Consider the following 66,069-nt stretch of genomic DNA (forward strand, 5'->3'; position numbering starts at 1 on the left):
AGGGCCAGGAGGTGGTGGGTGTAGTCTGATTGAATGGAAATTGTTTAGTTATTTTATTCATTGGCAGTGCAGGGGAAGTCAAACTCAGGGCCTTGCACATACTAGGTAAATTCTCTACCTGAGCTACATCTCGGCCTGAGAAGATTATTTATAAAAAGGGTGAAAAATCCCAAGTAATAGCTACAGTGCAGAACAGAAGGTATCATGAACAGAAGAGGGAGTGGAGGGGAGAAAAAATATAGTGCTAAGAGGGTAGATGCCCATTTCTCAAAATCAGAGAAGTCTCCTTTTGTCAAAGATCACTCAGCAGTCAGCAGCTGGAGATAATCGGATAGCTCAGGGAGAGAAATCAGGGAGGCTTTTGATGGAATTGCAAAGCTGTTATGGGCATAGGAAAGAGCCCTGTATCCGCTACTGGGATTGAAGTCAGAACCCCAAGAGGGCAAGATGCAAGTGCAAGAAGTTCTGAAATAGGACCAAGGTTCAGTCCTCAAAGAAGCTGTCTTTCTAATTCAAGCCTTTACCCACCAAGGTTGTCTGTTCTTTAGGTTTTATTTTGCTTTATTTTGATTTTTTTTTCCCCAAAGAGGGATTCTGGACCATGAAACTTTGCTCATGGGGAGGCTTCAATCTCTCATGTTGCCGACCATACTGGCCCAAAGTTTGCACGCATGAGCCTTCTTTCAATATTTTCTATCACAGCTGAGATAAGAGGCGAACATGAAACACTTCAGTAAATATTTAGGAGGAAAATAGTCTAGGAGAGGAGAATATAGTGCCTAACACCCAGCCTGATAACCTGCTACCTAAGTACTGCTTATTCTAAACAGCTTCCAAGTCCACAAAATATCTACTATTACCCAGGAAACCCAGTGTACACACACACACACACACACACACACACACACACACACACACACACACAAAGCTGAGAGTCTGGGAACAGGCTATGCCTCTATTACCACCTGAACTCATGGACCCAGAGGCCCAGAGGGTCCTATTTGCCATTTCCTTTCCTGATTCAGAACCTTAGCCTGCGTTCTCAGTCTTTCCCTTTATCAACAATTTGTATAAGGCCCTAAAGGCTAACAGTTTGGGGGTGTTCGTGGAAGCCCCCTCTGGATGACCTTCCTTTCATCTCGTTTTTGGTGAGGGGTAATGCTGGAGTTGAGCACAGGCCTTGTTCTGGCTAGGTAAGCCCCCTGCCACTTGAACTATGCCTTCAGACCTTTGCAGCATTAGTCATTTTTCTTTTTCTTCTTTTTTTTTTTTTTTGCCAGTCCTGGGCTTGAGCTCAGGGCCTGAGCACTGTCCTTGGACTTTCTCAAGGCTAGAGCTCTACCACTTGAGCCTCAGCACCACTTCCGGCTTTTTTTTCTATATGTGGTACCAAGGAATCGAACCCGGGTCTTCATGCATGCTAGGCAAGCACTTTAACCACTAGGCCAAACTCCCGGTCAGCATTAGTCATTTTTCAAAAAAGATCTCATGCTTTTGTTCAGGGCTGGCTTCAGATGGTGATCTTCACATTTACAACCTCCTGTGGACCCAGATGACAGATCTACACCACAATACCCAACTGGCCTTGAACCACAATCCTCTCAATCTCTGTCTCCTTAGTAGCTACTGTTGCTGGCATGCGCCACTGTGCCCAGTCTCCTTTGGCTCTTTTAGCCCGCTAGCCAAGCCCTGACTTGGCAGGCCTCAGACCCCTCCTAGCTTACCTGTGAAAACCCACAACTGAAATCAAGTCTAATCGCCCAGCTAATCCCTGGGTATGGGCCTCTGCTCTCCTTTCACAGAAGCCCCTGCTTTCTTTCCTCTGCTCAGTATCCCTGCCTGCTCCAGCCTACCTGTCTTCTCAGCCTGTTCCTTCTTTGTCTCATTATCCCAAGAGCAGCTCCTCCTGTGTGGGCAGACACTGTGTAGGCAGGAGTTCAGCACAGAAGCATATGTGCACAACACAGAAATGCAAGGAAGACCCTGAGAGCTGTGGAGGGAGGGTGACCTCATCAGAAGCAAAGGGAGATTCTGGAAGCAAGGACACCCCAAGGACTGAGCTGAAGCCCATTTCTCTCCTATGGTGGATCCCAGCTCTACTTGGGGGTGAAAATAGAAAGTAAGTTCTATCTGTGAGGAATGCTCCTAAGTGCTCCCAGCCAGTCAACCGTGCTGACCTCCCCAGAGCCAGCTTAGGCTCTCACTCTGCACAGCCTCCTCATTCATGTCTCAGCATCATCACGGATAGATTTCAGTCCTTGCAAATGAGTGCAAACAAGAAGTGTTCAGATCACCATTTCCCGGTAGTATTCTGTCTTCAAACCTTTTCATTAGCATATATTTGTTGTACAGGGGAGGGCTCATTCCATACATGCAGCAAAAATACCATAATCAAACTCACCCCCTCTATCACTCTCCCTCATTCCATCTTTCCGGTTCCTTCAAACAACTTCAACAGGTTTTACTGTTCTGTTGTTATACATGCAGATAAAAGGCTTAAGCCTTATTCTCTCATTTATTCTCCTACCTTGACTCTGTTGGTTCCCAGCCTCCATTAGATATGATATACTTTCCCGTCATTCATTTCCTTGATGTCTATTAATTGTACAAAGGAGTTACACTATGATATTCTATACCTCTATATACTGTAATTTGATCAGCTTAATCTTCTCTATTGTTTTCTTTCCTTGTCTTGCTCTAGGATTCAATAGTTTCCAGTGACTTTATTTATGCCATCCTCACACACAGATGCACTGTATTTTGATATCATTTGCCCTGTCTTACTATCTCCCTCTCCCCTTCATCTTCCCAAACAGTTCCATAATTATGGAATTCTCTTTTTTTCTGTCTGTCTGTCTGTCATTCTGTCTGTATCCACATTTTCTAAAGTCCAGATTTTGCAGATAAGAAAAAACAGGGAATATTTGAACATTGGAACCTAACTTGCTTTCTTGAATATAATTCCATCTATTTTCCTTCAAATTACATAATTATATTCTTCTTTATGACTGATTAATACTCCATTGGGTATTTGTACCACATTTTCTTGATCCCTGCTTCAGTGTGGGGGGATCTGGGCTGTTTTGGAGAGTTCTGTAAGGAACAGGGTTGTGCCAGTGTCTCATTTGTTTCCTGATTTACATTCCTTCAGATATATGGGCAAGGTAGTATTGCTGAGTCATATGTATTTTTTCAAGGAACTTTCATTCAGATTTCCACAGTAATTGTACTAGTTTACATTCCTACCAACAGTTTCTGAGTGTCTTCTACCCCATGTCTTTTCCAGCATTTGTTTTGGTGGTCTTGATGATGTCCATTTTGAGAGTGAGAGGAAATCTGGATGTTGTTTTGGTTTGCATTTCTTTTGTAACTAGGGATGATAAATATTTTTGTTTTTTGCCAATCCTGGGCCTTGAACTTAGGGCCTGAGCACTGCCCTTGGGCTTTCTCAAGGCTAGAGCTCTACACTTGAGCCTCCGTACCATTTCTGGCTTTTTCTATGTATATGTGGTACTGAGGAATCGAACCTGGGTCTTCGTGCATGCTAGGCAAGCACTCTACCACTAGGCAAAACTCCCCGCCAAGAATTTACTTTTTTTGCCTTTGTAAAGAATTCCATCCGGATTTTGATGGAGCATTGCACTGAACATGTAGATTACTTTTGTATTATAGCCATTTTCATAATACTGTTTCGGCTGATCCCGGAGCTGTTTTAATACCTTCTCATGCCTCCTTTGATTTCTTCCTTCAGTGATTTATCATTCTTTGTGCCTAAAGTTCTATTTCTCTTTGGGTGATTCACCAGCTCTTCAAAGCAAAGAAATCCTAAGGACAAGCAGGAAGTAGGCAGAGGAGGGAAAGATTGCCTTGCACCCTCTGCTGGCCAAACTTGACATGACTTCTACAGCCCAGAGGGCAGCAGATGCCTGGGGCTGAGTTGCTAAAGAACCTATGTCCAGGAGCTCTCAATGGTAAACTGCAGCTAGAAGGATATGAGTAATAGTCATACTCATAGATGCCACCATGATTAAGTAGTCAATGTCTCTAGACATCAGCAGGCATTCCTTTACTCATTTATATCCAATTTTCCAGCATTTGCTGACTCTCAGTACCACTGTTAAGATTTTGCAGCACAGACTGATAAGTGATAGTTTCAGAATGAAAACCCAACTCTGACTGGTTTCAATTGCATGCTTTCCCGCCCCATCTCTTCAACTTTAAAACCAGGTGAACACTTTCTGTGATTTGGGCCATGTCTCAGATGCCTTTTTTTGACAGGCCATCTTTGACTTGACCATCAGGTCAAGTGCTGGCTCAGTTCCAAACCAACCAGGATCCACCCACCTTGCCTCCTATTCCTGGTGTGCCTTGGCTCTCTCCCTAGGTTGAACTGTCCCTCTTCCTGTGATTCTGATTTTATCCCAAGATTGATACATTACTTCCATCTGTCTTCCAGAATTAGCATCCAAACACGAAGAAAGAAAAGGGTGGAGTGAGTCCAAGAAGTTTCTCTAGGGGAATAGCTAACTGGAAATATCCAGGAGTGTAAGTCCCAAATCCCAGCCAGGCCAAAATATCCTGTAATCCTAACCCAGGAAAGGAGTGGATGGGGCCCTAGCTCCTGCAGGACCTAGGAAAAGAATTAAGCCTAGAGCTGCTGTGCTTTCAGCAGGAGGGCCTTTGAGTGGCCTGGATCTATTCCAAGAGTCATTCTCACAGCTGTATGCATGCAGATGCCCCCACCCTCAGCTGGAATTGGCAGCTCTTCCCCAGAGCAGCAGGTGGTCTCTTGTCTCTGGCCTGCAGCCTGAAGAGCACACTCCATCACGCTGGGCAACCTTGACAGTGACTCACAAACTTTACCTTGCACCACTAGTTCCATCTCCACCGGTTGCCATAGTTACTGCTCACAACTGTCAACGCAGCAGAGGAAGAAGCTTGCCTAGCTCTGGTTTCAAGCTGAGACAATCCTTTTCCTTATCTTGTGCCAAGAAAAATTATGACAGATCTGAGTTTCGCTGCATTTAACTGGGGAGCTCGGTAATATTGAGCAAGTAATAGAATCTCAGAGCCTCACACTCTCCTCATTTCAATATAGGGCAAATGATGACATCTTTTTCACACGGTTATAAGAATGGAGACAGCACACTGGGTTTAGGACCTGGCACACTTAACGTTACTTTTCAACAAATCAAATTTATTTGATTTTTTTTTCTCTATGGGCTTCACTTGTTTGATTTGGAAAAATGAGCATTATAATAATAGAAAACTTTCTAACATTGTCATGAGAACCAAATGATATTATATATGTATAAGAGTCATGAATGCTTTTTGTAATCATTGTAAAAAAAAAAAACTTGGACATTTCTTGATTTTTGCTATTTTTATCTAGGCTTCTTTTTTTTTTTTTAAATGTGCCCAGTAGAGGGCTTGAACTTATGGCATGAGTACTGTCCCTGAGTTTTTTTTGTTATTGTTGATCTTTTGCATTTTGCTCAAGGCTAGTGTTCTACCACTTGAGTCACAGGTCTACTCCCAGCTTTTTTTTTTTAAGGTTTTATTAACATTGATTTTTATATCATATTTCAAATATCATGTTTAACAACCAAGTATTCAAGAAAGGACATTCTATATGCAATCACTGGCACATAAATTTCAGAAAAAATTAAGCTGGGAGTTTGTATGTCATAGATGCATATTGACCTATATTATATAACATTATTATGTCTATAGAGTATCTATCCCATCATAGATTTTTACACTTCCAACTTTTTGGTAGGTAATTGGAGATAGAGGTTTCACAGACTTTCCTGCCTGGGCTGGCTTTGAACCACAATCCTCAGATCTCAGCCTCCTGAGTAGCTAGGATTACAGGCACAAGCTTCCAGCGCCTGGTAAGCTTTTGGGAATGTTTAATCTCCATTGTGTTTTGTGGCACTTCTGTTCTCTGTATTTATCTATGCATTTCTGCATATCTGGGATAAGGCCCCTGGCCTTTGGTTCTTGGTGGTTATTATGGTATGTGCCTTGTTCAAGGCAGTTTTTGTTGAGACCCTATGGTCGGCTCTGGCATAGTGATCATTCTCCAGATTCCAAAGACTCAACTCACAGAGCTCTCTATCTTGAACTCACTATGAATTGGGATCCAGCCTTTCTTCCCTAGAGACTGTGACGGGCAGAATTTTGACTCCTATTACCTTTGTCTTTAGATGTGATTCTCATCAACACGGCAATTGAAATTGAGGTTAACAGTTAGCTGACCTTTAAAATAGAAAAATCATTATGGAGTATTCAAATGAACCTAATTGAGTTAGATGAGCCCTAAAAAGGAAGAGGTCTCTCTGTAGCAGTGGGACACTTGTACAGTAAGAAAGAATTAATGTGTCTGAATTGGTTTGAAGATGAAGAAGCCATGTATCAAAGAAATAGAAAGCTAATCTCTTTACTTAAAAGAGATGAAATTTTGGCAATGGCCTGAATAATGTGGCGAACATTTTTTTTTTTTGCTATTTCTAGAGCTTGAACTCTGGGCCTGTGTATTGTCCCAGTGCCAGAAATGGTGCCTTCTTCTGTGTAGGTGGTACTGAGGAATGGAGCCCAGGGCCTCAAGCATGCTAGGCAAGCACTCTACCACTAAGTCACATTCCCAGCCCAAGGGAGCAGATTCTTCTTCAGAGGTTCCAGTTAGCAGTCCAACTTGCCTAACACCTTGGTTACTGCCTCACACAGCTGGGAGATAATCAATGAGTGCAGTTTACATTAGGGGGACTACAACCTTCAAGAATAATATTCATTTTCCCAGTGTTGGAATTCTGTCTTCTTAGGTCCATAGCTTGGTTCTTCCATTCTAAGCCTTTGCAGATAGATACAATTTATCTCTAAATTAGTTGTTGATGGAAAACCTCAGCTCTCTGGGCTTCACAAACAATATCTAAGGCAGAGACTATTTGACAATTTCTTTTGTTTTCCCTCCCTTCTTTCCTCCTTCCCTCTCTCCTCTCTCTCTCTCTTTCTTTCTTTCTTTCTTTCTTTTCTTTCTTTCTTTTCTTTTCTTTCTTTCCTGGTCCTGGGGCTTGAACTCAGGGCCTGGGTAGTGTCTCTGAGCTTTTTCACTGAAGACTAGTGCTCTAACACTTAATCCACAGCTCTACTTATGTTTTTTTGTTGGTTAATTGGAGATAAGAGTCTCGCTAATTTTCCTGCACAAGCTGGCTTAGAACTGAGATCCTTAAATTTCAGCTTCCTGAGTAACTAGGATGACAAACATGAACCACTAGAGTCCAGCTTCTATTTTTTTTTATTTTTTGGCCAGTCTTGGGGCTTGAATTCAGGGCCTGGGCACTGTCCTTGGACACTTTTTACTCAAGGCTATCACTCTACCATTTGAGCTACCACTCTACTATTGGCTTTCTGTGTATGCAGTACTGAGGAATCGAACCTGAGGTTTTAGGCATGCTGGGCAAGCACTCTACCACTAGGCTACACTCCTGGCCCTCCAGCTGCTGCTGCTGCTGCTTCTTCCTCTTCTTCCTCTTCTCCTTCTTCTCCTTCTCCTCCTCCTCCTCCTCCTCCTCCTTCTCCTCCTTCTCCTCCTCCTGCTCCTCATTCTCATTCGTATTCTTTGCCAGCCTGGGGCTTGAATTCAGGGCCTGAGCACTGTCCTTGGGCTTTTCTCAAGGCTAGGGTTCTACCATATGAGCCACAGCACCACTTCCAGCTTTTTCTATATATGTGGTACCGAGGAATCGAACCCAGGTCTTCGTGCATGCTAGGCAAGCACTCTACCACTAGGTAGGCCCCTCCAACTTCTATTTTTAACCCTACAATTCAAAAGAGTTTTTGTTTAAGGGCTGTAACTTCTTAAGGTAAGGGGAGGGTTAAAATGTTTAAATGACTATTTAATCAAATTTCTTGCCATGTATCTAAGTGCTTATATACACATTAGTGTTTGATACATATTAATGAATGTGTTTTAGACTAATATATTCATACTTAGTTTTTCATTTATTCCAGGATGTTAAATTGTGTTCATTTTGCCCATCCTGGCCTAACATTACCCCCTGGTGTAGCATTTTCTGGCAGAGAAAAATGAATATTTGGCCTGGAAGAATGTTTTTCTGTGTTTAGAATATGCCAAGCAACCAGCTGTCACTTAGTTTGTGCCATAATCCAGGGTTCTATGGGGGTGGTAGGAGGCACTTCTTCTAAAACAGCCTTCACTTGAGACGGATATGCACAGTGTCATGTGTCAATAAAAATCTTATTCTCAGTTCCATAAATCCTTTAGGTACCATCAAAATGGCCTTCATAGAACACCCTTCTAGTCTATTTAGTTCAACAGGATTTTAAGATGGAGAGAGTAGGAAAAATTTTCTTAGACATGCACCAACATTTTCCAATTTGAGGCATATTTGGTTTGACATTCCTCACTTTGGTTAACACTTCGTATTTGTGGTATTTGTGCACCTGCTATGTACCAGGCAGTTTTGGACCTAACAAGACATACCTAATGTCAGCCTTCTGAATCTTACACCTTGTGAGGAAGAAATCACAAAAGAGCTGCACATTTTTAAAAATAATTTGAGAGAAAAGCTCTCCTGTGACTTATCAGTCACCTAGTTATACATAGAAAAGTTAACAATAAGTTTAACAGCCTTGGGTTCTTTTTAAAATACTACCTAGTTGGAAATGAAAATGTGGTTCAAGTGTTAGAGCATCAGCTTTCAGTGAAAATGCTAAGGGAAAGTACTCTGGCATTGAGTTCAAGCCCAGTACCTGTAAAATTAATAACAATAACAAATAATCTAAAAGAAAATACCATCTAGCACAACTCCGACCTGAAGACTTGGAAATGATGTCAGATTCCTTTAACATCTTCCCTGCTCCAAATCTACCAAAGCAACTCCAAGAGTCCCAACATGTTCATCTTTGACCCTTGATCATGTACTCTCTATTCTCCACCCTCTATAGAATATAGGAAGATATTGTTCCCTTGGAAACGATACTGAAAGCAGGAAAACTTTGACTTCAGGATCCAAGGTGGGGCCAGAAGAAAAAGGAAGAGCTATCTTACTTTGACCCATAAGTGATATCAAATCCCCACTAAGCTGAAAACCCATGGTGTAGTATGTAATTTGATGGCCATCACATGCATGTGACTACATCTATGCAAGCCCGTGCACATCTATAGCTGTGGCATGAATAAACTTTCTTCACTTTTCTCAGTACGGATTCTCTAGGCTCTAAGTACTCAGCTTTGGGGACTCTCCCCCGTCAGCTACTACTCAGCTTGTGGCCCTCAACCCCTTTCATCTTGACCCACTGCTGGCTTTGCCTTTTCTTTGCAGTCCCACAGGTGCTTTGTAAAGAGGCAAATACTTTATTGAAGTGCATCTTGAAGGGTACACTCACAAACCACCCACATAGTGGATATTCAATGGACATCTTGGACAGGAAAAGCTCTGGATGTGCTTTTGTGCCTTTAGAAGTGTATGAACACCTGTGGGGGGGCCTGAGTGTCTATTGCTATGTGAGTGTCAGCAAATGTGTGCTTAGGAGATGCATGATGGAATGTGCATATATTCTAGGCTCTGTGGGTGTTAGGACATGGAGAAACATGTGTGCTCTGTGAGTAGGAACTAACACTTGGTGTGGAATGTACTGTCTCATGCCAGCATGTATATGTGCATCTCTGTCTGTCTGTCTGGTGTGTGCGTGTGTGTTTGTGCGTGTGTGTGTGTGTGTGTGTATGTGTGTGTATAAATGTGTGCTATATTCTCACAGCTCTAGCTGGCCATCTATGGACCAATTCATTCAAGTTTCCATGACCTAGAGAAAAGGATGGTAGAATTTCTGTAGGGAAGCTTTCTTACAACTCTGGATTCACTTGGAGGTGAGAGATCTGGGGCTAAGGATGAATTCATTGCGGGCCTGGGGATTTCTCTCCATCCTTGGACGTTCCCTCCCCGGGCTCGCCTTCATCATCGGCCTCTACCACATACTCAGGCATTGGCCACTCTCGAGTCTGCCACTCAAGCCTTTCGATGCGGTAAGCAATCTTGAGTGCGCTGGATTCCAGCTCAGCCAGGAGGCGAGCAAACTTGGTCTGTAGATCATCAAGCTGCTGGTCGAGACCTTTCAGCCGGGACTCAGTGGCTTCCTGTAAGGCAATCTCAGCCGCTTCAGCATTCACATCCAATTTGTTCATTTTGAGCAGGATTTCACGGCCCTTTTCCTCCATGACCGTCTGGGCTTGTGGATACTCACTCAGCACCTCCCGCAGGTCCTCCTTGCTCAGGCAGAACAGGTCTGAATAACCCAGGCTCTTGATGTTGGCTGTACGGCGGTTCCCAGACATGTTCCCTGTGATCCGTGGACAGAAAGGTGGGGGGATAGTTAGCAGGGTGCAGGGAGGTGGCATTTCACTCTACAACCAAGAACCCACTTTCCAACTGATGCTCTGAGCCTCTTTTCTGCCTCATTGATTCTTTCATTTAGTTGGCATACTGGCAGCCAGTGCCATGTCCTATGTAGGTATTAGTAACCAGCCTTGAAGAATTCACAATCCAGAGGAGATGGGTATTTAATGGGAGAGTGACAGAATAGTATGGCAGTGCATTGGGCACTATAGAAAGAAGCCCTGTTAAACTGCAAGCAGGCTGAGAATTTAGGGAAGCCTGGGGGAAGTGATGTCTGAATTAATTAGGGGAAGTGGGTAGAAGGATGACAATTGCACCAGAGGAGCAAAGGGATAAAGATATTAGCTGGGTGCTGGTGGCTCATGCCTGTAATCCTTGCTACTCGGGAGATTTAGATCTAGGCTGGTTTGAAGCCTCATGCCTGTAATCCTACTTACTCAGGAGATTTAGATCTTGGGCTGGTATGAAGCCAGCCCAAGCTGGAAAGTCTGTGAGACTCTTATCTCCAATTAACCGCAGGAAAACTGGAAATAGAGCTGTGGCTCAAAGTGGTAGAATGCTAGCCTTAAGCAGAAAAGCTCAGAAACAGTGTCCAAGCCCTGAGTTCAAGCCCCACGAATGACCAAAAAAGAAAAGGTGGATAGTTGGATGCAGAAGACATATGTAGTTCAGAGAGACTTAAGTGCAGGGTGTAGGGAGAATGGAAACATAGAATTGAATTTAGATCTTCTGTGGAGGACGGTGGAAAATTACTGCCATATTTTAAACAGGAGAGCTGTATGGGATCATTTGCATTTCAGAAAGATGCTGGTGAGAATATAAGTTAGGCTAAATGCCACAAAGTCTTAGAGCTAGAAGGATCTGCTAACATTGACTATGTGCCAGGAACTGTGCTGGGTGGTTCTCCAATATAATGCATCGAGCCTCACGCTAACTCTGGTTTTTCACATCACCCCCATTGGATAGATGAGGAAATTGAGGCCTACAAAGGGAAATGACTTGTCAGACAGGCACAGAGCACATGCAAGGTGTGGAAACCGAAGGGGTCCTTGGGAGAACAGATGTAAGGCCTTCAGAACTGCTAGAGGGTAGGCCCTTTGGGCTGGGAAAGCCAGGCTAGAGCATGACTTGTGGCCAGTGTCATTCCCTAGGATGAGATATAACAAATCCTACTATACAAGGCTGAGGAGAGGGAAAAAATGAACTACTGCATAGCTGATGATCAATAAACGTGAAATGATGCACGTGAAATACTCAGAACAGGGTGAGTACTAAGCACGTGATCAATGCCAGTTATTATAATTACTGTTTCTTTTATTGGTCTGGGTCTTCTTCCACTGCTTTGTTGGTGCCTCAGCTGTTACCAACAGAACATGTGTACTTCATTCTCCAAGGACTTGCCCTGCTCACTGACTGTCCTTGGTTCGGGAAGCAGACCTCTCCCCCCTTTCTCTGTCCCTCTCTGTGTCTCTGTGTGTCTCTCTCTGTATCTTTCTCTGTCTACTCTGTCTCTGTCTCTGTCTCTGTCTCTCTCTGGCTCTGTCTCTCTCTGTCTCTCTCTCTCTCTCTTGCTGGCTCACTCTCGCTCTGTAACGACTCAGGTAAGAAGCAGGTCTTCTTAATTTATATACCCTTGAACTACCATCTTGTCCTAGCATTGGGTTCTGTTATCCCCATTCACTTCCCCAGTGCTCTCTCCAAGATAGAGGCTCAGGACCTCACCTTTGATGTTGATGATGCTGATCTCCCCAAAGTAGAGCCCTGCACCCAGTACAGCATACTGTGTGACACCGTCATCTGCCACCACAGCCAGCTGGCCCTCACGGATGATATACATCTCTCGTCCAATGTCCCCCTTGCGGCATACGTATTCGCCTGGTGAATAGGTCTGGGGCTGCAGTTTCAGAACTAGCTCCTCGAGCAGGCTGGCTTCGCAGTTCTGGAAGATCTGGACCCGGCTCAGAGTAGACAGGTGTACAGACACAGCCACTTCTGCTCTGAGGCGCTCAGGCAAGTGTTGTAAGATGGCAACTTCATTGGTCATCTTCTTGTTGATCTGAAGGTGCTGGTACCTGGAAGAAAGGCAGTACCATTTCCTGACTAGCATCCCCATGCCTGCTCCACACTTTCCCCTGGATTCAGCTCAGCCAAGGGCCTCACAGGGGCCATGGGAGCTTGCAACAGCTACCTGATCCTTCTTAGTCACAGACATGTTTTGACTTCTGCTTCACTTTAAGGCATGGAAAACCTCTGTCACTGGTAAAGAGTAATATCACCATTACTTTCTATCAGGCTCCATTATTTCACAATTAATGTCTTAGACCATTCCTACAGATTGCTGCTTCTGTCTCCAAGCTCCCATCCTCTCAGAAATCTATTGTTCCGGCTCCCCAATTGTATGACACTTTTTAACATTCAGAACATGGTAGGTCTTATCATCAAAGAGTCAGCCATCTATTGGCCCATCTGAGAGAGCAGGGTACAGGGTGGGGAAGGTGAGGAGTAGGCAAGGTAGTAGTATGAGGAGTGAGGGGGTGGGGAGTGAAAAGTGGGCATAGCAGGGTTGAGGAGTGAGGGGTGGAGGTAGTAGTGAGGATGTGGAATGCCGAAGAATGAGGAAGGAAGGGTGAGAATTGAGGAGATGGTAGATAATGCCCCTTTCCCTCATTCCAGGGCCTTCTGAGCCCTTGTCTCTATGTTGCCTTTTCTCTCACATGAAATCCTCTCCGTATTAGCATCTCACCAACCCCCCTATCCCACTCCACAACCCAGATTCCCTCAGTGGGGGACACCCCTTTCCAAGACAGGTCCAGTAGATCAACCACTGAATATCAGGGTTTTTGTTTGTTTGTTTGTTTGTTTGCTTCCCCAATCTAGGGCTTGAACTCAGGGCCTAGGTGTTGTCTCTTAGCTCAAGGCTGGTGCTCTACCGCTTGAACCACACACCTTCACTTGCAGATTTCTGGATGATCCATTGGAAGGAAGAGTCTCTCAGGATTTATCTCTCTATGATTCTCAGATCTAAGCCCCCTGAATAGCTAAAATTATAGGTGTGAGCATTATCGAGACTTCCTTGGAGGAGAGGCAGTATGCTCTGACACACGCCTCCCGGCCTGGTCTGAACACCTGTGGACTGGCCTGGCTCTGGTTGGGGCACAGGCCTCCGGGCCTGGTCTGGACGCCCGCGCCCTGGCTGTGGTTGGGGCACAGGCCTCCGGGCCTGGTCTGGACGCCCGCGCCCTGGCTCTGGTTGGGGCACAGGCCTCCGGGCCTGGTCTGGACGCCCGCGCCCTGGCTGTGGTTGGGGCACAGGCCTCCGGGCCTGGTCTGGACGCCCGCGCCCTGGCTGTGGTTGGGGCACAGGCCTCCGGGCCTGGTCTGGACGCCCGCGCCCTGGCTGTGGTTGGGGCACAGGCCTCCGGGCCTGGTCTGGACGCCTGCGCCCTGGCTCTGGTTCCCCAGACTCCAGACCCCAGCGCGCTCACCAGTCAATCACGCGCCTCTCCAGCCTGCGGTTGACGTGCTGCAGCTTCATGTACTTCTTCACCAGCGCGTGGTCGGGGTAGAAAGCGGCGTCCGCAGTGTTCATGTTGTAGATGACGGAACTCATGCTACCCATGATGGTGGCGAAGCCCATGACGGCCAGCAGGAAGTCGCCCACCATGAAGAGGTACTCCTCCTCGCGGGCAGGCAGCGGCGTGTCGCCCACGGTGGTGAGGATCAAGGTGGAGAAGTAAAAGCTGTAGAGGTACTGGCGGCGCAGACGCTCGAAGCCAGGTTGCGCGGGGTCGGGGTACACCCACGCGTCGCGCCCGAAGCCCAGGTACCGCGACAGGGCAAAGTACAGGCAGCTGTTCCAGTGGATGACGACGAAAATGTAAAGCATCAGCTTGGCGATGCGGAAGGCGTTGGGGTAAGCGGTGCGGGTCTCGGTGCGGTCGAAGGCCTCGAAGAGGCGGGGCACACGAAGAAAGCGGTTCAGTCTCAGCGTGGGCATGTGCGGGCCCAGCCTGACATAGGCCGCATCGGTGGGGGCCAGGGAAGCCAGGTCCAGCAGGAAGCTCCAGGTGCGCACATAGCGAACGGCGATCCTGCTTTTGTCCACCACCAAGATGCCCTGGTCTAAGAAGCCTAGGGGGAGACAGAAAGGAGGGGGCGGGTCAGGGCCAGGGTGGGGGAGCCAGGAGAGGGTGGGCTGAACGCTTTCCAGGGCTTGGGAAACATGTGGATGGCAAGCACAGAAGAGGCCTAATCAAATGCTCCCACAGAGGGGGGTCTCTCTCTTTGTCTCTGTCTCTCTGTGCCTCTCCCTGTCCCTGTCTGTCTCTCTCTTTCATTATTGAGAGACATTTGTAGGAAGGGAGTATGGATCAGGCCCAGGGGCTACTCACCCGTGTGGAAGCGCACCAAGATATCTAGTAGGTACAGCAGGTCGCTGGTGTAGTCCAGCACAAACCACACGACAAGATAACCATGCTGTAAGTCAGGGAAGCAGGCTCTGCGGGGCAGGAACAGAAGGGATTGGATTAAAGGGGGGCCTCTGGAAAGGTGTGAAAGGTGGCCTAGGCCAGGTTCCCCAGAACTCTGCCTTGGGCCTTTCCTGGGCTTCAGCCAACTCCTCATGCTCTCCCCCCTCCCCTCCCCTGACTCCCAACCTCACTGTAGCCTCATCCCCACTTAGGGTCCCTCCTCTAATGTTCCACCCAACCCCCCTTCCCACTCCATTCTCCCCCACTCCAGACCTCTCACTTTTAGCCCTCACCCCCCCACCCTCCTTTAAGGCTCCTTCTGCAGTGCTCCTCCAAACCTGCACACTACGATGATGAGGTTATACATTACTGGAAAGACCATTGTATTCAGCCACCAGTAGTAGTAATCCCCAGAAGGGTCCAGGACAGGCAGCGTTTTCCTGGGAGTGAAAAGGTGGGAATTGCTTCATGTGCTCACCAGACATTCTATACCATGGCTGTGACTGGAGGCACCAAGAGGAATGAAGGAGTGAAGCAGAGCGCACACAGAGGACAGGATGAGGACTCCTCACCTGGTTTTTGATGGGGCGGAGGGGCTAGATTCCGTTGTCTTCACTTTGCTGTCTTGGCTCATGATTGGTCCTGGTATGCACAATACCTACCCTTCTATCTGTAGGGGGCTGGTGGAGGGGGGAGCTGGTGTGAACAGCCTGTGCTGGGGCTCCCGCTCTGACTCCTCTCTGTCTTAGAAGCTCTTAGCAACACAAGCAAGGCTAGCAGATACTGAAAGGGAGGAGGCACTGTAGCATTAGTGCCTCCTCACCCTTGTCCCTGTCTCCCAGGACTTCGGCTTACACCTGCTCAGCTAAACACCTTTAATGAGGTCCCTGGAGAAGTTGTGTGCATGCGAGCAGGTGTGTGTGTGTGTGTGTGTGTGGTGTGGCAGGGGTGTGCATGCTTCAGGAGGAAACACAGTCCTTGTTTCTTCTGTATTTGTTCTCCTCATCCTTAACTGCGGGATGAGCTTACATGGGGGCCTTCTATGGGAGGAGAAATGAGTTTTAATGTAGGTTCAAACGCTTTGTTTTACCTTGTACAAGTTTCCTGCTTAGGCTTATTTCTTTAACAATGATTGGCTACATTGGGTCAATCCTCTGTGCCAGCTGCTAAACTAGTCTCCAGGGTCAAAGAGATGCCTCTCGTGTCAGACATGAGCTCTCTGTTTTCATTACCTACTTCCATGTCCACCTAACCTTATTCCTGCAGGATGAGGTGATGTAGACCATCGAATGACGCTTTTGCCATCATTCTGTTCCTGGCACCTCTGGTATCTGATCCCACTAACTATTCCATATGATTTCCGGATCTTCCACTACTTTCATTTTTGTGTTTCCTGTGAACATCGTGTTCACGCCTAGACAAAATTCCTATACTTTCATCCTCAAGTTGGTATCATTCCTGTAGGTGCTGGTCATTACTGAGCTATCCCCTCCAGACGTTTACAGTGCAATACAGGAAGACTGGTAATTGCATATGAGATGATTACACAGGGGCAGTTATTGTAAATACTGGCGAATACTGTTTTGGTAAATGTACAGCTGGCTTTGTATTATGGTAACAGGAAGGTTCCCAACTGAACTTGACTCTGTAGGATGAACAGGTATTAGGCATAGAGACAGGAGAGTGAAGAACATTAGGGGCAGAAGGTATAAAGTTTTTAAAGGCATAGACAAAAATTATGGTGACTTTTTTTTTGCCAGTCCTAGGGCTTGAACTCAGGGCCTGGGCACTGTCCTTGGGCTTTCTATAGGCTAGCACACTACCACTTCTGGCTTTTTCTGTGTACGTGGTACCAAGGAATCGAATCCAAGGGCTTCGTACACACTAAGCCACACTTCTGGCCCATATTTTTTTTTTTTTAAGAGGACAAGGCAAGGAAGAATAGTGGTCAGAAGATGAGGTTGAATGATGGGCAGAGGCAGTTTAGGGTGGGTGCTCTCAGTCACATAATAAAGCTCAGATTTTACACAATGGGGAAACTGAAGCATTTTGTACAAAAGATGATGTTAGATTGTTTCTGGAGAGTTTCTTAGAAGAAACACCTGTACTTCTCCATTTTCCCCCTCTTTTCTCCATAGCTCTATCATCATTTTTTCCCCTCTGTTTATTTGTTCTTAAATTCTTTTATAGGCTCCGTTACTCAATCTAAGTTGGTGTCTTTTAAAAACACTCTGTTGTGCCCCCCCTTTTTTTTCTGTTCTCTTGACTTCTGAATGGTCTTGCTTACCTGCAGGATATCCTTTGTCATCCAGAGGCTCCTGAGAAGTTTCCCTGAGCTGTGGTATCCACGTGGCTAACTGCACACTCTTTGTCACTATTGGGATATCTCAGAGTCCTCTCAATGCACAGGATCTTCCTTTCTCCTATTCTTCATCCTGTGATCTCTGTCACTGTCCTTTCAATCCCAGATGTAAAACTAGTATTTATTATCATTGTATGACATTGTGGAAATTAAGAAATTCTCTGATGTACATCCCTTGTGACTGGTTTGGCAATAGGATAGAGTAAGTGTGACTTCTGCACTTACATCATGAAAGTCCATTCTGCTTACTTCTGGTACTCTTCAAATGCTTGTTTTCTGGTAGCTCTCTCTCAGGGGGTTCGCCCTGGAAACTTCATCACCACAATGTGGGCTCTGTTTGATAGCATTTTGGTCTTTGAGTTGCCCCATGGGGCCCAGACATTACACATGCAGTTCCATATGATTTTAGTCTCTGGTCTCAAACCATCCACAGACATTTAAGTTTCCTAAAGGAGGCTCCAGAAATCATGAATGAAAGACAAACTATTCCTATCCTATCTTACTGGAATTCTAAAATATGATAGATTGAAAAATAACTGCTAACTCCTTTGTACAACTACTATGATAAACACTTACAAATAAAAAAGAAAAATGAAATAGCAATTGCTTTATGACACTAAGTTGATATGGTTTGTTACACAGAATATGGTTAGGATCTTAAAGGTCCCTCTCAAAGGTTGTGTGTTGAAGGCCTGGTAGACACCTGATGGTGGTTTTTAGGAAGTGGTAGACTCTTTACAAGATGGAGCCTAGTAGAAAGACATTAGGTTTTTAGGGCATGTCCTTGAAGAGAAAGCATTAAGACTGTGGCTCTTCCATTCTTACTCTCTGCTTCCTGAAGTAAACATTATTCCCTGCCATGATAGTCTGCCTCACAACAGGCCCAAAGACATTGAGGCCAAGTGGCTATGGACTGAAACCTGTGAAATTCTGAGCCAAAAGAACCTTTTTATTCTTTTTGTTTCTCTCAAGTGTTTTGCCATAGCCATGGAATGCTAACATACCCAGCATGGTACCTACAACCCAATAAACATTGAAATGTAAGCATTTCCTAAGTAGGTAGCTTGGTAAGTTTTGACATTGAACATGCCCGATTAACTAGCCCTCTCATTGAGAGATAGAACATTACCAGTCTCAGGAGTTATACTCTTCCCCCTTTTAGTGAATGTTTTCCCCAAGGTTAAGTACTACCCTGACTTGTAATAATAAGGTTCAATTTTGCCTGTTTTTGAAGTTATATAAGCTACCTGTGTTTAATACTTCTTTCCACACATTTTTTGCCCAGAATCCTGCTAATGTCTGTATATCTACTTCTTTACATTCTTATCATCCTACTTTAGGCCTCTTGAATGACCTTCAACAATGATCCCTACCTAGCAATCTGACCATGTATAAAATTCTTTAAATCCCTTGCTCCAAGGATCAAATGTAAACCCCTGCCATGGCCTACAAAACTCTCTAGTACCTGACATCTGTTACTGTTTACAACTTCATTTGGCCTTTCCTCTGTATATTTCTTAGCTCTGTGCTCCCTTTACCTGCTGTCTGTACTGTCTTGCCTTTATATATATTAATCATTTGGGCTGCAACTTAACTATTTTTTCTTTTAAAATGCTTTTTATTTTGACCTCATTTTAGACTTAAGGAAAAGTTGCAAAAATAATACGTTTACCTATATTCTCCTAATGCCATCATCTTGTATAACTATAAAGCAAAAATACAAACCAGACAACTACAGACTTTATCTGAAATTTCTATTTCTCGAGTTTATGTCAGCATCTGATTTAGATCAGACAGCATCTCCTGACAGTCTTCCCTAAGCACAGTGACCGACCCTTCCCTTCATCCCCTAGGCACACAAATCATCCTAACTGCTGATCTAGTGATTTAGCTTCTTCTACTATAGATTTTACTACACTGTGCTGCAATTGTGTGTGTCTGGTTAAAAGTCTAAGGCCCTGTAGGCAAAGGCCAGTTCTAATTGATCTGGAGTTTAGACTTGTCATACAGGCATTTCATCCTTGACTAAAACAGTACCCAAGATATACAGAGCTGTTGGAGGAGTCAGGGACATTACCAGGGTTCTGAGGTAGAACAGAAGCTGTGCACGCAGGTAGTGCAAATGAACTGATGCCCTTGCGGTCCGCTTTTCTACAAGCCCTGCCCACCTGCTGACTCCGCCCAACGACCTACCCTTTAAGGATAGCCATGCCCACTGCCGTCCATTCCTCCGCCCTGCACCGCCCCTTTTCCTCCCGACCCCATCCTTCTTCTAAGCCCCACCCTTCTGGTCTTTCCTTGCCTCGGGAAGTCTCCGCCCTCTGCCCTCTGGTTCGACCTTTCCTGGCCAGGCTCCGCCCCAGTTCCGCGGGCCTCCTCCTTCCTAGAGGTCTGCTCCTATGACACTTCGGAGTCCTCCCTATGGGCGGGGCCTCCAGCGCGAAGGGGCGGGGCCTCGCATGAGGGGGCGGGGAGAAGGAGGGGAGGCGGTGTTTCTTCCTTGGAATGCCGTCGGCGACCCCGCCCCAGCGCTCCGCCGTTGCTAGGTAACAAGCGTCGACGCTCGGGCTGTTGGCCCGGTTCAGCCAATGAACAGGCACGCCATTGCCCAGCCGTGCGTCGCTGGGCGGTTGCGTGTGGTGCGCGGGGGCGCGGGCTGCGTGTGGCGCGGGGCGGGGCGCGGCTGGTGCGCCTGAGGAGCGATGGCGGCGGCCTGAACTCACCTAGCAGCGCCGGGACGACAGGCCTTGGTCAGGGTCGGCGTTCTGGGTGTGAACGGTATGCGTGGGCCCCAGGGCCCGGAGAGACGTTTCAGGGCTTGAGGGGCTGGGGAGCGATGGCGCCAAGATTTGGTAACTACTGGGTGTGAGGACGCGGGGTGCAGGGTTGGCAGGTGGTGAGGGTCCGTGAGTGTCTACGGTAGGGCGCAGGCTGAGAGCCCAGGGGTGAATGGACGAGTCGGAGACGCCGAGGAGCCAAGTTGGAGGAAACTCGTGTGCACGCTTTCCGTAGGGACCGGGGCTGTGGAGGGCAAGGGTGAGGGACAGTCCCGGGACAGGAGATAGGGGGTGAGGCCTATGCGGGGGGGGGGGGCTGGAAGGGCAAAAGGGGGAGCCTGTGGAGGGTGGAGGCGAATAGATGAAGGGAGTTGAAGGCAGAACCGGGGGGCGGGGATGGGGGATGGGGGAGACGAAGATCTGGGGCTGGTTTGGGGGCTTCCTTGGGTGGACTGCCTCGTCCATGGAAAGCAATAGTGTTAGACCAAGGAGGACAGTCTGGGTGCAGTGTTGTGCACTTGGCTCCCCTGCTCTCATGGATCCTTATATGGTTTTTGGGGGGTGGGCTGAGGTGGATTGGTGGGGAGAAGAAAGCATCATGAGCAATAGTAACTACGATAATGAAAGGCATTTTTGAGACTCAGTCATAAGCAGAGTGATCACTGGAACCTTAGACCCTCAAGTTCTTCCTTTTGACTGGGCTCTCATGTAGACGTGGGTCTCATAAAGTTTTTCCTTTTTTTTTTTTGGTTATGACTGTCTGTGTCTTTTTTCTTCACCTGCTTCGGGATACTTTATTCTACTGTGGCTCTTGTAGTTGTGATGTGTATTGGGCTTTCAAGTGCTAATTCCACTTCGATGGAAGTTTTGTGATTTGTCATATACAGCACTATATGTTTGGGCTTCCAAACAAGATGGCCTATTACTCTTTTCTTCTGAAAGTAAATTTATTTATAATAAACCGTTCCTATTTGAAGTGTACGTTTGATGAGTTTTGACACATGTACACACATGTCATATTGTGTACATATATATGTACATATTTGTGAACCATTTCAGCTTACAAGGCATTTTTTACCACTTCCAAAAGTTTTTGTCTTTTCCTTGCAATTCATCTCATCTACTATACCCTATAATTGAGTTCACTTTGTTAATATTTTACAAGTCCCTTCCTCTACAACCTACACACACATGTTGTAAATTCGGGAAGGTTAGGTTGTAACTCAGTGGATAATGGTCACTTTCACACCAGTAAATTTTCCTTTCTACTGACAGCCTGCCATGAAGTTGAGGCATCTTGACTCTCTCTCCCATCCTAGGAAGAGTTAGGCCTTTTCTACACAGATCATTTTCTGCTTCTGTCTTCATTCTGTTCCAGAGTCTCAGCCAGGTAACTATTCAGAGGGAACAGTTCTGTCCTATGGTAGATTTTCATTGCTGCTGTAGATAAGCCAGACAGATCTTTGTACTGGTAGAATCCTTGGCAGCCTGAACTCTTGGCATCAGAACTCTGTAGGACCCATGTGTATAATGCAGGGCTTAGAAGTGGTTTCTAAGCACTGAGCCAAGGACCAGGTTATGATAGTTTTCATTCATACAAGGTAAGAAGCAGAGCAATAAAGACAGCATAATGAATTTTTTAAATAATAATTTTATACTGAAATTATCTTTCCTGTTTTGTTTGTGTGTGTGACAGTACTGTTTCACTAATGAACTAATAGTGACAATAGATGTTAAGTTTTTAAAAAATAGTCTTTTTTTGGGACTGGGAGCATGGCCTAGTGGTAGTGTGCTTGCCTAGCATGCACAAAGTCCTGGGTTTGATTCCCCGGAACTACATACTCGAAAAAACTTGAAGTAGCACTGTGGCTGAAGTGACAGAGTGCTAGCCTTGAGCAAAAAGTGTCCAAGGACAGTGCCCAGGCCCTGAGTTCAAACCCCAGGACTGGCAAAAACAAAAAAATAGTCTTTTTTGCCGATGCAGTGGCTCACGCCTGTGATCCTGGCTACTCAGGAGGCTGAGATCTGAGGATTGCTGTTCAAAGCCAGCAGGGGTACTAAAGTCCATCAGACTCTTATCTTCAGTTAACCATCAGAACACTGAATGTGGCTCAGTGGCTCAAGGGGTAGGGTGGTAGCCTTGAACTGAAGAGCTCAGGGACAAAGCCCAGGCCCAGAGTTCAAGTCCTACGACTGACAAAAAAAAATAATCTTTTTTACTGAAACAAAAATGAACAACCGTATTTTCCTGAAATGTTAGAGTGATGGCAGTGTGATTGCTTTACATGGAAAAAGCTTGCATTTCTGCCATAATTGTGTATAAGTTCTGAAATCTGTATAACACTCATATTTTATAGTAATCATTTGCTTTGTAATCATAATTTCAAGCAATCTGAAATTTGGCTGGATTTTCATTGATACATTTTGAAGTAAGCAGAGGAAAGAATTCTTATTTTATTGATTAGTAATCATATTAAGAAGTCAGAGGTATTATAGGGATAGAGTAGCAAACTGAACTCATGTAATTTGCTTTTGTTATATTATCAGTGGTTTGTGGGTAGAAGATATGTAAGGAAAGGAGCAAAGGCTTATGATGTATACTATGTAATTGTTCTGTAAATTAAAGAAACTATAAGGGCATCATAGGGATGGAGTTATGTTTTGAGTATAATGAAATGGTAACAGGTATATACATAGTAACACATCATGCTTGTGATAGGATGTTAAGTCACATGTTAGAGCTCTAGAAACCATCCATATTCTTGGCTGGGATGTTAAGTCACATGTTAGAGCTCTAGAAACCATCCATATTCTTGGCTGTCCAGGAGAAGGAACTGGATTTGATAAGCTTAATTGTTTTCATACCAAATTAATTGAAACAATGGTACATTAATTAAAATGGATTTTGACTTGTGGCTTATAGCTTAGTTATAGGTTTGAGAGAATGAAATGAAGATGAAGATGTAGAGATAGGAACATGTTTAAGGTGCTGTGTGTAACCCTTCTATCTGCTGTGATAGGCACTCTGGTAAGTGTTAGAATGCATTTATTCATGTATCCATTTAGCAAATATTTCTTGCTCATAGAGTCTGTCTTTGTGATACATTTTATAGAACAACCAGATAAATAAGGAAAGGGCCTATGAAAGCTCAGAGAGTTCTCAGTCTAGTTGGGAGAGATGGATATGTGAAAAGATAGTTAAAATTTAGAGGGAGACACTGTGAAGTACTTACATAATGAGGCTATTACATCTCTGTGTCCAGTTTTAGTTTCTCTTAATGTTCTAGAAACACATACAGTAATCCATACATCTCCACAGGTATCTCAAAATTAGCATGTCTAAACCATGTGCATTGTTTTTGTTCAGAAATCTTGCTTTTGTTCTCTTGTGCCCTGTCTCAGTTCAGGCAAGGACTTCAGTGGCATTCTCCTCTCTCATTTCTCTTTATCTCTATTTCTACTTCTTCATCAGTAAAGCTTTAGCTTAGTTCCTTCTTAGCTCTCATCTGATCTTTTATTTAAATAGTCTTCCTGCCTCAAAACTTGATTTTCCTTAGCCTGTTCCTAGAATGAGCTTTCTAAAAATACAAATCATGGAACTTCTCTGCTTAAACACTTTGGCTCTTTGTATGCCACAGGACAATATCCAACTTCCTTAATATGGCCTCATTTGGCCTCAGCTCACCTCTCCAGCCTCATCTGCTACTCTGCTTGCTAACTTGAATAAATTGTTCGCAGTTCCCTAACAAACATGTTACTTTTTTGAGCCTTGCTATCTTTCAATAGCTGCTTCCTGTATTAGGAATGTCTTTTCTTTGTCCAATGACCAGCGGAGGTGGAGCTAAATCAGGTGTCATGTATAGGAATCACTATTTACAAGGCAGTCACTGTGTGTTAAAAAGGTTCACTTTGGGAGTTCCACAGGTAAGGAGATGCCTGTAAGTAGCAGAGGTGATGTGAGTGGAGGAGAGAGGGTTAGTTCTGACCATGTCTGGATACGCCATTTGTTTGAGGGATAGAAAAGCAGAGATGTGAACAGAGCTCTATATTGGTAGGTTATTAATCTTTTTCCTTGTCTTTTTCATTCCTTTGAGATTTAATCAGATATTTCTACTTATATTTTAAAGGTAACACCCCATTTGTTCCTCTTAGGTCAAGAATCATTTTTTTTTTTTTTTTTTTTTTTTTGCCTAGCAAGGGGGGGGGGGGAGAGGGAGAGAAAGGAAGAGAAAGGGAGGGGAGGGGAGAGAGATAATCCTCTGGACTTTACTCCTGGGTTCTTGTAAGGTCAATTTGGTCTCTCACTTCCTGATAAAGTTTTTGCAAGTACTGTTGCTGCCCCGCCTCCTCCTTTTTGCCTCTCCCAGTGCAAAGGTTCCTAAGTGAGGCTGAGCCATTTCCTGCCTTGTGTCATCTGCAGTTTTGAGAGGTTGGTTAACACCTTTGCTGTGTATGCCTGTAAAAGTGAGTGTCGTGGCTTGTGCAGATCTGAGATCAGCTGAAGGTAAATCTGGAGAGAGGAATCTATTTTATTTTTGGGAATTTGTTAAGGGAGAAAAGGAACAAGGATAATGCTTCTGTCCTTTCCTTTGTCTTGTTCTAATCTTTGTCAGGAAAGCTACATACAGGGCATGGCCTTTTATATGGTTTTCAATAAATAAATACAACTTACGTTAAATACTGACTTTCAGATTCTGAGGTGTGGATTCCAATGAGGCCTTTCTCTTAAATGGTTTACAGTAAGACCATCTTCTTTCCTGGAGCTGATAAGAAAAGGTCCTGGGGGCAGTCTTTCTTGCATCTGTAAACAGTGTTCTTTGATGGTTGGTGGTGGAACTGCTGTAGGCACCCCAGGTATACTGCAAGGGAGGAATAACTTATTATTTGGAGGGAGTTTAGTTGTGGATGTTCTAAGTCTTTATTTTACTGGGATTGGATACTTGGCCCTTCTTCAGTTTACTAATATGGGAACAGAACAGGGTAGATCTCTCCTATCAGAGACATTCATTGACTCAGTCAGGAGAGAAGAGAAAAATAGAGTAAACGGAACACCTGCTTTATGCTTGGAGTGCTACATAAGTTATTTAGTTCTTAAAAACAAGCCATTATTTCATTGGAAATTTACTCATGGGAAAACTAAGGTTCAGATCTGTGATATGATTTATTTATAGTCACAGAGCTAGAAGACAGTGAACTGAGGTTTTAACCTTTGAGGGATTCCAGAGTTCAAGCTTTACCTACTACTTTGTGTTATTTGTGTTTGACCACACTGTTCCTACTTGTTTTCAGTTCTCAAGTGAGGTATGATGGAGAAAGAACTCTGCAAACAGTAATATTCTTGTATTAGTTAGGCTCCATGCGGGTGACAGATGGCCCAACTTGGTTTTGAGAAGAGTTTAGTTAAACTCTTTCTTAATCATATTTATTCCAACAAGGAATGTATAGTATAGTGTGCATAATATCGTGTACTGAGTATAGTATCCCAGGGGCTACTACTAGGGACAGGAAAGCTCTTAGCACTTAACTTGTGACTTTGACTTCCTCAGTCTCTGCCTACTTGGAACCTTCACTACTTGGGAATGTGGCTAAGTACTTTTTGCAGTGTATCCTTGCTGTTGATAGCTGCTATTCTTTATGATCATATTCTATGGTTTATAGGAAAGCATGTGTGAAAGACTAAGCACCCATTCTGTGGCTCTTCTATTTTCTCACCTCTTTTCATCTCCACTGTTACTCTTCTGGGTGAGTGGCAGAGGGAAGGCAGGCTAGAGAAATGGTGGTAGATGTAAACTTCCTTCTATTTTGCTTTTACATTTATCTAAGTTTGCACCATCCTTTATTACTGTTGTTCTCCTTTCTCAGAGATTGTGGATACCTCTTTGTTCTTAGACTAATCCTTATTTTTTAGTTTCCTGTCAGTTATCCCTGTCTTATTTATCTGTAACCTTACTTTGTTGAAACTCATTTTATTACTTGACAAAACCCCCCCAGGCTTTTCATACAAAAACAAAACAAAAGCATGAAAACTCTTGACCCCATAATGGTTTCAAGCTACTTATCTTATTTCCAATTTTCATCCTTCCTCATTTCCTAAAGTACTGAATTTCCTGATTGTAGTTGGTTGACGTCTTAGCCAGTTACTTTCTAAGTTTATACCAAACCTTTTATTTTCTTTTCAGAACTGGGATTTGAATTCAGCCCCTTGTGCTTGCTAGGCTGGCATAATAACACTGAGCCATGCTTCCAGCCCCTATTACCCTTCTTTTTTTTTTTTAAATAAGAAACTATTGAAATTGTCCATGTCTTCTCTCTGAATCATCTTCTCTTTCTATCTAGCCTATTTTTAAAGGTATATCTAGTCTTGTCAGTTCCTTGGTTAAAAATCTCTGTTGTCTCTAGGATATCAGTAGATAAAATCCAAGTTCCTTAGTGTTCCCCAGTGGACACAGTTGTGTTTATAACCTTCATCTGTTTTTACCCACCAAGTCAGTATTGTGTCTTCTCTCTAATGATTGTCACACTGAGTCCGCATAATGTGTTTTCAAGTTACACTTTTTCCTAGAGCCATATTTTTGTTTGTACTGCTTTAATGTGAATAAAGTCTTTCTCTCTGCTGTCTCTGTAACCAGTATTGCAGAGGGTTCTCCTGTATTCTCTCATGGTATCTGGGCAGAGCCACTTGCTGACTATGACTTTTAGAAATACTTCTATTTGTAAACTTTGCTGAAGTTTATGTTTATATGCCTGTCCCCCAACCTTTTCTTTTTCTTTTCTTTCTTTTCCTTTAAAATCTGATATATTTTATATGTGCTTAATTGGTTATTTGAAATTGGATAGGGAAGGGGGGGAAATCAAGATAAGCTGGGGGAGGGTGGGAGGGAAATGGGGACCATGTCCTGAGAAAGGGTATCAATGTTTGTGAAGTTATGCACCTTCTACCTGGTGAATATAACGTAACCCTTCTATTAATCACAATAAAGAAATTATTTAATAAAAAACAAACAAATAAAAAAACTGTGTCAGAGCCGGGCCCTGTGCCTAGTTACTTTGGAGGCTGAGATCTGAGGATTGTTCAAGGGCACTAAAATCCTAAAGTCCCTGAGACTCTTATCTCCAATTAACGACAGGCTATGGCTCCAGGGCTAGGGCGATAGCCTTGAGCTGAAGAGTTCAGGTACAGCGCTTAGGCCTAGAGTTCAAGCCCTATGACTGACAAAACAAAACAAAACAAAACCCTCAAAAACAAACCAAAAACCCCCCAAAACCAACCAACCAACCAAAAAAAAAAAAGCCTGTGTCTGTTTCAAGTTAATAGTCCCTGGTACATTATCAGTATGGATATCCTTGGAGTTAACCACTGAGTAAGTTCTGCTTGCTCTTTAAAATGGTCTTTCCCAGAGTGTCCTACGTGTTATGTTCTTCAGCACAGTTTTTTTTTTTTTTTTTTTTTTTTTTAATTCTTCCTGTAGTTGTGATTTGGTCATTGTGATAGGCTATCTGGACTAAAAGGGGATTGGTTAATATAACCTTAGGACTGGTGTGTCAGGTAAATCTGGAAAGAGACTGGAATCTATTCTTTTTATGTTCTGGAGAGACAGTGCTGTTAAAGAGATGATAGGTAAGATAGAGAAGGGACTGTGGGCCATCAGAGGGTAGTTGGGTACTTTTTGTTTCATTGAACAAATGCTTACTAAGCCCCTAGGTATTGCTCTAAGTACTGGCCCATACAATAGTAAGTAAGATTAAAAAAAAAAACCCTCTCTTTAAATAACATGTTTTAGGGAAGAAGATAGATAAATCACATAATTTTAGTTGGTGGGCACTGGTAAGAAAGTAGGATTAGGAAGTGAGAAGGAAGGTGGAAAGATGAGTTGTGAAGATAACATTGTTAAGCAGAGTCTCTGGAGAGATGAGTAAAAGGACTGATCAGTGAGAACAATGAGGAAACTAGGACAACTTTCCTGGTAGAGGGAACAAAAAGCACTGTGTGACTATATGACTCAGTATATGTGCGAATGATAGGAGCACCTACAGATGGATTACAGTTCCTGCTGGCCAAGGTAAGGAACTGGGATTCTTACTAGTGTGACAGTAAATCTTAAGAGGGTATTTAGCAGACAAGAATGAAATATAATTTAAGTTAAATATTACTGCATGGAGAATAAACTTTCAAGTGGGCAAGAATGGAAGCACATGTACCTGGAATGCCATTATTTCAGCGGGTAAGAGAGCTAAGCTGGAGAATCGTGAGTGTGAGGCTAGCATTGTGCGATCCTGTTTCAGAACGACAAATATAGTAACAAAAATACCTTAAAAAAAAAAGCAAGAGTGGAAATGTAGTGATCAGATTGGAAGTTATTGTAGTAGATCAGAATGACATTTTAAAAAATTTATTTTGACTTTTTTCCCCCCCCTTTAAGACAGATCTCACGGTTTAACCAGGCTGGCCTCAAACTCACTATGTAACTCAACTTGGACTTGAACTTTAAATCTTCCCATCTCTCCTGGAATGTTGGTACTTGTTGTAAGGGTAGTGATAACAAGATTTGCTGATGAACTAGGTGTTGAAAGGGTAAAAAAAGAAAAGCAGGGTGATGTTCCACTTTTGGTGTAAGCGTAGAGGAATGTTGGAGTGGCAGGGGGAGAAATCAGGTGTTTTATTTCAGAGGTATAAGGCTCAGGCTATTTCTGTGCATGAAAATATGTGGAATTTTCAGTGGAATAGTGGGACTGAGCTATTCCATTAGTGTGCTGAGAGAGGTAGCTTCTGTTTATCCCTTCCATTCTCTCTTTTTGAATTAGATGTGCAAGTCTGGACTGGGCAGTGATTTCTGGGCTTGCTCCTCCAGTCTGGTGTAATCTCTGGCTCCATGGACAACTACTGGCTCCTACAGACCGGATGACGCAGACTGGAGACTCAAGTGGAGAGAGCCTCCAGCTGGTATATCCTCGAAGTATAACCCTCTGGCTGCTGGCCCTGCCCAGCCTGCCTCATGGAGAGGATGAACTGGCTGAGCAGACTGGCTTCCCGGGCCCCTGGCCACCGTGTACCTCAAGGGGCCAGTCTGCAGACTCCTGTCATGGCTGACCCTGAGACCTGCCTCATGGTCTTTAAGAATCACTGGTCTCAGGTAGGTACTTTGTGCAAAAATGTCTGGTCCATTGGCCACCTGAAGAATCCTAACTTTCCAGGTTCTGTGTTTTGACCATCTCATAGAGTCATCTTCTGTTTTTCTTTTTTCTACAGGTGGTAAGAATCCTGGAGCGACAAGGTTCCCGGGCAGCTCCTGGAGGTTCAGATGATCTCAGTGCAGTGCGCAACCATACTTATCAAATGTTAACTCTGCTGGCAGAGGATCGTGCTGTCTCTTCAGCTCCGCCTGGCCCTGGCCCCCTGCTGGAGTTTGCTCTGCGTGAGGATCTGCTGACTCGCGTGCTGGCATGGCAGCTGCAATGGGATGAGCTTGGGGATGGGGTTGAGGAACGACGGGCTGAGCAACTGAAACTATTTGAAATGCTAGTGAGCGAGGCTCGCCAGCCCCTGTTGCGGCATGGCCCAGTTCGCGAGGCCCTGCTCACCCTGTTGGATGCCTGTGGCCGCCCTGTGCCTAGCAGCCCTGCACTGGATGAAAGCCTGGTGTTACTTCTCAGCCAGCTGTGTGTTTGCGTGGCCCGGGAGCCTTCGTTGCTCGAGTTCTTCCTGCAGCCACCTCCTGAGCCTGGAGCAGCCCCACGTCTTCTCCTCTTTTCTCGTCTTGTTCCTTTTGTCCATCGAGAGGGCACCTTAGGCCAACAGGCTCGAGATGCCCTGCTGTTGCTCATGGCTCTGTCGGCTGGAAGCCCTACTGTGGGCCGCTACATCGCAGACCACTCTTACTTCTGCCCGGTTAGCATCTCCTAGGGGATGGAGGGGAGGGTGTGGCATGTGGGCATTGTACAGCCTTGCCTCCAGAAATTTGGCCCCTAGATTAGAGAGTAGCTTCCTGGAATGGGGATGAGGCGTGGGCCTAGACAGGTGGGCAGGTACTAAGGTTCTCATCTGATGTTCTAGCTGAGATCCTGACACACTGCTTTGGTAGTACCTGTTATTTCTACGTCCATCAAATATCTGGACTATTCTTGTCGCACTCTTTATATTGTGTGACCTTTGGTGATCTTCTGTAGGTGCTGGCCACAGGGCTCAGTGCCCTGTATTCTTCACTGCCTCGCAAGATTGAGGTTCCGGGGGATGACTGGCACTGCCTCCGACGGGAAGACTGGCTAGGAGTGCCAGCCCTTGCTCTCTTTATGAGTTCCCTAGAGTTCTGCAATGCTGTCATTCAGGTAGGAATGGGTTTCTAGGAGGTGTGACCTTTGATCATTTTGGAAAGATGAGTTGAAAGAGGGTGTGTTCCTTGGGCTTGTAGTATCCTGTGGGTAGGATATCTATCTGTGTTACACCAGTTCACTCCCTTCTGGGCAATGGTTGTACAATCCCCTTTCTTCTCTTCCCCGTCGGTACAGGTGGCTCACCCCCTGGTGCAGAAGCAGCTGGTTGATTATATCCATAACGGGTTCCTGGTGCCTGTGATGGGCCCTGCCCTGCACAAGGTGAGGGATGAAGGTGGCAAAGCCTATTAGGAAGTAGAGCACGGTGGTGTTTTCAGTGAAAGGACTAATCTGGGAGGCTCCTTCCTTTCTCCTGCCTACCCCTTGTTATTCCTGAGAATGGAGGGAAAATGACTCTGGATATGTATGTAGGGAAGCCCTAAGTTCCACACTTCCTTCCCTTCCTCCAGACCTCAGTGGAGGAGATGATCGCCAGCACCGCCTACCTGGAGCTCTTCCTGCGGAGTATCTCAGAACCTGCCTTGCTCCGCACCTTCCTGCGGTTCCTGTTGTTACACCGGCATGACACCCACACCATCCTTGACACCCTCATTGCCCGAATTGGCAGCAACTCCCGGGTATGGCTCTTACCTTTGTCTTGGCTTACCTGGGTGAGCCCTCTCTCTCTGACCTTTGTTATTGGAGGATGTTCCTGCTCGTCTTTGCTCTTTTTTTTTTCTCTGACAGGCATTTCAAAATTAGGTGGTATGTTTCTGACATTGAAATTTTGACCATATTGAGTGTAGGACTTCACATATTGCCCTATTTTTATAGAACACAGTAACCCTTTCTAGGTGACTTCAACTGCTTACTTCAGTTCTAGGATTTGTACTTGTGAAATGCTTGAAATGTATCATTGCCCCAAAGTTCTCTTAAGCTGTTTATTCCTCTGTGGCCTGCTTGGGGTGACTTGAGATTGAGGTTTTGCATCTTTGAGAGATTATCCAGCTGTTCCTTTTTACCTTTTGGATTTGCTGCGTTTGAGCTAAAACTGGGAGCACATATTCACCTACCTGTCCACTTACATTCCTTTCTCCTGCATGTGGCCTACTGTTTGCTGGGAGTGGAGTATAATGACATACATCATTACTAGTCCCTGGAGATGACTTCATGGATAAGGTAGACAAGCAAACATGTTAATGAAATAATAAAAAAATTGTGGTTAGCATTATGGAAAACAAAATGCTTAGAAAACAATAAAGTGAGCCAGCTGCCAGGGTCCTTACCTATAATCCTAGCTATTCAGGAGGCTGTGATCTTAGATTCTTGGTTGGGAGCAGAGCCAGCCCAGGTGGAAAAGTCTTGAGAATCTTCTCTCCAAATAACCAGCAAAAAGTCAGAAGTGGAAGTGGTGAAGTAAGACCTCTGAGGATGTGGCATTGGGTTGAGACATACAGGTCATGAATAGTTAACAACAGCAAGTGGAAGCAGAATCTAGGCAGAAGAAATAGCATATAAGAGACAGAAAATAATGTATTTTAGAAAATGGGAGGTTTGTGAGCAAGGGAGAAATGTGGGGAAAGTGGAAAAGAAAGTAGGAAATGGAAAAAACTAGTTTCCAGGTAAGAAAGATCCAAAGGCTTTCTAGAATAAATTATTAGATTAGCTGTATATTTTATGGAATGTATTTTGGCTCTGAAGCCACTTTTGTTTACTTCCTTTATTAAAAATAATTGAAGTTTCTTGAATCCTTGTGTTTAAAATAAAAGTTTTCTGGAGAAGTCAGGTTAGTGCTATATGCCTGTAATCCTAGCACTGAGAGGGCTCAATAGTAAGAGGACTGAGAATTTTAGGCCAGCCTTGGCTACATTGTGAGATTGTGTCTAAATAAAGATAGACAAATGAAAAAAAAAAAACCAACAGTTATACAAAGCTATTCTAGAATTAAGGTACCTTCTAGTAGTTCCTAGCTATATGTTAAAGAATAATAATGTAAAGCTACCTAGGATTAGACCCACATTTCTTTTTTTTTCATTTTTAAATGGTCTTCATTCACATTGCTGATTAAAATTTTGTGAACTTGTCCATATATATCTCTAAAGGTAGAATGTCTATGTACAAAGATAAATAGATTTAAAAGTTTCTACAGAAGCAAACTGCCCTGAAAATAAGTTTGACCTAAATTCTAAGCTGACTGTGAATAAGTACTTTGGCCCCCAGTTTCACATTTCCAGTGTGGTAGATTTTATTAAAAGATTTCCTTCTGTTTTGAATTATGTTTCATTAATTGTGAATGAATTTAAGTTTCTTTTCATATGTTTTTAATTTAATTTCACTTTTCATAAATTATATATGTTCTTAACTATCTTTTTTTCATATATTTTTTGTTGTAATTAATAGAAGGGTTACATTATATTCACCAGATAGAAGGTGCATTACTTCACATACATTGATACCCTTTCTCATGTCTTGGTCTCCATTTTCCTCCCCCCAGTCCCACCCCTCATCTTGTTTCCCCCCCTTCCCTATCCAGTTTCAAATAACCAAATACGCATATATCCAATATATCAGATAACAAGGTGAAATACTGTAACAATATGAGATAACCAAGGGACAGCAAAAGAGATGAGAGATAACAGTACATTAAGGACAACAATCACTCATTATATGGCTTTTGTTTCTATATCCTGGAGGTCCTTTCATTTAGCATCATATGGCCTTATATATCTAGGTTTTGTTCTATTGTAACTCTCTGCTAGGAGAGCCCAAGGTTTCTACTGAGTATGACAAATGAGGGAAACCATTGAGCCTATGTTCTTTTGAGTCTGGCTTACTTCACTTAATATGATTTTTTTCTAAGTCATTCTTTCTGACAGCAGCATAGAATTCTATTGTGTATAAATACCACACCTTTTTGATCTATTCATCAACTGAAGGACATCTGGGTTGGTTTCATATCTTTGCTATGGTAAATAGTGCCGCAATGAACATCATTGTGCTAGTGGCTTTAGTATGTCCTTGTTTCTGGACGATTGTAGACCCACATTTCTGAACCAGATGTATACTCAGAGTTATTATAGAGCTTTGAAAAAGATAATAGCAGTGGATTCTAAACATAATTCTTGAATTATATTCTCTTTGTTTCCTAAATCATGCATATATATTTTTTATGAATATTTAAAAAATGTTCCTCAAAGTATTCGTGATACATACTGTTGTTTAAAATTTATTGGTATAAACCACTAGGGAACAGATATGAAAAAGTTTTATTTTTCACCTTGAAGTTTGGCTTCCATCTTATGTCTTTTTAGCCCCATGGAATGCTCTATTCATGTTTGGAAATATGATTAATTTCCTTCTTCAGGTTCATCCCCTACCACTTTGGTATTTTATCCATTGTTCTTTATCTTTTTCTTGTTTTTTATAGGTCATGGGGCTTGAACTCAGCCTGGGCACTGTCCCTGAGCTCTTCAGCTCAAGGCTACTGCCCTACCCCTGGGCCTGGGCACTGTCCCTGAGCTTTTCAGCTCAAGTCTACTATCCTACCCTTAAGCCAAGCCCCATTTCTCCTTTCCTAGAGGTTAACTGGAGATAAGAGTCTCAAGTCCTTTTGTGCCTGGGCTGGCTTTGAACCTTAATCCTCAGATCTTAGCCTCCTGAGTAGCTAGGATTACAGGTGGGAGCCACTCCACTCAGCTGTTTATCTCTTAATCTTATCCTAACTCCCATCTTTGTCTCTGGTCCTTAGCACTGTTTTTATTTTTTTTTGTTGTTGTTTGTTGTTGTTATTTGTTTGTTTGGTTTTGGTCTGAGACTAAGACTCCAACTTGGTTTCTGACACTTTACCTCATTGGCCAGTATCTCCAAAGGGCGCTAATTTCTATTAGTCTTATTTGATCCCTTCATTTTAGGAATCATTCTTGGGGAATTTCTTATAGATTCCTAGTTCTTAGGTGAGCTATCAGATCTCCTCTTTTTTTTTTTTTTTTTTTTTTTTTTTGCCAGTCCTGGGCTTGGGCTCAGGGCTTGAGCACTGTCCTTGGACTTTCTCAAGGCTAGAGCTCTACCACTTGAGCCTCAGCACCACTTCCAACTTTTTGCTATGTATGTGGGGTACCGAGGAATTGAACCCGGGTCTTCGTGCATGCTAGGCAAGCACTCTACCACTAGGCCAAACTCCCGGCCCCTCAGATCTCTTCTGATTACAGGTTGCTCCTATCTTCTCATGTTGGGTCCTTTCAAGCTTGATGTTAGCCTGACTTGGTATCTTTCACAGCTTGTCTTTTGTGTCTTGAACAGTGAGTCATTCTGGCTAACCTGTCTGTGGGTCTGATTTTCTATGATGGTTTCCTGTTGCCATCATAACAAATTACCGTAGGCTTAGTGGATTAAAACAAATTTATTTTTTCATTCTTATTTTTTAATTCTAGAATTTGAACTCAGAGTTTTATGCTTGCTAGGCAAGTTCTCTACTTCCTAAGATATGTTCTCAGCCACTTTATGCTTTAGTTATTTTTTTTTGGCTAAGTTCTTATATTTTTCCTATGGCCTGCTTTGGACTGTGACTCTCCTACCTATGTCTCCCTTGTAAGTGGCTTTATAGATATGTGCTACTGTCATTGTGGAGATGGAATCTACTTAGCATTTTCCTGGACTAGTCCTGATTTCCACCTGCTGAGTAGCTGGGATTAAAGGCATGCACCACCACACCAGTTTCAGATTTATTATGTAGCTTTGGAGTACATATTTGGGTTGTTGATAGAATTAGTTTCTTTATAGTTGTGGAACTGAGATTTCCATTTTCTTGCTGTGAAAGAGTCATCCCCATTTATTAGAGTCAGCTAAATCTTGACTTTTGGCCTCTTCTTCCATCTTTAAAGCTAGCAATGATGGACCAAATGTTTGTGGTATTAAAAGCTCTGTTCTGTCTCCTTCCTTCTGTCTTTGTCTCTGTGCTTTCCTGCTGTTCTTTATCTTTCTCTTTGACTCTCTCTCTTTTTCTTTCTCTCTTGCAATTGGTTTCTCTGTGTGCTGGGGATCAAACCCACAGTCTTGTGTGTGCTAGACAAGCATGACAAGCACTCACTTAGCCTGTCTTCATTTTTTTTTCTTGCCTATTCTGGGGCTTGAACTCAGGACCTGGCCACTGTCCCTCTGTGTGCTCAAAGGTAGAGCTCTACCACTTGAGCCACAGCACCACTTCTGGCTTTTTCTGTTTATGTGCTACTGAGAAATCCATCCCAGGGCTTCATGAATGCTAGGCAAGCATTCTACCAGTAAGCCATATTCCCAGTCCTCTCTTCATTATTTTTGATCCAGCTATAAAAGCTTATCTGCTTCTGAAGACACATGCTGTTTGATTAGATTTACCTAGACAATAATCTTCCTATCTTATATTCCATAATCTTTTTTTTCAGTGCTGGGGATTGAATCCATGGCTTCATGTACTCAGCCACTGATATGCACAGCACCACCCCCTCCAAACAAAAACAAAACAAAAAAACACCAGACCCAGAAGTCTATTTTTACCCCCAGTTGGTTGTGGGGCTTGGATTTAGGGCCTGGGGTGCTGTCCCTGAGCTCTGTCACTCAAGATTGGCTGTCTACCTCTTTGAGCCATAGTGCTACTTCTGGTTTTCTGGAGGTTAATTGGAGATAAGAGTCTTGTGTGATTTCCTACCTGGGCTGGCTTCAAACCATGATCCTCTGATCTTAGCCTCTTAAGTAGCTAGGATTACAGGCATGAGGCACTGGTACCTAGCTTACAAAGTCTGTATTTTAATCACACCTATAAAATCCCTTCTCCTGTGTAAGGTAAAATGTTTACAGTTTCTGGAAATGAGAATGTAGGTATTTTTGGAGGAGAAATTTTTCTATTTTTCATTGAGTCAATATTTTCATTGCCAGTTAAAACTGTCATTTAGGATAAGACTCTCAAGCATCTATGCTGTCCAAAATACAAAGTGTTGTCTTACCTTTTCTCCTACTCTGTGATTGTCTTAATTTTTTTATAGTCACTTAACAAATAATTAACAAGTAGACTATACAGGTAATAACCTATACTGATACTTATTAGTTGTCTTGAGGTGTCTGACATGCGGACAAAGTACAGAGAAAATACTCTTGAGATTCAGAGATGAGGGGCAGTTTACATGTGTTCTTTTGGCACAGCCAGAGATGAATAAACATGCCTTTCTTAAAACAAAAGGTTTTAAGGTTGCTCAGGACCCACCTACTTTTTCCTTTTCCTGTCAGTTGCCCTTGAGTTTTTCTGAGATGTAGTGGTGTTGGAGAGGTGACTCAGACTCCATGCTCACAGCTCCACCCTCTTCCCAGTGGGATTCTTCCAATTTCCCTCTGGTTCCGTATTGGTAGGCATTTATGGTGGTTACAGTCCTTGCTAACAGGCTTTACTTGGTTATCATGATGCTGTGGTTTCCTGTTAGTCATTCACTTAGTTATAGTATTTCTTAGTGTCTTTTTTCTTGGAGGTCTCATTAGAATACTGCTGGAATGTCAGCAGATAGATAAATGTAGACAATGTGTACTGATACGTCTATAGTCTATAGAAATCCATTGTGTCTGAAGCACAGATCATTTCTGTGAATAGTGAAGCCCACAAAGATATGTGATCAGTTAATAGCTTCAGTGGTTTTTATGTTCTTGGCCCTGCATATATTTGTTCTAGTAGTGATTGGTTGTATATGGGGCTGAGGAACGGGGTTTCCATTTAGTAAACAGGAGGGAAAACTGCTCTTATTATGACTGAGATCTCTCTCTCCCTCCCCTCCGCAGCTCTGCATGGTCTCTTTGAGTCTTTTCAGGACCCTCCTGAACCTCAGCTGTGAGGATGTCTTACTGCAGCTGGTTCTCAGGTACAGATGGGCAGGGGGCTAAGGAGTGGCCAACCCTCAGTGCCTTGTGCTTTGCACAGGTTGCATTGGGGTTGTTTGTGAGTATCCTTTCATAGCCTGGCTTAGCCATTCAGTTTCATTGGGTGGTTGTTCTTAATACTTTCCTTCCAGATCCATCCATCCCATGTCTCCTTTCTGCCGTTTTCCCAGGTATCTTGTTCCATGTAACCATGTGATGCTGAGCCAGAAGCCAGCCGTGCGTGATGTGGATCTTTATGGACGAGCAGCTGACAAGTTTCTCTCCCTAATCCCACGCTGTTGTCGGCACCGTGCCTCTAGCCCACCTCGTCCAGAGCATGCCTCATGGGCACGAGGTGGGCCTAGCAGAGAGGCAGGGAGAAGGGAGGACATCACGGGTATGGCCTAGGTTCTGGAGGAGCCTAATAAGGCTGGGCTAGGGTGAGGGGAGGGATGTCATCATGATTGACATTTCTTCTTTGGGGAGATTGGTGAGAAATTTGTAGGAAAAGAAATTTCCAAAAGAAATTTAGCACAGACTTCTGGGAAAATCTTTCTCTTCTTTTTAGGCTTATACTTTTCCTTTTGCATTTTTTTTTTTTTTTGGTTGTCGTCATGGAGAAAGGGGTTGTGGCTTAGAAAGAAATGAACTTGGAATTTGGAGGGGCATCTATTTAAATATGTTCCAAGTTTCTGCCTCTTCACTGCCTTCTCTCTTAGTCCCACTAGGTATCATACTTATCTTTTGAGCCTCTTTCTCCTTATTTGCATTTGATTTTTTTTTTTCCCTCTGAAGGCCCTGGAAGCCCAAGTGTTGATTCCTCTTCTGTGGTGACAGTGCCTCGTCCCTCCACGCCATCCCGTCTGGCTTTCTTCCTTCGGCAACAGAGTCTGAGTGGCTCTGAGTCTCCAGGCCCAGTCCCTCGCTCACCAGGGCTTGCTGCATCCCCGTCCTCTAGCCCTGGCCGGCGGCCCTGCCCTACAGAGGAGCCTGGTGAGCTGGAAGATAATTATCTGGAATATCTGCGTGAGGCTCGCCGTGGTGTGGACTGCTGTGTCCGAGCCTGCCGTACCTGGTCTGCCCCCTATGATGGAGAGCGGCCCCCTCCTGAGCCCAATTCACTTGGCTCCCGGACTAAGAAACGCAGCCTCTTGACTGAGGAGGACAGGGACGATGTGGGGAAAGGGGAGGAGGAAGCTCTGGGGAGCAGAGGGCTCACTGCGGTTATAGGGGAGGGCCCTGGCCACCTGCCCCCACCCCACCTTAATGGTGTGTCAGGACCATGGCCCGAAGGGGCCAAGAAAGTTCGTCTGGTTCCACGACTGGCCCCGCAGGAGGGAGCTGGGGAACTGCTAGAGGGTACCTCGGAGGGCATGGCAGGACTAGAGAGCTTTGGACAAGAGCTCCAGGAGCTGGAAGTAGCATTGAGCAATGGTGGAGCTGGCTCCGAAGTCCCCCTAGAGCCTCCCCTACCTCTTGAGGAGGAGGAGGCCTATGAGAGCTTTACCTGTCCCCCTGAGCCCCCTGGCCCTTTCCTCAGCAGCCCTTTGCGGACTTTCAACCAGCTGCCAAGCCAGCCCTTCACTGGTAAGCTCCTTAGCCTCGCCCTTCTCTTTTGTGTACTTGCATGTTCTTGATATGTTTGTGTTAATTTCTGAGACTTCCTGGCTGTGTCATTTGTGTACTTATCTAGCCCTCATCTACTTTGCTTGGGTTCCTTCCACATTCATATCATACCACACTGGTGTCCTCATGCTTGTCTCTATGTCGTCAATGCTTGTGTGCTGATTTGAATATTGACTTACGTCTGACCTGCGTCCATCTGTCTTATGTGCATGTTCCTCCTCTTACCCCTAGCATGGCCATTTCCTGGGATTTGTAATTGGTATCACACTGTATCTGAACCATATGGAAGATATGGTGTTTTCCATTCTATGTGAGAGGCACCAGTCTGTAATTCTTACTAGTATATATGTCTAGGTGTGGAATCTTTTTGTCAATTCTCCAATGGTCTAGTGTCAGCTCTGGTAGTTTTCTTTTCTGCATTACCTTTTCTTCTCTGCCTTTCCAAGAAAGGCCCAATTTCACCTCTCTCCCGTTCATTGTCCTTGTTCTTCTTGGTTGCCATGACTACGCAATAAAACTGTTTTGGGATTTGTGATTAGTAATAAAGACAGAAGCAGAGAGGGTAAGGGTTTTTGTTGTTGTTGTTGTTGTTGATCCACTGCTGAGGCTTGAACTCAGGGCCTTTTGTTCTTTTTCTTTTTGCTCAGATCTGGCACACTGCACACACTTAAGCCACACTGTGACTTCAGCTTTTTTCTGGTTAATTGAACAGTCTCATTGAACATTTCTGCCTGGGCTGGCTTTGAACTTAAATCTGTAGATCTCAACCTCCTAAGTAGCTAGTATTACCAGTATGAGCTACCAATGCCTGGATGGGATAGTATTTTGAAAGCAAATGATGAAGCATGCCCCTAAGCTCATCAGATTAACTCTTTTGGGTTCTCTAGGATGTTCCTGGAACTAGGCTTATGAGTCATTGGACTAGCTCTTTTGTTTAGAGACATGCTGGCCTTTCCCTTGCTCAAATCCATACCCCATGCATGGAAAAACTTAAAAAAAAAAATAACTCTGGGAGGAACTGTAGTGGCTAAAGCCCAAACCACTGGCTTTTAGTTAGACATTCCGTAAGTTAGCATCCCATCTCTTGCTGCTGATTCCTGTAAATCACTTACATTGTGAGAGCTCAACAAATGGTAGATTTTCATTATCATTATCCTCTACTGGTCATGGAATATTTAAGTTGGCCATAGTAGCCACTGTCTTCTAGTTGTGTCAGATTTTTATGCCTTGATCAGTTTGTGGCCTGGCTGGGCCTGTGAAGTGCTGTAGTGGGGCTTTTGATTTGGACTGCTTTTCTTGCAGACTATAGAAAATACCCTTTAAACAAATTATTTAGCTACAACTCTGTTCCTTTCTGGTCAATACCACTAGAAAGTGGTGTGCAGATTTTGCCACAGACTTGAAATAGTAATTTCAGTTTGTTATTTTTCTTCTTTGGAAACTTATATGAGGGTATGGAATTTTCTCTTACAAGACACTCCCAGGAAATGAGAGGAAAGGGAATGGCAAGATTATAGTTGTTATCTTAGGACCTTGTTAAGCTAGAGTTATTATTGAGCTAAGGCTAGTCATGGGTACATTGAGCACATGTTCTAAGAACTTTTTTTTAGAATTAATCACCTTTTGCTTTTTACTGTTCTTCTCTGTCCATTTGTTGATATATTCTGTTTTCTCTAGAAATCTCTGATCAGAAAGACTGGTGGTTCTAGAGCTGGTGTTATTTGTTTATTGAGGCTATTTCTCTTAGTAAGCTAATGTCTTATCTTCTCTCCCACTAAAAAGTCTTATAAATAAGTTTATTGTGCCATTGAGTCAAGCTACACTTTTACTATAGATTATATTCTACCTTCTTCTTAGTTCCTGAAAGACAGAGCTAATGTCTTTTGTGGTTCCTCAAAGATTTATCCCCTAACTTTAAAGTTTAAAGAGAAGCTGTCTTTTCATTATCTTTGCTACATTATTATTATTTTTTTGTTGTTTCTTTCTGACCAAGTTTAATGTTACTTAGCTTTAAGTGAAACCTGATACTGTGTTTTGGTCCTAGTCACTATCTCTACTTATTCATTCTTCTACTATACCTAATGAATAAAGCCTTTCAAAGGGAAGAATTATGTAACGGTTGGTTATAATTAAAAAAAAATTGCCAGTTCATAGGCTTAGATTTTACATTGATTTACATTGATTCTCTTAATTACCTTATGAGGTAGGTATATGTTCTTATTTTATCAAATGGGAAAGTAAAGGTTGGAGAGATTTTACTTATTCAGTAACATTGCTAGTTAATTGAAGCCTAAAATCTTTATACATATCTAGCTTGAATGTGTACAAAGCTGACATCTGAAATATTGTGAGTCCATTTGGTATTTGTCACATTATCTGCTCCACAGTAGGTAGCCCATGAGATTTAAACATACTAAGAACCTGACATGTAGTTTTCATCTTGTGGGGTCTCTTGTTTTGGGGAGGAATGCCTGCAATGTGCCTTGTGTTCAGGCCTTATATCCTTGTGCCCATCCCTCCCCAGGCCCCTTCATGGCTGTGCTCTTTGCCAAACTCGAGAACATGCTGCAGAACTCCGTCTATGTCAACTTCCTGCTGACGGGGCTGGTGGCCCAGCTGGCCTGTCACCCCCAGCCCCTGCTCCGCTCTTTCCTGCTCAACACCAACATGGTCTTCCAGCCCAGTGTCAAGTCTCTGCTGCAGGTGTGCGATGCATGCATGCATGGGTGCGTCTAGGCTCCATGGTGGGCCCAGCCCGCAGCCCGAGTGACCCTGGGTGGGCTGGGAACAGATCTATTGGGACTAGAAAGAAATGTGTCAGTCTAGAACCACCAGAAATGTCATGAGGTTGTGCTTCATAGGTGCTGGGCTCTGTGAAGAATAAGATTGAGAGCTTTGCGGCGTCCCAGGAGGACTTCCCAGCACTGCTATCTAAAGCCAAGAAGTACCTCATTGCCCGTGGCAAGTTGGATTGGGGTGAGGGTCCTACAGCAGGACCTACCCCACGCCGCTCCGATTCCCTAGGTGAGGCTTATATCCCTCCACCCTCTTCCTTCCCTCCCTAGGTATCTTGTTAGCCCAGGTTAGTTGAAGTAAAACCTCAATTAAGGTGAACCTTAAGCCAGGAACTGCTGGAGAGTTATAGAAACTTTAGTCTTTATGCTTGTCCTAGATTTGAGTCATAGGCTAGAATATAGTTTTGTCAATTCATATCCCAACCAGTAAAATCAACAAAAATTCTTCAGGATTTAGGGACAGACAAGGGGACAGAGTAGCTATTAGATTAAGATACTAAGAGAGCTTAAGAAAGGATGTGATATTTGACATGGCACTTGAGATATTGGTAGAACTTAGGTAGGGAAGGGAATGGGAGGTCTTTTATTCTTTTGTTCAGGAGCCATACTGGACTGTTTAGTTGCAGCAGGGGATTTTAAAGACAAAAGAATAGCTAGTGGAGAAAGGCTGGATTTTGCTGGAAAAGAAGGTTCTACTCAGGAAATTGGCTTGGAGAATCTTAAAGGATTCTTAAGAGAAGTCAGGAAGAAGAATCAGGAGGCTTCATAATACATAGCTATCTAGGGGAGGCTTGAGTTAGAATAGTGGCAAAAAAAGGAAATGGGAAGGAGGTGTTGAAAGAATCTGGTGAGTACTTGAGGGGATTAGGAAGGAGGAAGAATTAAGTCTGACCCTGAAATTATTATTACTATTATTATGTGTGTGTGTGTGTGTGTGTGTGTGTGTGTGTGTGTGTGTTGGTCGTGGGTCTTAAACTCTGGGCCTGGGCATTGTCCCTGAGATCTTCAGCTCAAGGCTAGCTCTCGACTCCTTGAGCCACAGCACCACTTCTAGTTTTTCTGGTGGTTAATTGGAGATAAGACTCATGGTCTTTAGTGCCCTGGCTGGCTTTGAACCTTAATCCTCAGATCTCAGCCTCCTGAGTAGCTAGGATTACAGGTGTGAGCCACCACACCAGGCAATTTCACTTTTTTGTATAGTACGCATCTGAGTACTATAGGTTATTTTTGGTATAGGAGACTCAGGGTAATATAAGTAATGTGATCTCTGCCATCAGAGAACTTAGAATCTGGAGAATAACTGGAAGAATATAATAACAGAAGGAAAAGGCCCCACATGTAGTGGAAATAATGGGGTTTAGAACACCAGAAAAGGATTAAGGAGGATTTGAAGAAGATGAGAACAAGGAGGAAATGACATAGGGGTTGTGAAGTCTAGCAGGAGATAGTAGGGATTTCATGCCATTCTATTTTGTTAATCAGATCTGGAGGTAGAATGATAGGCTGAGAGCATGGGTAAGAACAGAGATGGAGAATGTGAGGTTTGGGAAGAGGAATACCATGAATGTTATTGTTCAGCTCTAAAGACTCTTTGTAAGTTCCTTATGGTCTAGTACTGTGGCTCTTGCTTCCGCAGTTATAGCCTGGGATCACAGAGGAGTCAGAAAACAGAAAGAAAGATAGTCTAAGATCTTACTCCTAGAGATAAGTGCATGAGATAGAAGACATGAAAAGAAATTATTAAAGTATAGTAAGATAAGGAATGTAAAACAGGAAGTCAGTTGGGGGGTATATCAGAGGTCCCCAGAGAGGATAAAAAAAAAAAACAAAACATAGAGAGCGCTGGTGGCTCAGTCCTGTAATCCTAGCTACTCAGGAGAGGCAGAGGATCACAATTTTCCAGGTGAAAAGCCCTTAAAAATATGTCTCTAAAATAAAAGGTAGGGCCTGAGGGCATGGTGCAAGAGGTCACAGTGCCAGTCAAAGAGGCAAGCCGACTGTGGTTCTGAGTTCAAACTCTTTTATTACCAGAAAGAAAGGGGTGAGGACAAAAATGTAAGAATAGCGAATCTATAGGCATCTGCAGAGGCACACGAAGTGCTTGTTGGGTTTTAAGAAGGTAGATATGAAAGGGCCTGAGAAGACGGGTTAATGGATCTGTATAGTGTGTCTGCAGGCAATATTAGAGGTAGATGATGTATCATCATGAGGCTCCAGTATAGTCTAGCTAGTGGTAATAAATAGGTCCAATATTTAAAAACTACCTGAAAATTGGACAGAGGACAGTGTTTTAATAGCTCATTTGAGTCTAAGCTGACATGATATTGTCTGGCCACACCCGGTAGAAAAGAGGTATAAGACAGGGACAGATGAAGAGTGAACTGGTAGTACAGGCAAGCAGATCTTGGAGACTGTGCATATGTTTAGCCCCTGTGAGTATTGATGGAGTAGTGGATTTGGATCTGAGTGTAACAAATAGTTACTTCAGTTGTGGAGAGTGATGGGAATATTACAGACTGAGAAGTTTGTGGTAGAGTCGTGATTGGAAAGAGACTTCCTCAGGGTGAGAGGGTATGGAGAAGGAAGGAATCAGCTGGAAATAAAGTGGCTCCAGTTCTGATTGGTTAAAGCAGGTTGGCTAAGGTCTGGATAGAGTGGTAAAGGTTTGCAGGCAGCATTTTGGTATCAGAGAGAACATATTCCCTCTCTCCAGTCATCTTCAGACAAGACAGAAAATGAAACCCATGATTCCTTTCTGGTTCATCTTGTTTTTTTCCATTCTCTCAGAACCCAAGTGGAGAAGTCTAAGAACCTAGAGGGATAGGGGAATCTACTCACCCAGACTAAGGCAGATTCCCGCATCCCAGCACCTTCTTGATACCCTTGTTTGTTCCCAGTGAAGAGCCGGAGGCCATCCTTGGGGGAGTTACTCCTGCGGCATGCACATAGTCCAACCAGGGCCCGACAGGCGGTACAGGTCCTTCAGCCTGGGCGAGACGGAGCAGGACTTGGACTAGGTGGGGGCTCCCCGGGGGCTTCAACCCCAGTTCTTCCCCGGAGTGGAGCTCCTGAGCGCCAAGGTGAGGCTCTGCGAGTCAAGAACGCTGTCTACTGTGCAGTCATTTTCCCTGAGTTTCTCAAGGAATTGGCTGCTATCTCCCAGGCCCACGCTGTCACGTCGCCTTTTTTGTTGGATACTTCCGAGGAGGGATCAAGCCCTCTCATCTCAGGCTCTGGGCCCCTCAATCCTTAATTTTCTTCCATGGACAATCAGGGCCGTAGGTGGCCTGGGCTGAGGTCCAGGTCACAGGCTCCTTTTAATGTTTGGAGGCAGTGGCAAATGGACTTTTTAATTTATTTCAGATGAATGTTTTATGGAGAACTTGTTGCAATATGTATAAAAGGGAAATCTCTATTCTGTGCTCATTCTTCTTTCCCACCCTTTGTTTGTGGGGTGGGACTCCCCAAAAGGTTGTACATAGATGGGGGAATCATTGGGTATTTTTTCTCTTCTCTGGTAGTATCATTCATGCTAGAGTTTTAAGCTTTCCTTTTTTTTAACCCGTGGAGGGTATGAGGACTTGAAGCCTAGGGAAAACAAAAAACTGGGGACTCTCTACCATCCCTGGGCCCCAGAAGAAAGAAGCACCATGGGCCCAGGATGGTTAGGGGGAGCAGCAGTTGATGTTTATTGGGGACCAGTATCCCTATGCCAGATCTTGGGGGCCTTGCCCCCCGAATCTCTTGCCTCAGCTTTAGTCGTCGCTGTCGAACTCCGAGGATAGACCCTGCAGCAGGGGCAGGGACATGGAGTGCCGGTCGGGGTCCCCGGGGCCCCCACCCTGGGCTCCTGGTGGGGGGCTGCGGGGGCTGAAGAGCCAGTTCTCTGCCAGGGTTGGGGATAGTCAGAGCTTGACTCATGCCCTGGTTTCCCTCCCTAGTCCCTTTTCCCCTGGTCCTCTGTACTATCCCAACCCCTAATGAGGCCCAAGTTTCTGTTTCCCCCTCCCTTGGCTCCTTCATTTTATCCCCTTCAGGGTCCTATGCACAACCTTGGATGCCCCACACATTCCTGGGCTGTACTCACAAACCCTTCTCCCTCCTCCACTTTGTCCCTCCCATCCTTCTCATCTTCACTTCCCTTAGCAGTACCTGACAGCATCTGGGGCCCCCTCCGGAAGGGGTTTCGACCCTTGCAGGAGAATCTGGTGGGTCTGCCTTCAGGCCCTTCTTGGGGAGGTGGCGTAGGTGTAGGTGGGGCAGGGATGGGAGGGGGTACATCAGCAGCTTCAGGGATATCAGCAGGTACTGATGTGGGGGCCAGAGTTGGTATGATGCTGAGGTTGGGTTTGACCCAGTGGACCCCATGAGGCAATGGGTCTTTGTTCAGAGGCTTCTGTGGTCCCAGCACACCCTTGGGCTGCAGTGAAAACTTGAGGCAGGAAAAGGCAACAGGCAATGACCGCTGTAACCGGAGCAGCTGGGGCTCCCGGGCTGTAGGCAATAACCCCAGCTGCAGCCAGGAGCAGGAGAAGACCTGGTAGATGACATAGATGCTGTGGGTGCTTCGGAGCCAGGGAAGAGTCTGCTGTAGGCTCACCTGCCCTGGTGGCAGCAACAGGAAGGCAACCTTCTTACGCAGGCCACCCATATGTAGGCGGATCCGGCAGGGCTGCCCATCCAACAGTCGCATTTCTTCATAGGCTATCTCTGCTCGGCCGTTTGGTGAGTATTCCCGAGTGCAGTGGGCAAAGGCACCCTCAGTCCCTGCCTGTTCTAGAAGGCTTGGTAGCGGTCCCACAGGCTTCAGTGCCTTCCGGCCCTGTCGACCTGGCAAAGCCAGGCGGGTGTGGGCTGGGCGGGACTGTTTCACTAGCACTCCCAATAGGTCATAGCAGGCTGCATCCGACAGGAAAGGTACTGCTACTACATGGGACCCAAAGCGCTCCTCGATAACCTGCGGGTGGTCAGTTCACAAGTCAGGAGTTAATTGGTACCTTACTGTAGACTGACCTTCCCCCCATCTGCTGTTTGGTTACATCTCTACAATGAATCTAGACCTACACTGACTGCATTCCTCCCTGTTTCTTTCTATAGCAAAACTTGGAATGTCTACTATGTGCCAGAGTCGATTAGCTGCCAGGACAGATGAAAGAATGAAACTTAGTCCACAAGGACAAAATTAGCTTCGTCTAATGGAGAGGACAAACATGTATACTGTAGTCAGCTAAGTAAAATAATAGAGGATGAGGCAGGAAGAAGACAAGATGTTATTTAAAGCCTTTGTCTTTGATAGAGGACCAAAGAAGGTTTGTAGGTGGTGATACTTGAGCTTCAAGGGAATTAAACAGGTAGGAAAATGGTCATTCCAGGAAGAAGGGGCAATCAATTTAAATATATTAAAAAAAAAACAACCCTTACTCCCCTTCACTCCCCCTACCAGTGGGAGTTTCAAACCACAAGAGCGATGTTTAGGAACATGTCTGCTTTTGTTGAACTTATACATCCTCAGGCCTTTAGATTTAGGTTTCACAGAGACAGCCTTGGTAAGTGCTGATAGATTATCTTCCTAGATAAACTTTGGTTGCTTTAAATTATGAATGTGGGAGCTCTTCGGCCACATGAAGGGTTTAGCCAAATGTTTTACAAAGTGCCCAATAAATGATTAATAGTTCTGGAGACAAGAAACCTGGAACTCAGAGTGGTTCACATTTCCCTTCCTATACATCTCCACCTTGATTTCCCACAGTGAGTTTTTTTTTTTCATACTCAGAGATGGTGTATTGTTTTGTGGAAGACCCTAATTCTAATTGGTCTAGTCCAGGATGAACTAGTTGAACTAGCTGCTGAAACTAGTTACTCTAATATCTTGGGGGGAAAAAAAACTGACTTGGGGTGATCGGCTTCTAAGAGAATAGAGGTTACATGCCATCACAGGTGCTTTGAGTCTGAATGGACTCTGCTTTAAGATGAGGTATTCAAGCCTGAAACAATACATTTTTCTCTTGTTTTCTTTTTTCTTGTTCTGGCTTTTGCACGATGTTACTTGCATGCTACTCGTTCATTCATCTACTTTTATGTACCAGCTACTACGCTTCCCCACCCCCCTACTTTTTTTCTCAGTCCTGGGGCTTGAACTCAGAGCTTGGCACTTGGGCACTGTCCTTGGACACTTTTTGCTCTGCCATTTCTGACTTTTTCTGTGTATGTGGTACTAAGGAATCGAATCCAGGACTTCATGCATTCTAGGTGAGCATGCTACCACTAAGATATGTTCCCAGCCCTTTTTTAATTTTTTTGTGACTGATTCCTCCTTCTCTAGTTAGAATGTTAGTCTTTAAGAAGCCCTCTGGACCTCCTAAGTTCATTTTAACTTAACACTATTTCTCTCTGCTCTCATTGTTTTTTTTTTTTTAAAGGAAACTACCTTACCATTTTTTTCAGTTGTGGTTAAATGGGACAGTTTGTGTTTGACACCCAGCAAGCACTGAGTAAATATTAGTGATTATTGTCTTAAACTTTTCTCTTCCTATTCACAGACTGCTCAGATCCATCCAGATCAGACTTTACCCACCTTATCTTTGATGAGAGTCCAAGTGGCATCAGCTTCATCCAGAGTTAGCAAGTGGGGAGTACTAACCAACATGGTGGGGTATGGGAAGGATTGGGAAGGGCAGTGGCTGCTGCAGGAACCCCAAACTGCCCAGTTTGGTGAGTCCCTATGAGTTGGGTTGTGACCTGCTACAGCATGAGGTCATAGAGGTCTTGCCACGTAATGGAGGTCTGGGTAGGCAGAGGATGGTAACTTTCCTAGCCTTCCTATAGCCTATGGGCTCATACCTTCTATAGTATAGAGATTGAACCCAGGGCCTCGCATACACTAGGCAAGTGATCTGTCATTGAGTGAGCATCTATCTCCAGATCTCCCCTGCCCAGTTCTTTCTTCTTCTTTCCTCTCTTCCTTCTCGCCTTCTTTCTCTTTCAGCAGAATCTTGCTATGTAGCTCCAGATTGACTTAAGTGAAGGTGTGTGTGTGTGTGTGTGTGTGTGTGTGTGTGTGTGTGTGAGTGATTTATTTGTCTGGTCTGCTTTTAAACAGGAACTTGATTGCTTCTCTGAAACCACTTTCTGTGGGGTTGCCTGTAGAGGACGTCCTTATAAGGGTGACTGGGCCCCGAAGGACATGGAGCTATAGATGAGTGCTTATACTGAGGACAAAGCAATGGTTTGTTACACTTTGGAATTATCTGGGAGTTTACAAACTTACTGATGCCCATCTCTTATTTCCAAAGATTCTGATTTAGTATGTCTGGGGGTGTGCCTAGCCGTAGCAACTTCTAAGGTTCATTAGGCAGTTTTACTGTGCAGCTTACATTGAAACCCACTTAAAAAAAAAATTGTGGTACTGCGCAAGCAAGTACTCTTGTTACATGACCCCAACCCTTTTTACTGTAGTATGTTTCAGGTCAGGTTTTGTGATTTTGCTGTGGGGTGACCTCAGGCTGTGGCCCTCTTACTTTGATTCCTATGTAGCTGATATTATAGATAAGTCTACCATACATAAGCCTGTCTTTATTTTATTTATTTTTTTTTTGCCAGATGGATAGAACTTGAACTCAGGGTTTTATGTTTTGTCTTTCTTATTTACAGCTGGTACTGTACTACTTGAGCCACTCTTTTAGCTCACCTTTTTGCCCACCTAATTGCAGATGGAATCTCATAGGCTTTTCTGCCTGGGCTGGCTTTGAACCACTGTTCTCCAGGTCTCAACCTCATGTGTAGCTAAGATTATAGACATATGGCACTGGCAACTGGCTTCATCTTGCTTATTGTGATAGGAGCTTGGTAACTTTTGTCTGTGCTGGCCTTGAACTCAGTCTTTTTCTCCTCTCAAATCCATGGGATTACAAACATGAGCCACAATGCCCAGTGAAGCTTATTTTTAACCGGTGGATTATAATGCAGTAAAAGCAGGCATGTGTAGGAGGGTATCATGCTGTGCAAGTAACTATGTGGAAAGTAAGAATCTCATTGGAATAAGGTTGCTTAGTAACTGGTAAGAATATTTTGAAAATCATAACATTTACTCAGGTAAATTTTAGAAACATTTGTCTTCACTCCCTGTCTTCATCTGATTTATGTGCAGTAGTTCTCGCCCATTGCAGCTCTCACCTAGTCATTATTTCCTCTGTGTCTCTTTCCAGAGATTTTGGCTTAATGTCTTTCTGAAGAGGAGCAGTTCTCCATTCTGGAGAGCCTTTTTAGGAGCCATTGTCCCCTGTGTCACCAGCTTGTAGAGCTATCTGCGAAGCTAGTTATCCTGAGTGGGGAGGTATAAGTGTGGACCACAAAGAAGAGTTCTACAGAGGTTCTTTTCCAGGAGAAAGATTAATTTCGTATTTGTTGAGCTCTTAGGTCACGAGGTCTGTGTCAGATACTGGAGGCATTATCTTTGATAATCCTCTTAGGAACCTCTCCAAGTATGCTTTTCATTAATAACTAAAGACTCCCAAAAGGTAATCAGTCCCAGGCGTACAGTAAGTTCATACAGGATCTAGGATTCAAATGTCAGTTTGCTTGATTCCAGCTTTAATAATGAAATTTTAATTATTTTTAGTGACAAGAGAAGTGGACATGTTCTTTCTGTTCACCTTAGTGTGTGGCAGATGAGATGTACATTAGATACAAAGAACACAGTGGTCCAGTGGGCAGGAAAAAGGCAGGGTGAAAGAGAAGCCACAACAGAGCAAGTCAGAAGCCTTAAGTTTCTTGTTCAGACAAATGAAACCAAGTTCCTTCCTTCTTGTGCCATTTGGTGCTTTTATATTTTCCTTTTTTTTTTTTGGCCAGTCGTGGGGCTTGAACTCAGGGCCTGAGCACTGTCCTTGAGCTGTTCTCAAGACTAGAGCTCTACAACTTGAGCCACAGCACCACTTCCAGCTTTTTTTTTTTTTCTATGTATGTGGTACCAGGGAGTCAAACCAGGTCTTCGTGCATGCTAGGCAAGCACTCTACCCCTAGGCCAAACTCCCGGCCCCTATTTTTCATTTTTAAATGTTGCTGAGGATCCAGTGTAGCCAAAGGCCTTTTGTGTCCGTGGCAAGCACGTTCTACCGCTGGGCTGCTGCATATACATCCATGTATCTCTAAGCTCTGGGTTATCATTTTTTTTTTTTTGCCAGTCCTGGGCCTTAAACTTGGGGACTGAGCACTATCCTTGAGCTTTCATAAGGCTAGAGCTCGCTCTATCACCTGAGCCACAGTACCACTTCTGGCTTTTTCTGTGTTTGTGGTAGCAAGAAATCGAACCCAGGGCTTTGTGCATGCTAGGACAAACTACCCCTAGGCCACACTGCTGGCCTAGTTGTTGTCATCTTAATATTTAGCACAGGCTGGTCTTGAACCCACTACAGCTCAGGATGGCTTCAAATCCTCTTGCTTCTGTTGTCTAAGTTCTGGGAGATTTCTGGCTTTAGTCATAGTGCCTGGCTTGCCACAATTTTTATTTTTGCCAGCCACTATATTACTTAATGTAGTTTAGTTGGCATCTCTGTTCTTTATAGAAGGGAATTCTGAGTAAAGAAGACAAATGTAGAAAAGAAAGACACATACAAGAACTAGAGGCAGTACAAGGAGGCAAAGATGCAGAAGAGAGTGGGGTGAGGAGCAGAGGCAAAGAATGGTGATGGGAGCCCAGAATGAAAAGGGGGGTGGGGAGTAGAAGAAGGAAAAGTGAGTAAAGTGGTGAAATAGGATATGGAGAATTTCTACAGAACTTTGGTTCACGGAGATGGACTCAGAGGGGAAATGGGCTCCTGATGAACTCTGCCAGAAGCCCATATATGTCTTCTTTTTCTTGCTTTCTAATGAACATGATTCTCTAAGCTTCCTACATTTTATATGGTCTCTGCTGACATTAATTAACTCTGCCTTTGCTTTGGCTCCTAGAGTCTGAGTGATCCTGAAGGAAACGGTTACCGCTGAGTGTGGATAGGCTGTCATCATATCTTGCTGCTGGGGTTTGCTTTAGGGTGGCATATTATGACAAAGAGGCACTGGTCACCTGGAGGATATACTGTAGGAGGATGACCTGAATAGGTGACCTTGTGGAGAACAAGTAGATGGGGTACTGTGCATACATAGAACAGTGCTAACAAGGAAGACTTTAGAGGAAGTGGCACTGTGGCTCAAATAGTAGAATGCTAGCTTTGAGAAAAAAGAAGCTGAAGGACAGGATTATAGCCCAGGCCTGTCATCCTAGCCACTCAGAAAGCTGAGATTTGAGGAACGTAGTTTGAAGCCAACCTGGGGAGAAAAGTCCCAATTAGACTCTTATCTCAAATTAACCATTTAAAATCTGGAAGTGGTGCTGTGGCTCAAGTGGTAGAGCATCAGCATTGAGCACAAAGAGGCTTAGCAGGCCTTGAGTTCAAGCCCCTCAACAACAACATCTTAAAAGACAGACTTTAGACTAGTGTTAAAGAGTTCTTAACAAGTCTCATCTCTCAGGCTGCAGAGATAATCAAACAAATCCTTCTTTATACCTTATTTGAAACTTTTAGAATTGAGAAATTTTCAGATTATAGGAAGGGAATATATATATATGTATATATATATATTAAGGAATACTGCCGTGGGATTCAGGGCAGTGCTCTGTAATAAACACATCAACATTTTTCTTCTTCAGTTAATGTATGGATATTTGCATGATGAGGTAAAGACTATAAATAGGATCATAATGGCTGAAGTCAGGTTTTAGACCAAAGTTCTGCAGGAAAAATGTAGGTAAATGAACTGTGTCATATAATTTAATTTTTCTCAGGCTTTTATGAGGAAGGAAGGAGTACTGGAAGAGCTTTCTAAACATATTATGTGGTAGGTATGTAATCCAGTTTCAATCCAGAACAAACCATTAATGTCCAAGTGTGTAGTTTTGGCTTGAAGGAAGAAAGTTCTTACAATGGACAACATATAGCTTTGGAACCAGCTTCCTTGGAGTTGTGCACAACCAGGGCATGAAGGTGCCTTAGCGTCTTCCTGGGGAGGGAGGGAGGTGGGATTCACTGCTTATGAACATTGGCTGCCCGTGACTTCCCTTTCCATGTATGAGAGAGAAGAGCAAAAAAAAAAAGTGTATGTATACATATTTGTGACATGGGATAATCACACAGGAATTTCTTTATATTTCTTTATAATGTTGTAATAAATATCTTACTGCATATGTGTTTGCTGACATCTCATTTTCTCAGGATACATTTATTAGAGGAGATTCACAAAGAGGGCAAGGACAATCTTAAACACTCATGATCCATTAGAATTAATTTTTGTCACAGGTATCCACAAAATCACTACTTAGAGGGTTGTTTGTTTTTTAAAAATACCAGAAGTCCATACAAAAATACAAGTCTAGAGAATGAATGAACTCACACTTGGGTTGACTTCACTTGGGTTCAGTGTGACAATATCTGAAAACCATGCTGTGCTGATCTTCTGGGCTACCTCTTCCGTTCCTTGTTTGTAAGGATCTTCTGAGACTCTTGCGTGATCCTAGAGATGGCATCACTGCTTTCTTCAGGCCTGCACCTGCCTCTTCTGTTTGATGACCCATGGTACTTGCTGCAGCTGTTTGAGCAACACTCCTGATTCAGGTTTTCATGGATTATACAGGTATTGACATGTGGTAATAAAGTTTTCTTGGAGCTTGGGTCACCTGTGTGGACTTCATGAGAGCTAACAGTAACTGTGATTTTTCTATATGAGGTTATACTCATTTTGAACCCCTTCCTGATATGAAAGACATTATTCTACAGGGCACCTTCCATTGTATGATCTTAGCTGAAAACCTAATGTTAGGCAACACCCTGACACTTCCTATTTACTTCCTTTATACTTCGTCAGCGACAGCAGTGTGAAATAGTCCTATTTTATCCTATTGAACCAACATTGTTCCTTACTGAGAGGACAGGCAGAGGTGCTGATAAGGATTATATTGGAGGCTATTTTTTTTTTTTTTGCCAGTTGTGGGACTTGAACTCTGGGCCTAGCTGTTGTCCTTGGGCTCAATAGCCCAAGGCTACTGCCCTACCCTTTGAGCCACAGCACCACTTCAGGTTTTCTGGTGGTTAATGGGAGAGAAGAGTCTCATGGACTTTTTAGTTCTCGGGCTGGCTTTGAACCTCTATCCTCAGATCTCAGCCTCCTGAGATCTAGAATTATAGGCCTGAGCCACCGCACCCAGCTAGAGGCTTTTATATTCTTGTTCAAATTGTCTGAAAAGTTAGTAGGTCATTGTGGTTTGACCTCAAGCAAGGAGGTTATGTGGTGATCTGGGATAGTAACTTTTTTTTTTTTCCATTTAGGATTCTGTCTCTGAAGGTGCAGCCCAGAGAAAGATGTTCTGTTTGTTCTTGGGGATGAGGAAAGAGTGATTACATTTTGACCAAGACAATTATCTGAATGGGGAAGGTTTTCAAACCCTTGTTCTATTTAAATTGATACAACAGGGCACACTTATCCAGAACATGTAGGGTAAGTCTGTATAACGCCTTGGGAACAAGCTGAAAACAGATTACTGTCTTCAAAACAGGGTGGGGCTTGGATCCCAGACTCGTATCCAAGCATCTTACTCCAGAGGTGGGTTTCCCTCTGTGGCAGCGCCAAGTCTCCACATTTGGGTTTGGTAGAAGAGTTAGGCAGATGTAGGTTTAAAATAATGGGCTGGGTGGAGGGACGGTATTAAAGAGATATCAGATCTTATGGTCACCACTTCAGGTCCTTTGTCTTCCTCGTTTCCCTGTGTGGTGATGTGTAGCTCCCTGCCTGTACCTCCTCTCAAGCTGGACAAACACATGGCTAGGCTAAAGTCTACAGATGCCAGTACGAGTGTCATCTACTGAGTGATGATCATAATCATACACATACAACAGAACAGCGTAACTCACATGGACACTCCAGACTTTGCTCCAAGTAAACTTTTCTTCACCCCTGCGCCCCAATGTTATCGCTATTAGAACTGGCCTTTTCTGAAGATGAATGTTGCAAGGAGCCGTTCCCTGATCTGCTTGGTGCGGGCCCCATAGATGAGGGGGTTGAGGGCTGGTGGCAGCAGCAAGTAGATGTTGGAGAGAAGGATGTGCACAGGCTTTGGCACAGTGTGACGCCCGAAGCGATGTGTGAGGTAAGAGAAGAGACCAGGCACATAGAAGGCAAGGATGACACAGATGTGAGAACTACATGTCCCCAAGGCCTTGGAACGGGCCTCCCGAGTAGGCAGCTGAAACACAGCATGGGCAATGAGCCCATAGGAGCCAGTGATGCCCAGAATGTCCACACCTGACACAGCCAGTGAGAGTGCCAGTCCATATAAGTTGTTGGCCCGGGTGTTACCCACCACCAGCTCTACCACTGCCATGTGTGCACAGTAGGCGTGGTGTATGATCTTGGCATGGAAGTGCTCAAATCGTGCCACCAGCAAAGGGAAAGGTACAACAATAGCCACAGCTTTCAGTGCAAGTGCCAAGGCGGCATAGCCCACACGGGCTTTCGTGACGAGGATGGAGTAGTGCAGTGGGCGTCCTACAGCCACGGCACGATCACAGGCCATGGCCAGAAGCACACCAGACTCCACAGCAGTCAGTGCGTGTACAAAGAACATCTGGACCAGGCAGGCAGCATAAGGCACAGGTCGAGGCCCAAGCCAGAGCACAGCCAGCAGCCCTGGGGCTACAGAGGTGGCTAAACCCAAGTCTGTAGCTGCCAATGTCGCCAGAAGTAGAAACATGGGCTGGTGCAATTTGGAATCGATCCACATCACTGCCAGAAGTGCTCCATTACCTAGCAGGGCCAGCAGATACATAGGCCCAAACACAAATGTGAGCCAGGCCTGGGCACCCCCTACCCCCGGGATGCCAGTTAGTATGAAGAAAGCTGGACGTAGGAAGGTAGAGTTGGAATGTAGAATTTCTGCCATTCTTGAGGTCGAGGGGATGAGACTATAGGGCTCATGGGAGCATGATTCTTGATAGAGGAGGGCTGAAGGGAGACATTTAGGGAGTGTCACAGTGACACAAAGCCCTTCATGGTGTAGGTATAAATGCAATAAAGGACCCGGAACATGACAGGAGTATAATCTTTGCTTGGGTAATTAAGGACATCCTTTGCTTCTAAAACCCATGAATGCCAAAGGGGAGATGCCTGCAGAGGCTAGGGAGGAAGTGGTAGTTAGGACACAGGTGACAGCTGCGGTGGTTGGTGCAGCCAGAACTCTAACTGGAGGTCAGCTAAGGATGGCTCTGAGGTCAGTGCTCTTCTCCCTCAAGGTCCATTGTGGAGTCAGTCTTAGCACCATTGACAGTGTGCCTTCGAGAGGACCCTTGAGCCTCAATATTCTCAACCCTAAAATAAGGCTGAGTGTAATGATCTTAAGTGTTTCCTAGCTCTAAGATTCTGGGACCAACTTTGGAAGAAGCTAAGGGGCAGAATAGAAAGACAAAGTATAACCACACAAATGGGATCTGGGTTGAAGCCAGGAGCCTAGAATGATGGGAGAAAACTTCGTGGGTTTGCAGATGTAGGGTGCTTAATTATTCTGAAATTATTCTGAAATGTAGGGGTGCTTAAAAAGGAAATGTAAACACTAAGTAGAGAGTTAGTGCTGGGACCAGGGAGCAATGGAGAAAGAGATAGCAGAAAGAAAATGCACTTCCCTTCTTTGTCTTCTTGCATTCTTCACAATCCAGAAGAAGGTTTCATTGGAGTTTGTATGGCACCTCAGGTGCCACATAGGAGAGGTAGCAGGGAGAAATGGCACTCAGCCCAGAGTAGCAGGTACATGAAGAAGAAGCCCCTCTGACGTTGAGTAAGTAGGATGAATAGATGGATTCCTAAATGTTGAACAAGGAAGAAATCACCAGCAGAAGGTGTGAGTAGAGAAAGATCAGGTGCAGGGTGGGTGTGGTGGCAGTCTCTCTTCACCCTTGACCAAAGCCTGAGGGGCCATTTATGTGGCTGTTTTTAATCTGCTTCCCTCAGGGCGCTCCTTCCTCCCACTTGTGTCACCTTAACTCTTCTGTGTTCTCTCTTTGCTCACTGATGATGGGCTCAGCAAGTAAGTCAGTGAGCTCAGAAAGGAGTCAGAGAATGAGAGAAGCAGGAAAGAGATGGACTGGAAAAATTTCTCTGGGAGGTGTTTGCTGGGAGGCCTGGGAGAAAAGACTACATAATTCTTTAATAAAATCTATCCCACTTATTTGTAATTTTGTCTCATCTCTACCAATAGTCTTCACTTCTTAATGACAGCTAACATGTAGCTGGCTATACATATATCATTTCCCTCTTCAGTTTTATTAGTATACAGCAATTGTTCAAGGAGATTTAATTGAGTCATTTCCATGCACTCATGCATGTAATGTTCTTTGATTAAATTTACTGTCAAGTTTTTGCATTTGACTATGGGACAGAACTGCTTCCCCTGTAACTAACATGAGGCAGCTAAAGTTTTAGGAGGAGTCTTGGGTACTCATGGAGAAGAGAGTTACGATCAGCCATATCAACCATATAGTTCCAAGTGCAGGCTTTTTTTTTTAATTTATAAAAAAGCATCTTTTAGCTGGGTATGTTGGATCACACCTGTAATCTTAGCTACCAAGAAGGCTGAGCTCTGAGGATTATGGTTCAAAGCCAGCCCAGGCACTAAAGAATGTGAAACTCTTATCTTCAATTAACCACCAGAAAACTGGAAGTGGTGCTGTGGCTCAAGTGGTAGAGTGCTAATCTTGAGCTGAAGAGCTTAGGGCCAACACCGGCCCAGAGTTTGTCAGGCCCCTGGACTGACAAAAAAAATAGTGGAATTATTTTACACATGTGAAGTGGTTAGAAAGTGCACAAATATGACATCAAGCGTTGAAAAAGATCTAAGTCTTTTTTGGTTGAAATGAGTGTTGAAAGTAGCTTGTAAATGACTGTGAAGTAGTATGTATGGGAACTGATAGCTGTACCACCACGTATGGATGGACTGAGATGTTTGAAGTGTGTATATACTGGTATTTCCATCTTGGTTACCTGCATGCAGTTTTCTTTGTTTACCTTGTTTCTCAAAAAATGGGGGCCGGGAGTTTGGCCTAGTGGTTAAAGTGCTTGCCTAGCATGCATGAAGACACGGGTTCGATTCCTCCGTACCACATACATAGAAAAAAGCCGGAAATGGTGCTGAGGCTCAAGTGGTAGAGCTCTAGCCTTGAGAAAGTCCAAGAACAGTGCTCAGGCCCTGAGCTCAAGCCCAGGACTGGCAAAAAAAAAATGGACTCACATGTAAGTGAACCTGAAAGCCACACTATGTTCAGTTCCTTAATATATCAATTGTGTTTGAATGAATCTGTAGTTCAAAATCAGCACTGCAGCAAATTGGAGTGACTCACTTTTGTTCTTGGCTCTGGGCCTTGTAATGAAGACAGTGATATGCATACCCTGTGGTTAGAGGGATACCATCAGTGATAAAGACAATTATATTAACAGAGCTCAGGGCCGACTATGATGGTAGTGAGGGAAGGCAATCTTTAATTCTTCTTGAAAGGTCAGTGGAAATGTTCTCTGATCGAAGTAATGACCAACAGTTACATAGCGCTTTTTTTTTTGTCAATCCTGAGGCTTGAACTCAGGACCTTGGTACTGTCCTTGAGCTTTCTCAAGCCTAGCACTCTACCACTTGAGCCATAGTACCACTTCCAGTTTTTTCCGTATATGTGATACTGAGGAGTCAAACCCAGGGCTTCATGCATGCTAGGCAAGCACTCTACCACTAGGTCATACTCCTGGCCCCATAGCGCTTCATATATACTCATGTACTGCTCAACAGACCTAACCTCTCAACTGTCATTCAAGGTAACTTGAATGAGACAAAACCTTTCCCCATTTTACATTCAGAGAAACTATAGGCACAGAGAGATTAAATAACACACAGCTAGTAATTAGCAAGAGTTAGAATAAAATCTAGTCTAGCTTTAGCATGTTTACACTCAACCATTATTTCAAGCATTTCAGATTTAGCACGTGAGCAGTCATTTTCTATAAGAGTTGAGGAGAAAATTATACCTGTTTCTGGAATAAAGAAAACGAGAAACTTTAGGATTTGTAGATGGTGCCCAGATTGTCAACTGGAAATATGTAGGAAGAACTTTTAGTTGTTGGGATGTGTGATCTCCCATGGAGGGAGGAAGAAATGGAACACTCAGGAAATAAGAGCAATCGTTAGAGAGCCATCCAGGAGAAAGTTGGAGGAAAATGATTTTGGCCACAGAGAATACTAATGAGACTTTTGGCTGTTTGAGCCTTTGCTTAAATAAATCACAGACCTGTTAAATCCAACAAGTCCAAAAAGGAAGTAATTAAGTTCTTAGAAATACAGCAGTATTTTGAGTTCTTCATGCTCTAGTGATCTAAGAAGCATTGAGAGCTTGATCTGTAGAAATTTTCGCAGTCATTTTCTTGGACTATACTGCACAGGTCTAGAAGCCCTCTGAACACATATAGAGGTTCTCTGGTAAACCTTTCCCTGTAATATTGGAGGAGGTAATTTGTAGATATTAGGGGGTCCTACTTTGTGGAAATGTGGAAAGAGCCATGAAACCATCACACCCATTCTGTCTGTAGCTTCACTTTTCTCTATCTCAGGCCTTCTAGTCCTTCATTGTTAGTATTCAGTGAAGCTCTGGGCTGGGAGTGTGGCTTAGTGGTAGAGTGCTTACCAAGCATGGACGAAGCCCTGGGTTTGATGCCTCAGTACCACATACACAGAAAAGGCCAAAAGTGGTGCTATGGTAGAGCTTGACCCTTGAGAAAGCTCAAGGATAGTACCCAGGCCCTGAGTTCAAGCACCAGAACTGGAAAAAATACCAAAAAAAAAAACCAAACCCAAAATCTCTGTAACGCTGGGAGTCCCTCATCCCTGGGATAATGGATAGGCTTGTACCAAGGCTACAGATTTGAGAGAGCAAGTGTTCTCCCTCTTCATTATAATAGACTCGGATAAAACTCAAGTTCTAGTAGGGCATAGAATAGGTTTTATCTAATATTTGCATGACCTCTTGTGATATTTGCTCTCCCTTTATATTTCATCTTTCTCTGCAAAAGGGTCACAGAATATCTGTGACATAACCTTTGACCAGATTTATCCAGTAACATCTTGCATGCTGAATTCACAGTTGCCATCAGAGTGTCCTAGGCAACACTGTTGCTATATAGATAGATTAAGGACCTCTCCCCCCTCCTCATTTATCCAGAAATTCTTTTCCCTCACTAAGAGGCAGGGGAAAAGTGTTTATTTTCTATTTGCCTGCCTGTCTGCCTGTCTGCCTGCCTGCCTCTCTCCCTCCCTCCCTCCCTTCCTGTCTTTCTTTCTTCCTTTCTTCTTTCCTTTTTTCTTCCTCTTTCCTCTTCTTCTTCTTCTTCTTCTTCTTCTTCTTCTTCTTCTTCTTCTTCTTCTTCTTCTTCTTCTTCTTCTTCTTCTTCTTCTTCTTCCTCTTCTTCTTCTTCTTCTTCTTCTTCTTCTTCTTCTTCTTCTTCTTCTTCTTCTTCTTCTTCTTCTTCTTCTTCCTCCTCTTCTTCTTCTTCTTCCTCTTCCTCCTCCTCTTTCTCCTCTTCCTTCTCTTTCTCTTCCTTCTCCTTCTCCTCCCCCTCCTCCTCCACCTTCTCCTCTCCCTCCTCCTCCTCCTCTTCCTTCCTCTCCCTCTCCCCCCACCCCCTCCTTCTTTGACTTTTTCTTCTTTTTTCTTTAATGAATCCTCCAACCAATCGTGACAGAGGACATGAGTTCTGGAATAGTTTTCCAAAATCAAGGATAAGTAGTTCCCTGTAAGTGTTCCTCAGCATTCAGAAGTTCCCGAAGTGAGACTTGATGAGTCCATCACTCAAGAAATGAATTTCTCTGAGGTACTACATAGTGCCTTTATTTTTTCTCCTCTTATCTCCCTTCCTCTCTGTGAGCTCACACTGCAATGAGTGAGTCTTACAATGAAGAATGTACTAATGTCATTCACAGATTCAGTGACTGGGATTAAGTACTCATTGCATGTCAAGTATAGTACTATGGATGCATAAACATACTCACTACATTTGTTAGGCATTGCATGTTTGTATCTTCCTACCGCAAATGAGTAGTTGCAACCACAATCCATGGTGTCATAGTGTTTGGAGATGGAGCCTTTAGGATACAATCAGAATTATATGAGGTCATGAGCATGTGGTGTTCTGAAGGAGATTAAGGTCCTTGTAAGAAAAGGGACACACACACACACACACACACACACACACACTTCAGTCTGTGGTGTTGTGTTATGGCAGACTACATGGTCTGAGACTAAATAGCTATTAAGACCTATCTCATTAGGAACACATATGTCTGCTTCTCTTGATCTCCATTAGAGTATGTTTTATTTCATACCTCACAATCTTATTCTTGAACATTGCAGCAGCCTTATGATTAATTCCCTTACCTTCCATTTGTGTTCTTTATATCTTGTTTTCTTTTTAAATCATGACTGTATTTAATAAGTGGCTGCAGCGAATATTGATTTACCTATTAGAACTGAGCCTGCAGTGTGATGGCATTTGGAGATGAGGCTTTGGGAGATAATTAGGTCTGGAGTGTAGAGCTCTCATGAATAGGAGTAGCACCTTCAATCAAGGAACCCCAGAGAGTTTTCTCACCCCTTCCATCATATAATAAAACAGAAAAAAGACAGCTGTTAGGAACCAGGAAATAAGCCCTCAACAGACACTCCAACTGTTTGTATCTTCGTTTTATTTTTTTTTACTTTGCTTACAATATTTTATTGTAATATTTTTGATAAAGCCCCACCATCACCTGTAACCATTGCCCTGAATAATATGTGTCACTCATAAAAGTGCTGTGCAGTTTTCTGTCTGGTGTTCACAGGTTTTTCAGGAGAAGAAGCAAACTTTAAGATCTGTGAAACATGGATGCCATCCTTCGTACTAGCAAAATCCACAGCCAGGGCACACTCGACAGACACTTCAACTCTTTACATCTTGGTTTTAGACTTTAAAGAATTGTAAGAAATAAATTTGCTTTTAATGGTGCAAGTATTTAAACCAGCTTTTCATACCCTCTGTTCTTTCTTTTCTTGAAATTGTATTGAGTTATAGACGTTCCAGTGTGGCTTCAGCTTATTTCTCCTACTTCCCTTAAATGGGAACTAAGTTCAAGACTGAGTCTGAAGGTTTTATGTGTGTGTGTGTGTGTGTGTGTGTGTGTGTGTGTGTGTGTGTATGTGTGTGTTTTATCAGCGATGTAGTCTGTGTAAGCCTCTATTTTCTCATCTGCAGAATCGATGCAATAGTAGTGCCTTTTCTCACTGAGTTGTTCTGATAATTCAATGACTTCATCTATGTTGAAAAGTGAGCATAGCGACAGGGATATACGAAAGGCTTACTAAATGTTAGCTCTTACTGTTACATTGATGGGATTCACCACCACTTATTATATCTGAAAGTGTATTACATGCTTTTTGTCTGTAGCTACTAATTAGTCTTGGCATCAGTGGAAGAGTTTTCGTTTCTCCCGTGGTTCATCAGCCACATGCTCAGTGATCCCAGGGGTGACACTCATCCCTCCCTCTAGAAGAAGGAAGGAAGTGGTCTTTCAGACTCGAGATATAAGAGTCCTAGTCAGGGTTGAAGCCAGCATCTTTCTTCAGGCCAACATGACCAGTCTTCAGCCTTCTCTTATCACTCCTCTTGCAGAACAAGTGAAGTGTGTTTTTAGTCCATTTCTACCACTTTCTCAGTCAATGTAATAGGTGAGTTTCAGATCACTGGTGATGGCAAAGGAGGGAACTGGCTTCAGTGGCGTGTGTGTGTGTTTAGGAATATTTGTAAAGACTAAGGCTGGGAGAGAGGAAATGGATGTGTGGGAGGGAACAGAGGGGAAGGAAAGTACAGGACAAGAGAGGGATCATAGCATGCCAGAACGCATGCATTGGGATAGACATGGGTAGAACTAGATAGTGGATACTGGTAGAGACAGAAATGAGAATATGGAAAGGGGAACTAAGGGGGTGTGATGAAAAAGAGAATGCTTGATTAAAGGTTCGAAGTCAGTGTATGGAGTTTTCAAAATGATATTATACAAGAGGACTTGTCAGAAAAATGGTGTAGACTTTGATCATCTTGGTTTTGGTGAAACAAGCAAAGCGACTGGAATAAAAAAGAATTTAGTAATTCCATGGTTCATTTGTTTGAATATTGCTAAAGTGCTTACTGTGTTCCAAGGTCTTTGCTTAGTGCTATGAACTCTTCAGTCCCAGAGTGAGGAGAATTCTTGGAGACTAAACTTGAAAATATTATTCTTATTCTGATTCATGTCATGCATTCCACAGAAATGTTATTAATGGAACGGTGGCTCTATATAGGTTTGTTACATCATAAGAAACAGGTGGATGAAATTTACATGTGTTATAATACCATATATTACTCAAATTTGGACAGAATTAAAAAAATGAGGGCATAAAAGAAATGAGTAGGTGGATATTTCCTTGAGTCATAATAACTGTTAGAGGCTGGGGCAGGGACAGATTGCAGACATGTTGATCAGGACACTTTAACATCCACCTAAACAGGAAAGTAAACTCAAGAGATCTAGTTTATATCATAATGACTATAGTCAATAGCAATAGATACTGAAAATTGCTGAATGTAGATGTTGTATTTTACCCTATAAAATAAATGCGTGAAATAATATATGTACTAATTAACTTGAGTAAGCTATATCAGTGTATTCTACACATCTCAAAATATGTTGTATACACTGAACACATGTACATCTTATTGGCTACTTAAAAATAAGTTCAAGTAAGTCTCCAGTAAGCAAAACATTTTAATGAATATTTGACTATATCAAAGTCTTATTTTCACCCAAATATGATTAGTTTTAGCTTATAGAAACACTCTCCATACTGCGGTTAAGTGCCTGTGATCAATAGTGAGCTGAAATCTGAATTTTCTCTAGTATATGAAAAGGTAAACCATTTCTAAATTTTGGTATCACACTGCATACACATGTTATTATACTGAATCACATTAATTTATATTATTAAAATATAGGTTAATGGCAAAAATAAAAATAATAAACATGGTTGTGCTGGTGGCTGTATGCTGGTTTGTACTCTTTTGGGTAAATGACAAGGAGTGGAATTGTTGTTGGGTCATAGGGCAGTTCTGTGTTTAATTTTTTTGAGGAACCTCCACAATGCTTTCTAGAGTGGTTGGACAAGTTTACATTCCCACCAACAGGATATTTGGATTCTTTTTGGCGGCATCCTTGCCAGTATTTGTTATCATTTGTTTCTTTATGCAACTCCCTAAAGATGGAGTTGGCATTACTAAAAATGACAGCAGGGTAGGACTTAAAAGGATTGCAGAAGATACTGGAAAGAGAAAGAGAGAAGAAACAGATTAGGGGCTGCAGGGAAATATCTGTTTTCTCTTAGTCTGGTTTAAAATTTCTCTGTACTTCTCACTCCAGGCTCCTTGATTGTGTCTAAAGCTACTCCTCTCACACCATTGTGTCCCCAGGGCTTTTCTAACTAATAGATGATTTTTTGTTTCTGCGGAGACAGGGGGTGTTTTTCAGAGTACATGAAGGAAGGCTGCTGGGTAATTCTGACTCTTCTAAGTGCAACACTTTCTCAATGCAACCAAAGCCTCCGGGTCTAGGGTCAGAGATACAAGTTCAGCTGAAAGAGCTATTCTTAGGCTACTTTTTCCTCCTGAGATACTTCTTTCATGTATGTTTCTCCTCTTAACCTCTGTGGTGGAAGGGAATTTCTTCTGTTCATATTTGGGTGAAACACAGGACTTTAATACAGCTAAATATTCATTAAGATGTTTTGCTTTCTGAAAAAAAAATGGCATCCAATGAGGACGATGAAATTAACAGTAATTCTTGTCTTTCTGAACACGTGACATGGATGGATGCACTCTTAATTCTCAGAAATACTTCCTGTGGTTTACAATTATCATACAAATAAAAAAAGGAAGATGTTTAGGAATAAAGTACCTCTTATGAGATTATCTCAGTAGTCTCAGGGTCTCTGACTCTATGACTTAGAGTCTTAGCTAAGCTATTCAGGAGGCTGAGTTCTGAGGATTGAGGTTCAAAGCCAGCCTGGGGAGTAAAGCACTAAAGACTGTGCGACTCTTATCTCCAATTAACCACTAGAAAACCAGAAGTGGCCCTGAGGCTCAAGGGGTAGGGCAGTAGCCTTGAACTGAAGAGCTCAAGGACAGTGCACAGGCCAAGTCCAAGTACCATGATTACAAAAAAAAAAAAAAAAAAAAAAAGTCTCAGCTATGGCTTCCAGGTTCTTTTCTCATTCTGATGACTATTCTCTGAGAACTCTCGGAGTAACTTTCCTTGAGACATTGGATGTACTTTTTTTTTAATGCTAGTCCTGAGGCTTGAACTCAGGACCTGGGCACTGTCCTTGTGTTTTCACAAGGATAGCATTCTACCACTTGAGCCACAGCACCACTTGTGGCTTTTTCTGTGTACGTGGTTCCAAGGAATTGAACTCAGGGCTTTGTGCATTTTAGGCAAGCAATCCACCACTAGGCTACACTCAATGCATATGTGTCTTTTTTCCCCCCTTTTCTCCTCTTTCTTCTTTTTGCACGAGTCTAGAATCCTCCAAAGGTGTTTGCTAGAGAACCAGCTAGAGATGTTCTCAGAAAACCAACTGAGTGAAATGCAAGTTCTTCCTACAGGAAGTAATCTCTGTCTAGAACTTCATGAACAGCTGTCCATCTCTTACTGTCCCACTCCCCGCTCTGCCTTTGAACTCTCATTATTGGGCTGATATGGTATCATTAGAGTGGTAAGCAGAGATTGAATATTGATTTCATGAGAATTCACTTTAGTAATAATGCTGTTTTTATTGAGAAAAGACATATTACTAGTGAACGAGGTAGGGGGAAACAGTAAGAAATGCCCAATAAATATCCATCTATGGAAAATGACTTTGATTTCTAGTGGAGATTTTGTTTATGGAAATTTGTGTCCAGTGCTTTAAAATAGAGGCAGAGTAATGCTAACAGTGCTCCTTCCTATCGCTGCTTATTCCAGAAAAGCGCGATCTCTGTTCTAAGTAAAAACTGGATATCTTTTAAAGATATAGGGCTGGATGTAGCTCAGTGGCAAAGTGCTTGCCTAGCAAGTGCAACATCTTGGGTTTGATCCCCAGCACCAAAAAAGAAAACAAAAAATATAGTTAACAAACAAACAAACAAACAAAATATACTGACTAGGACTGTTTTACCTTGCCCCCCTAATTTCTTGTTAGAACCTGGCCCTGTTCCCATGCTGTTTCCTGGTAGGAGATTGTTCCCTCCTTACAACCCATGACAGAAAAGGCCTTTGCATAGAAGTAG

General features: G+C 43.6%; 4 protein-coding genes across 9 annotated transcripts; 1 reads left to right on the forward strand and 3 right to left on the reverse strand.

Annotated features, from left to right (window-relative positions):
- Positions 1 to 9,706: 9,706 nt before the first annotated feature.
- Cnga4 (cyclic nucleotide gated channel subunit alpha 4) lies at positions 9,707 to 17,574 on the reverse strand. The gene is made up of 8 exons (XM_090349019.1): positions 17,475 to 17,574; positions 17,175 to 17,342; positions 15,460 to 15,567; positions 15,226 to 15,327; positions 14,810 to 14,916; positions 13,904 to 14,549; positions 12,141 to 12,490; positions 9,707 to 10,362 (listed from the first exon to the last, which is right to left on the reverse strand). The coding sequence occupies exons 3-8, from the start codon at positions 15,519 to 15,521 to the stop codon at positions 9,920 to 9,922; spliced, it is 1,710 nt and encodes a 569-aa protein (XP_090205145.1). The 5' UTR covers positions 15,522 to 15,567; positions 17,175 to 17,342; positions 17,475 to 17,574; the 3' UTR covers positions 9,707 to 9,919.
- A 2,358-nt stretch (positions 17,575 to 19,932) lies between these two features.
- Fhip1b (FHF complex subunit HOOK interacting protein 1B) lies at positions 19,933 to 45,049 on the forward strand. 6 transcript variants are annotated; one of them, XM_090348282.1, is made up of 13 exons: positions 19,939 to 20,027; positions 21,302 to 21,416; positions 28,829 to 29,157; positions 29,274 to 29,912; positions 30,191 to 30,349; positions 30,530 to 30,616; positions 30,805 to 30,972; positions 37,130 to 37,209; positions 37,399 to 37,604; positions 38,003 to 38,794; positions 41,358 to 41,536; positions 41,695 to 41,857; positions 44,526 to 45,049. In XM_090348282.1, exons 3-13 carry the CDS (start codon positions 29,020 to 29,022, stop codon positions 44,879 to 44,881), a joined length of 2,967 nt encoding a protein of 988 aa, XP_090204408.1. In that variant the 5' UTR covers positions 19,939 to 20,027; positions 21,302 to 21,416; positions 28,829 to 29,019; the 3' UTR covers positions 44,882 to 45,049. The 6 variants fall into 6 exon arrangements, with proteins under 6 accessions (XP_090204407.1, XP_090204412.1, XP_090204409.1 ...); XM_090348281.1 differs by lacking the exon at positions 21,302 to 21,416 and having other exon boundaries at positions 19,933 to 20,027; XM_090348286.1 differs by lacking the exon at positions 21,302 to 21,416 and having other exon boundaries at positions 19,933 to 20,027; positions 38,003 to 38,200.
- Positions 45,050 to 45,293: 244 nt separating this feature from the next.
- Positions 45,294 to 48,331, reverse strand: C16H11orf42 (chromosome 16 C11orf42 homolog). Its single transcript, XM_090348288.1, has 3 exons — positions 48,203 to 48,331; positions 45,781 to 46,585; positions 45,294 to 45,514 (listed from the first exon to the last, which is right to left on the reverse strand). The coding sequence occupies exons 1-3, from the start codon at positions 48,272 to 48,274 to the stop codon at positions 45,384 to 45,386; spliced, it is 1,008 nt and encodes a 335-aa protein (XP_090204414.1). The 5' UTR covers positions 48,275 to 48,331; the 3' UTR covers positions 45,294 to 45,383.
- Positions 48,332 to 54,634: 6,303 nt separating this feature from the next.
- On the reverse strand, positions 54,635 to 55,597 carry Or52w1 (olfactory receptor family 52 subfamily W member 1). Its single transcript, XM_090349020.1, has one exon. It carries the CDS (start codon positions 55,595 to 55,597, stop codon positions 54,635 to 54,637), a length of 963 nt encoding a protein of 320 aa, XP_090205146.1.
- Between the last annotated feature and the right edge of the window lie 10,472 nt (positions 55,598 to 66,069).

The sequence above is a fragment of the Megascapheus bottae genome, chromosome 16 (assembly GCF_031878675.1).
Source record: "Megascapheus bottae isolate mThoBot1 chromosome 16, mThoBot2.hap1, whole genome shotgun sequence".
NCBI classification, from domain to species: domain Eukaryota; kingdom Metazoa; phylum Chordata; class Mammalia; order Rodentia; family Geomyidae; genus Megascapheus; species Megascapheus bottae.

Coding starts and splice junctions, on each gene's coding strand:
- Cnga4 (XM_090349019.1), bottom strand. CDS start 15,521: ATGAGCCAAGACAGCAAAGTGAAGACAACGGAATCTAGCCCCTCCGCC. Junction 14,917..15,225: donor CTCATCATCGTAGTGTGCAG/GTTTGGAGGAGC, acceptor CCTGCCCCGCAG/AGCCTGCTTCCCTGACTTAC. Junction 12,491..13,903: donor GAGAGGCGCGTGATTGACTG/GTGAGCGCGCTG, acceptor CCTTTCTTCCAG/GTACCAGCACCTTCAGATCA.
- Fhip1b (XM_090348281.1), top strand. CDS start 29,020: ATGGAGAGGATGAACTGGCTGAGCAGACTGGCTTCCCGGGCCCCTGGC. Junction 29,158..29,273: donor TTAAGAATCACTGGTCTCAG/GTAGGTACTTTG, acceptor TTTTTTCTACAG/GTGGTAAGAATCCTGGAGCG. Junction 29,913..30,190: donor ACCACTCTTACTTCTGCCCG/GTTAGCATCTCC, acceptor GATCTTCTGTAG/GTGCTGGCCACAGGGCTCAG.
- C16H11orf42 (XM_090348288.1), bottom strand. CDS start 48,274: ATGTTGGTTAGTACTCCCCACTTGCTAACTCTGGATGAAGCTGATGCC. Junction 46,586..48,202: donor GGACTCTCATCAAAGATAAG/GTGGGTAAAGTC, acceptor GACCACCCGCAG/GTTATCGAGGAGCGCTTTGG. Junction 45,515..45,780: donor GGGGCCCCAGATGCTGTCAG/GTACTGCTAAGG, acceptor CAACCCTGGCAG/AGAACTGGCTCTTCAGCCCC.
- Or52w1 (XM_090349020.1), bottom strand. CDS start 55,597: ATGGCAGAAATTCTACATTCCAACTCTACCTTCCTACGTCCAGCTTTC.